The sequence below is a fragment of the Adiantum capillus-veneris genome, chromosome 29 (genome assembly GCF_014529385.1).
Source record: "Adiantum capillus-veneris isolate H3 chromosome 29, ASM1452938v2, whole genome shotgun sequence".
Lineage (NCBI taxonomy): Eukaryota > Viridiplantae > Streptophyta > Polypodiopsida > Polypodiales > Pteridaceae > Adiantum > Adiantum capillus-veneris.
Window position 1 is genome coordinate 53,612,390 of NC_140959.1, and position 72,089 is coordinate 53,684,478.

Consider the following 72,089-nt stretch of genomic DNA (forward strand, 5'->3'; position numbering starts at 1 on the left):
CAATATGCTAGCCCATGTTGGGCAATCACTTTATCCAATCATGGCTGATAAAGGAGTACTCATGAGTGGGAGACATCATGTTAGATAGAGATTTTTATGCAAGGACAACTTGTCAAGTTGTCACATTAACACTAGTTTGGTACCAAAACAATCGTTTGAACCTTAAGGTTGTGTATCTCTCTTACCAAACCCCTATCAAAGCAAGGGGCCTAAAATTGATACCATGTACACATATCATTTTCCACAAAGCATGTGAAGGGCAAAAGCACCCGTCGTGTAAAAATTCTAGTATACCTATGAATTTTAGACCTTGCACCCCCTTCTTTTAAACAACCATGTACACATATCATTTTCCACAAAGCATGTGAAGGGCGAGAGCACCTATCGTGTAAAAATTCTAGTATACCTATGAATTTTAGACCTTGCACCCCCTCCTCAAACAAATCATTTTCAATGCTGAAGTAGCTAAGTTGGCATCTACTCAGCTTTCTCCATGGCATCAAGCTTGAACCTTTGTGGTATTTGTACTTAAAGCATGTGTTAGCTACACTGCCTTTAGTCACTACTCTAAGCAATGCAAAAGGAATTTTGGCAATGTGCTCATCTCAACTCTTCAAGCTTCACACAAAACAAGAATACATTCATTGGTAAGAGAGAGACTTTGGAGCTTCTACAGGTGAGGCCAACCACCCTCCCAAATCTCCAAGTATCCCTCTCCTCTGGACATGTCGCTCCTTCGAAGCTTTTCGTGTGGAGCACTTTCGCAAAAGATGATTTATTTCGGCTGGAATTGATTAAGCAGCTGACAATAATGACTCATTACTACAAAGGGGAGAATAAAAGCAAAGGTGTTCCTTTGTGTTACATTCGCAGGGTTGTGATTTTACCCTTTACCATTAATCTCCTACTTGTAGCACCTTGTCTGCTACTTCTTCAAATGTGTTGATTTCTTTTCTCCACAGCCTTTCATCAACCAAGAGAAAAAAACCAAACAAACAAACACCATACTTGTAAGCCTGTCCTTTTGGAACTTGGTTAAAAAAAAGGACAAGAATTGTTGTACAAATACCATGCATCTATTCCCATAGCTTTGGCCCCTTCCTTGTCTGCAATTGGGTCGTCTCCTAAAAGAACCGTCTCATTGGCTTGAACATCCAGCTCTCCTGCAACAAACAGTCAACGTTTCACATGTGTTTTTTACTTGGGGGTCCACCTCAAAAAACGTTGTACCACATCTGTCAAAAGGAGGGGTATTTTAATTTATTAAATTTATTTTAGTTTTCTTACACAAGGGGTTTTTTAATTCCTGTAAGTTTAATAGGAAAAACGGATCATTTTATTGCCTCACAATATCTAGGTTTTGGGGTTTTTTTAATACCATTTGAACGCACATGATTTAGATGGTTTCTCATAAGTGCACCTCTCAAGGTTTTTTAGGCTCCATCTACCTATCTTGTCAATTCAATAGGAACTGTCTACTTGAACAATCGCCTGCACTTCTAACCGTACTTGCGCTTTGAGCGCCTTGGATTTCATAAATGTCACTCGAGTCCATCTTGCCCTTGAGCAATTGGATCTTTATGAAGAAGTTTCAATTGTGTTCATCCTGCCTAAAGTAGATTGAGTGCGCATCGTCCTCCTGGGACAGGTCATCTCAAAGGATTCCTCCATTGGTATATATGGGATATGCCTGCGTGTGGCTCTTGCTTGATGGTACATGGCACTTACGTGTTGGCCATGTCCAGCAGCTGATCATTTCTTCGAAGCAAAAAATAGTCACAACACAAACGATCAGAGTAGTGCAATCAGGCTTATTTTTTGATGGCCAGACTGGTCGTTTTTTTATAAAAATTAGACACCTAGCCATCCAAAGTATTTGAAAGCGGCGCAATCAACTTGGAAGTCCCTCTGATTTGTTTTCTGAGAAAGCTACCCTGTCTGTGTAACCGTGATGATTACTTAATCTACTAATCAAAACACAACATGGGTAGTGGAAAGTGTCCACAAACACCGACTTTTTCTTGTTTTCTATGAATTGAGTGTCAAATTTTAGACTTTGACATGGTCTAACTCATCTAACACTAAAAAACAACTAAATCTATACCTAAAGGTCCTCGGCCAGTATGACTACTCCCAAGTCCCCTCTACATAGCTGAAGATAACACTCCTCAACTGTGCAATTTCTAAAAGATGATGTTTTCCTCCAGGTAAACCTAGAGGAAGTGATGGACAATGATATCCAAGCCCCGAGGTTTTTCCTAGTTTAGGTCACTTCCTCCCCCGCAACAACACCAAATGTATGGGTGGGCTGCCAAGCCTCACTCTATCTTATTGTAGATATGATGCCGCCCTGATTATCATAATTTAAATAAGGGAAAATTACCAAAATACCCCTTTAATTTGTGAAAATTCCCAAAATACCCCTAAAATTTCAAAATTTCCCAAAATAGCCCCGATATTTTGTCATAAATTTCCAAAATGCCCTTTTTTGCGAGGTAATTTGTGACAAATTACATGCTAAGCACTCAAAAACGGATCTTCATTGTCAGAAAAGAATAAAGGAATGATAAGCTTGAATAATCCAACCAAAATAGATACAAGGGTATTTTGGGAATTTTTGAAATTTGGGGGTATATTGGGAATTTTTACAAATTAGAGGGGTATTTTGGTAATTTTCCCTTTAAATAATTAACGGTTCGTATACTTTATTTCTGAGTTTTCTATGTTAAGACTTCCCTTGCAGTCTGACCTGCTGCACAAATACCGTTGCTCGTCATTCAGTGTAGGACTGAATAATCATGACTCTGACTTTACCAATCAACAAAATATAAAGCAAACATATCTGTTGAACAAAATGAAAGAGCTGGTGTTTCTTACTGAGAGCGGCTTTGAAAATTTCTGGAGCAGGCTTTTCGTACCCAACTTCACACGAAACGATTATCGAATGAAACCTGATGTGTTTTTACAGGCAATTGAAGCATTACACAGCAAGGACAAAGAAAGTACTGCCTCTGCATGAATCACATATTGAACAGATCAAACTCACACTTCCGCAACATTAAGCTCCTGTAGCAGCGGACGCAAGCGAGTATCAAAGTTGGAAAGAACTCCAAGTTTCACTGCCATTCAAAAAGATGACTTTAGCACACTATCAAATTTGTGCACATAGGAAACTTCCCAAGCTTCTTTTCACAAAATGATGCTACCTCCAGAACTTCGCAATCGATGTAAAGACGTTACAGCACCAACAGGTAGCTTCCAAGCTGCTGCTTTGGCATAGTGCTATCAAGGCCAAACTTAATATTCTTACTCTCCACTTGAATGTAACAAAGGAGGTTAAAGAAGTACCTGGTAAAGCTCTTCAAAAAACTGTTCATCATTGCAACCTGTAGCCTGAGCTACTGCATACCTCCAAAATAGCTTACCATCACCCTGTGAAACATTCCTTAGTGCTGTCCATTCAAGGTGCAGTTTTCATATGCCATGCAAACTATATGGTGGCAAAAACTTCACATTTTATGCTTTTTGGCACCAAATTCGACAAGATTTACGCCACAACATCATTAATGCACCCAATTGTTCACACACAAACTGAAAGTTTATATTGTTCAAAATATGCTTTGCTTTGAATGACTGATTAGCCTGTCGAAGAAGGATATCCACAGCCCATAGCCTCCTCTCCTACTTCAGCAATTATACATGTATACATGGTGAGGCTTTTTCCAAGCAGAGCACAAATAAGTGTGCCGAAGGTGACAAAAGAAAGCCACCTACCAATGCCAGTGGAGTCAAAAAAACACATGCCCTAATTGAAACGTCACAAGCAAGCACTCCGGCAACAACCGAATCCATAAGATGCTGGAGTCCCCAAGCTTTGTGTCTCAAATCTTTCACCCTAGGTCTTTTCTTTTCTAGTATTGATGCTTTTAAATGTCAACAAATCTGAAACTACACATAGGAGAGACGTCAAAAATCAATGAGCAGAAAAGGTCTAAACATCATCCAAATAGCAGCATATGAAAAAGAGTGCACCCAAAATAAGAAACAGCAGCAAGCATCACTTTTCTACAAACTGTAAGCAAGACACACATATATGCTAATATTAGTGACTGTCGCAGAAAATTTGTGCATTGAGGATAAAGAGAACCACAATAGACTTGCGTTATGAAACATCTTTCTTAGTTGATAGATAGTAACTAAGCTTGACTAAGATCGGGAGACCCTGGTGGTTCTTCACAACAGATACCGATAAAGTATTGCAAACTAAGCCCACAACGCACCTCATATCTTAAATGTGCTGCCCACGTTTCCGCAAAAGCTCTCTTAAAACCTGCTTTAATGTCCTTGGTTGTGAGACTCACACCTAACACACAGTTTCCTTGTGATGTCCAGTGAACATGTTTGATGACTGATTTTCAATTCATCATAGCAAGCCCAAGCATTGGCAAGGCTGATTGAAAAGATACCGTATTTCACACCATATGCAGCATAGGTCTCTTCAATAGGCTTTGCAGGTAAAATCAAAGTACCACCCGCATCAACAAGCAATGCCTTGTATTTTTTGCTGGGCACTGTTGGCACTGAAAGGAGTTCAAAATAAAAGCAAATTCAATCCAGGTAAAACATGCTTCTAAAGAACAGACAAATTATGCTTTTTCTGGATAAAAAGATTGAATTCAACTTTGTGGTTCCTTTAAAAGTACAACATAAGGCACAGCCTGTGGAAGCTAATCACCAATGAAAAGACACTAGCCCTGATGGCATACTTGAGACACAAGCTAAGAATACCAAAGAGAGCTGAGAACACCTTAAAAATTGATTGCACTACACCAAACTAAAACCATTAAATGTGTGATTGGTAGGTGTGAAGAGCACTGTTCGGTAGCTCAATCAAGGGGAAATAGGTAGGGATTTTTCCTCGAGGTAAAACAAGAAAATCCAGCTTTACATATGACATTACATTTTGACATCCCCCTTGAGGGTGGATTCCATTCTTGACTTCAAAAAAAGATCCCGCTGCCCCTTTCAACAAGCTACCACCCGATGCTATGAGTGAAGAGAGAGATCAATGCAAGAGGCATGTGCTTCGGTTCAAGCACCACCTGTGGGAGAAAGTCTGCCCAATTCATGCCAGTTGGAAAAAGACAAGTTGAATGAAACCATGGGCTACAAGCTCTTTGAGGAAATGATAACTTATGCAAACATGTTTCATTTACATTGAAAAACTAGGGCTCCCCAAAAGATCACTTGTTGATTTATTGTCACAAAGAGGCAAATAGGTGTTGGATCAATGGAGTTTGGTAGCCAAAACTCATGAAGGAGTTGAGAGAGCTTGTCACAAGTATGATGATGTGGCATAGGCCTAATGGCCTCTCAAGGGCTTAGTAAAGAGGCCGGACCAAAACCCAAAGGCCACACGCTTTAAAACTGGACGCCCAAAATCTGAAGCAAGTCAGCAAAAAATCCGCCGCATTTTACGGGCTGCCACATGGCAATCTGTACAAGTAATTAGATGGCAATTTTGCGAAGCTTTTTGGCAGGAGTTTTTGGCACCAGCTTTGGACATGTGACAGCAAGGGGGCACCGTGTTTTTTGGCCCCCATGTAACCCTTATAAGGATTGCCACGGCTCCTCTTCTAGAAGGTAGCTTGGAAGCAACTGCAAAGAAGGGGACCCTCGTACATTGTACTTTCCTGTGTTGCTATTGATCTCTCGCTTAGGTGTCCAAGCCTGCTAGAGTGGTATCAGTAATCACACGATTCTTCTCCTATTAAGGATCCCATCCGTTTCTTGCAACACACATGGGTTCGTGAATCCGACAGAGAGGACAATGGTCCACCGACTACTCGTCTACGAGACAATGAAGACCACTCCAATCTTGGTGAGGGAACGAAGAGAACCAACGGGAGCAAGTCTCCTTCCGAGGAATCGGGAGAGGACAACGGTAGGTTGCCTGTCACGAGGACGTGGCAACTGCTAACCTTAGTTGTTGGTTTCTTTCCGAAGATTTTTATTTAATTCTTGGGACCCTCTTTTTGAAGCTGCAAATGGCCGGACATTGTATGGCCAGTGTGAAACGGCCGAGTCGAGAGTTTCACCTGCAGTCGGGAAGGGAGGTCGCCACGAGTTGGTCAGCCGACCGGCACTGGAATCCGAGCAGTAAAAGGGTGTCTAGGCTCAATTCAAAGTCATTTAGGCCCCCTCGCTACAGTTAATAAGTCAGTGGGTACTAGGAATTAACTCAAAAGAGGTAAACTGGACACTTGGCGGCTCCAGGTGCACTTGCCAAGCTCATCCCAGCTGGGGGCGCCCATTTTGAGAGAGGGGGACTGAATTTTGGCTCACAAGTGCTACGGTGTGTGTGTGAGTAGTGGGTGCAGGTGATCACAACTTTAATGGAAAGCTTGCCTTCTCCCTTGCTCTATGTAGCGCGCGACCATTTGCTCTCGCGCATCTCTCTCTCCCCTTTGCACATATGGTAATGCCCCACTAGTTGGGCTTCTCAGATGACCATGTACAGTTCTGAAGGTTTATGCGTGTTTGCCAAGGCAAGAGTCTTCTGAATAGGAACCGGATGAGCTAATTTTCCCCACAGGTACGCACAGTTCCATCGCCAAGGATTGCAAAATTGGAGAGTTTTCTCGCGCGAAAACTCGTCCAATTCGAAGGGGAACTGTCCCATTGCGTGTGGAAGCATTTGAGACATGTGTAGACGTGTTCGCTCTGCTCGAAACGGTCCAAAACAGAGAATTACAGCCTGCTGTGTTTTTCCGCAGGTTTAGGGTTTCACACCTTAACTGTAGGGAATTGCCAGGGGAGCCTCAGAAAGGCCTTGGGATGCGTGTACAATAGGCACCTAACAGTGGCAAAACAGAAAATTACAGCAGGCTGAAATTGACCTACAGCTCACCGTAAAGCTTCCAGAATGCGGGGAAAAGCGTCCTAGGCGTGCACTTTTGACCTAGAGGAATTTTGCGCCATTATGTTGGCGAAATTGGGTCAAAAACCTGCAATTACAGTCATGGACAATTTCGAATAGCTTGGTGGGAGTTAACTTGAAGTGTCAATTCTCGTTACAGGTTTTTATTTGCTAAGTTTCTCTGTGTTTTAAAGTCTAAAGTAAAGTTTCGGGTGAAAGCCAAAGTCTACCGCCCTACGGGTTGGTTTCATTACCGGTGGAGAATCCCGACAAAAAGGAGTCCAAGCTTCAACTCCGAGTTTGCTACTTGAAGTATTTGAAGAATCATCCACTTGATGAGGTTCACTCTCGATGGCAGAAGGCCGTCCATTCAACTATCAAGTCGGCCATGAAGACTACAACAAAGCCGAGTGCAGAAAAGCCGAAATTGTACTCGCAAGAAGAGTTTGACAAGCTGTTGAGTAGAAAGTCAATACGATGATCAAAGCCAACAAACACTCCCGAAAGAAAAGCAAATCAGAGAATTTTGCCAGATACCTGGGCTGGAAATCCACTTTGGAGGCAGATAGTGGATCCAAGAAGCGTGTTCCCTTCAAGGACGACAGCAATTCTTCTTCGTCTTTAGAGAGTTCCGACAATTCCTCTAGTTCCAACGAGGATGAGAAGAAGTGGAAGAAGCGGAGAAAGACCAAGAAAAGCAAGAAAAGAAAATCCAAGAAGTCGTCTAAAAAGCACCGAAAGAAATCTGGCAGTTCAGAGAAGGACACCTCATCCTCAATAGTTATGACAGTGATTCCCATACTTTTGGTACCATCCACCTCAAGAGTTCAAGATGGGGTCAAGCAATACGGTTTGACACTTGTTCTAGCTTCAAGGATTCTCATTGAGCTCTTGCTTACGTACAACACTTTGACATCGCTTTCTCTGAGGGCAACTTCTCTGAAGCCTCCAAGGCACGAAAGGCCACGTCTTTTCTTAAGGGCAATACTCAGACATGGTGGTCGACCCTGCTTCTTTACAGTAAAGCTCCAAAATCGTGGGTAAAGTTCAAGGAAGTGTTCACTTCGGCATGGTGACCGAGCAATATGAACAGGATGTGATTACAGCTTGGAACCATCTAAGGATGTGGAAAGATGTAACAAACTTGGACACCCCAAGTCAAGATTCTGTCGCGACACAGCAGAGATTCACTTCAAAACACTTCACAAATTAAACAGCCGACACGGCTCGACGTAGTTCTGTGCCAAGAGAGATTGGCCCCGAAGACTGGCGCCCCTTTCAGTATTTCTTTTATATTAATCTTTGAGCAATGTACAACTGCCCGCGGGTGCTCGCTCTCAGACTATGCGTCCAGATGCTATGAGAAGTTACCCCTTGGGTCCATTATAAAGGCTACAAAGGGATGCCAAAACCAGAGCCCCCAAAAGCATTAAACTCAAAATCCATGAGCTCCAAAAGCATCTTGGCTAAAATCTGCCAGCAAATGCAGCCAACGTTAACTGCAGAAATCCGTATAGCCAGGCCAAGTCAGCAGCTAGCGTAAAATGCGGAAAATCCGTACGCTGCCACGTCAGCCAGTTTGAGCGTTTTTCGGGTTTCCGTACTGTCTGCCAACGCATATTCCGGGCGTCCATACAGTCGAGCCACGTCAGCATGTCCGTACTGTCAGCCACGTCATCACTTTGTGAGTGTGTCCAGACACTGCCACGTCATCAATTTGTAACATACCCCTCTCTTGAAAGAATTGTAATCGCCCTCGATTACGCCTGCAAAACAGACAGAGGCTATAAACTGTCTTAGTAGACACTGACTGTTAGTACCGACGCACTAGACACGACATATCTAGCACTTGTACAAAAATGACAATCACATCACTTGACATCATAGGACATCACATGACAAATCACAGAAAAATTCATTCCAAATCTCAGACCATGACTGCCAGCAATGTATTTAGTAATCGCATCTAGATCCATTTCAGACCTCACTGATGCCCAATTAACTAATCCTTATTGCGACCATGTCTATAGAGATTTATGAGACCGAAATGCTGCAGTCATTTGGTCTTTCAGTTCCTGCACTCAAACAAGTCAAATGAGAGAGTACAAATCAATCATATTCAATTTTGGGGAATTCCGTTTCATAAAGTCATACAACAGAATACTTGTCAGCCCATTAGTATCCCTGAAACCCAAAGGGGACATCAGTGACCTTATTCAAATCGAGGTAATCTGTTGACAAAGGAGTAGAGTGACTCCCCTCTTGTGCAAACCCGCTGCACCAGATTCACCCTTGCTGAGTTTGGGGTTCTATCGGACTAGACTATGCTAAATTGAATGCTTCAAGGTAAAGTTCCAAAATCTGAGGAGTATCTGCTAGGTCCTCCTCCATCCACTTCGCATCCAATGCCGAATAGTTCTTGAATTTAACCAAGAACCGCCGAATCCCTTCACCTTTCATCTTTCTTTCCTTGTGTGCCAAAATCTGTTTAGGTACGAGTATCTCCTCGCTTTCTTCCACTTTGGGTTGCTCATCAGACTCCCCATCAACTGGCACATCACCTTTAAAAGGATTCAAGAGACTACATGGAATGCATTGTGAATCTTCCAAGTATCGGGCATCTTGAGTCTAAAGGAGACAACATTTATCTTTTCTTTAATCTAGAAAGGGCCATAATACTTCATGCTAAGCTTTGGAAAAAGCCACTCTTTTCCCTTTCGTTTCCTTAGGCATGCCTTCTCAAAATGTAAGAGCACCCAATCGTCTTCCTTTAATTTCAAATCTTGTCGATATCGATCTGCTGCCTTCTTATGTCGTTCTTGAGATTTCTCTAAAGCCTCCCGGACCTTGGCAAAAGCAGTGTCCAAGTCCCTCGTGTACTGCTCGGCTTCAAAAATCTTGTCTTTAGTGTTGAGAAAAGGTGGAACCTTCGGAGCACCTTCAATTATCTCAAATGGTGCCTTCCATGTCGAAGAGTGAACCAAAGGCAAATTTTTTTCCCATTGAGTCTTTTGATCAGAGATGTAAGACTTCAATAGATCCAAAACAACTAAATTTGCGATCTCACATTGCCCATCCGTCTACGGATGGAATGATGACGAGAACTACAACCATGTGCCAAAGTTCTCCCAAATAGCCCTCCAAAACAAACTCGTGAATCGGGGATCTCTGTCGGAGACTATTGTCTCAGGCATGCCATGTAATCGAAATACCTGTGCAATGAACAGTCTCGCTAAATGGTCCAACTTGACTGTTTTCTTCACTAGAATGAAATGAGCTTGCTTGCTAAATCTGTCAATGACAGTCCAAATGCCATCGTGCCGACTCGGAGTCTTGGAGAGATCAAAGATGAAATCCATTGCAATACTTTCCCAAGGGCGGGTGGAAATGGGTAAAGGCTGTAGTAATCCCTGTGCCTTATGCCTCAAACTTGACCTTCTGGCATACTAAACAACTGCGAACAAAGTCGTCCACATCTTTCTTGAGTCTCGGCCAAAAGAAATATCGCTCCACACCTTTCAAGGTGGTGTGGACACCGCGGTGACCTGTAAAAGGTGGACAATGGCACTCAATCAAAACCTTTTCCCTCAACGGCTGTGTAACACACAACATCGTATTCTTCATCAAGTAGCCATCCCGTATGGAATACCCTGGTACTATCTCCCCATTCTGTATCCGAGTGAAAACATCGAAAAAATCGGGATCAATGGCGTACTGATCAACCATATCCTCGAAGCTTCTATGATGGATCATGGAAATGGCCAAGACGAGGGGCTTTCAAGACAAAGCATATGCCACTAAGTTTTTCTGTCCCTGAACATGGACAATCTGGAAGTGGAACTGTGATAAGATGTTAGCCCACGGCATCTGCTTTTCCGAAAGCTGCTTTTGTGACAAGAAGTGGCGTAAACTCTGATGATCAGTAAAGACCGTAAAATCGGCTCCGAGTAGGTAATGTCGCCACTGAGTAAGAGCATGGATCACTGCCAATAGCTCTTTCTCATAAATCTGTGCTGTCAATTCTGGCCTTGAAAACAATCTACTTTCATAAGCAATCACATGGCCTTCTTGCATTAAGACTGCTCCCGTACTACGACCACAAGCATCACAATAAACTTTGAATGGCTTTTGCAAGTCCGGCAAAGCCAACACTGGTCCAGTAGTCAATTTTTCCTTAAGTATCTGAAAGGCAGTCAACTCTGTTGGTCCCCACGAGAAAGGGACTCCTTTCTGAGTCAATATGTGCAAAGGGGAAGCTACCTCTGCAAACTTCCGAATGAACTGCCGGTAGTAAGAACACAAGCCCAAGAAGCTTCTAACTTCATGAACATTCTTCAAGTCTGGCCAATCACTGATAGTCTCAATCTTGGCCGGGTCCATCTGTACTCCTACTGCTGAGGCGATGTGTCCCAATTTGGAAATGGCCGAAGCCGATACAATAGGGACGCGGACTCGCCCTTCAATTTTACATCTAGTAAAATTTTTCTGCCCTTCTCATTTGTCAAAGTCGCTTTCTTGGCCCGATAGTCGACCACAGCGTTGTTCTTATGGTACCGAGGGACTCCTAGGAGGACGCCACACCCTTCCAAAGGCATGATGTAAAAGTCCTCGTGCCTTAAATACCCCTAACAATACAAACGAAGTTTGCTAATCATAGGCGTAATGGCTACATCCCGTCCGGGTGCCGCTAGAACTGCCTCTGCCGGTGGCCCCATCCTGTCAGGCGTAATCTCAAGCCGTGCCGCCAATTCAGGTGAAATAAAGTTGGCGTTGGCTCCTCCATCAAAAAAGATAAGGGTTTCTTGATCTTTCACTTTGCCCCAAGCTTGGTAAAGTTCTGTACTTTCATCTATCTGGCTTGGGTCGGTCCCCATGCAATCCGGTACCAATCCTGCTTTCATCTTGCCTTTTCTGCCATGTTCCTCTGTTGCTCTTGAACTCTCTGGCCTGTCTTCAGTCTGTCCTTGTTGTGCCTTTTTGGGGCACTTTGCGGATATGTGCCCTTGTTCCCTGCAACCAAAACACTTCCCCTCTTTGAGATAGTTAGCCCTTTCTCTAAGAGTCAGTCGGGGTCGTGTATCTTTCTTTTCCTGGGGACTCTTTTTCTTTCTATTGTCATTGTTGGAGGTTTGTCTGGTCCTTTGAGTCAAGATTTCATCAGTGGGGTAGGTCAAATTTCTCGAATGTATCGAGAACCCCCGTTTCGCATGACCCATTAATTCTTGAATAGAGTCCGACATTTGTTCAAGGCAGTAATCTCGGATCTTTGTAGGGAGTCCGTAGCAAAACCGCTCAATCTGTTTCTTAAAGGTGGCCTTAAACGAAGAGGTCGGTAGAAAAGAGTCCCGAAACCTCTCGCAATATGCGCCCAAAGAATCTCCCTTGGTCATCCTAAGATGGTTCCAAGCGGTTCTTATATCTCGTTTGTACTCCCGGGTCAACCAAGAAATAAAGAGTCATTTGAATTTCAACCACTTGACCAGGGCTTCTTTCCTCAAAAGAAGAGTGGACCACCGCGCCACTCTGCCTCCTCCCCCCCTGTCCCGCTGCCCTTGCCCGCCACGCTGCCCTCCCACACCTTGTCCCGCTACCCCTACCCGCCGCGCTGCCCTCTCCCACCCTGTCCCGCTGCCCCTGCCCGCCCCTCCCTCACTGCCCCCTCCCACCCTATCCTGCTGCCCCTACCTGCCATCATGCTCCCTCCCCCCCGCTCCTCCTTGTGCCATCCCCCCCCCCCCCCCCCCCCCCCGCCTCGAGTCTCTGTCTCTGTCAGAGCTGGTTCACAGCGGGACAGAATCACTTCGCTCGTTTCAACGCCTTCGACTCCCCATCGTATGCCCTTGCAGCAGAAGACACAGATGGAGGATTCTGCTCCGCCACATAGGGACTCCACTACAGCCCCCTCGCCTGACCCCGCAGAACCCATCGTCCGACTTGCTCTCTCACCGACAGAGCAAGCAAGCTTAGAGGCAGAGGTGGCGCGCCTTGAGGACACCTCTGTTATTTGCAAGATTCTCGGCACCAGACCCAATAGAGGGGAAGTGCGCGATCTCCTTCAGGCCCGCCTTCTCGTAGAGGTGGGCAAGATTCTCGATGTTTAGCTTCTCGGACGTGGCTACTACCAGATAGAGTTTGAGACTCCCGAGATGGCATCCAAGGTCATTGCGATAAGCCCCTAGCCATCCGAGCAGTTCGAGCACACTTTCGACAGTGGCACCACGGTTTCAACCCAACTACCGACGTTCCTGTCGAGGAAGTAGACCTGCCCATCTCAGTCTGCTTCCCCGGCTTGAGGAGGGAGTACCTTCAGCTCCTTTCCAGGATAAGCTTAGCGATTGGGACTATCATGGAGACACCTCGCACGGCAGCCTCTATAGTTGCCAAGGCGGCCTGCATCCCCATAGTACGTGTTCTGGTTCGGGACACCCACACTCTCCCAAAGGTCATCCTACTACCTCGGGTGAGTGGAGGTTGGTTCCGTCAGAGCGTGGAGTATTCGGGCCTCCCGAATCAGTGTTTTATTTTACTCCTTGGATGCACCCTCCCTATCTCTCACACGGACAGAGATCAGTAGACTCATATGTCAGGGTTTGATTCAGCTTGACACCAGGAGCACACGGATACAGCCGACACAAGAGTTGGGTGCGAAGATGGCCTTCTATAGAGAGCATCTTCTCCAACTAACAGAAGATGGATATGTGATCAAACCGACCTATATGGACACTCATTTATCCCGATGTGGTATTGGTTAGATGCGCACATCATCGCATCAGCTAGAGATTGAGATTGGAAGATTTAGGAGAGTACCAGTAGAGGCCAAGATATTCCAGTTGTTTCATATAGAGCCAGAGACAGAGTTACATCACATTTGTCATTGTCCGGTATACTATGAGATACGAGGCCACTTTCATTGTCTATTCAGAGAGGAATACTGTCAGGGCTTTAAACCGTTGGCTAGAGTCATGAGATATCAGGATCAGCGATGCCTTGGTTTGTTTTTGCTAGAGCTGCGCAGACACAGGGAGAGTCTCTTGAGGAGATCAGGCAATGGGAGACATTCACAGAGAGAGATCATTGATTTCTTTAGAGCAGAGACTCGATAGCTAGATGAGCATGCTTCACAGCAGACTTCAGAGCCCACCTACACCAAAGGTATATTAGCTGACAAAGCCATTGAGCTCGGGAGAGCTAGACGCCCACGTCTACAAGCGACCACGACATCGACGGAGGCTCCATCAGAGGATCGGGACTATTCTAGCACGACATGGGAGACGCCCAATAGGACTATTTACAGAGGTGGACATTGATGAAGCTCTTCAATGACCGATGCAATACTTCCTCAAACCACGCCCGACGTCGGGCATCCTCGGGCATTGATGATGATGATTTTAGTTGTCACGTGCACATCTAACCCTATGTGCACGTGGACAAGCTACTTCATGACAAGGGTTCAGATAGCCTAGCTTAGGAAGTGTTCTGGCACTTTTGTGAGTCTATTCGCAGACCGTGCATGCCCAGGCACTTAGAGTAGATGCATATCCTCTGGTTGCACATAGCATGATCATCAGCATTACCATCAATATCCATCAGGAGCATTTTCCATTTTCCCTATTTTAGCCATTTTTCACTTATTATTTTTTAATTGACTTTTGTTGGGAACTGGGTAGGACAAATGAGCCAAGCAAATATAAAAGAAAACCTAGCGTTAGTGCAATCTGGCAGAAGAGGAAGAAGCGCACAGACAAGTTACCTTGCAACAGGCATCTCTCTCTCTCTCTCTCTCTCTCTCTCTCTCTCTCTCTCTCAAGCAAGAACCCTATAAAGCCTTGTGTTTTTCAACAGTTAAGCCAGCGTTTTTGAAGGCCTTAGATCAGCGTTTTTGAAGCCCTCAAACCAGCGTTTTTGCAACCCTCAGATCAGCGTTTTTCAGGCCAGCGAATTCAGCGTTTAGACAGCAGTAGGTTCAGCATGAATCAGAGTTTTTATACATCATGAAATCAGCGTTTTCAGCAGCAGATCCCGCACTTCCAGCAGTTAGCATTTCAGCCTCGTTGTCGACAACCTTGATACACATTGCATCATAGCCTCTCGACTTGCATCAGCATCTTGTACCAAATTTGTGCAATCAATAGCATAGACCTCTCTCGCCATCGAGAGAGGGGCCCTTGGAGGAGGGTTTGACAACTTGTCTAGTGTCGTATTCTTCTCTCTCTATCTCTGAGTCTCAGCACTTTCATTCACATTGTTTATCGATCACTTGCACTCTCTCATTAAAGGCACGGAAGGCTCTCCCTTCCGTAAGTAAAAGAACCTTGAGCACATTTCGGAGCACTCATCTTAAGCAAAGTTCAACATTCACTTCCGCTGCACCTTACATTGGTATCAGAGCTTTGGCAGTGTTCTGTATCACTCAAGGAAAGAACCACAAGAGTTTTTTTGCTTGTTGCAGTCGCACGTAACCCAAGTCTACTTGGGCGTGTCGATTCCTAATCGTGTTTTTGAAGAGTGACAAGAAACCCAAGAAAGAAGGGCTTGTCCAGCCTCCCCTTGCTCTCCCCTTGCTCTCTTCTCACTCATTGCGAGCGGACCGTGCACTTAGCGGCCGGCCAATCAACGTGAGGTGGGAAAAAGCAACCTTGGTGTGAGCGCAAGGCCGCCAAGGGGTGCGCCCGCAAGGAAGAGTATAGCTCGGGTGAAGAGAAGATCCTTCTCTAACACACATTGCAAGCTAAAGAAGAACCTCAAGAACCCAAGAACCTAAGACCCACAAGAACCCAAGCTCCTCGTGAACTTACGAACCCAAGATCTCAGTGTATGGTCATCACCCAAAGCGGAATGGATACTTTGCATGAAGGTGATGAGCATGAAGAAGGCGAAGAAGAATTTTCCCCACCAGGAGGTTTTTCCGACCCTCCCCCTTCCCCATCTACACCACGAATTGTACCAAATCCTATGGAGGCTTTGGTCAAGTCAATGATGGACATGATGGCACAACAACAAGAAGCGAATCGCGTTGTAATGGCACAACAACAAGAAGCGAATCGCGTTGCGACGGCACAACAAGAAGCGACTCGCGTTGCGATGGAGCGTGAACGCCAAAACAGACAGGAAACCTTGGACCGCGAAGCACGCTTGGCGGCCGGAGAACGAAAAGAAAGAAAAGCACAAAGAAAGGAGGCGGCCGAAGAAAGACGAGCGGCCTTGGAGGCCACGCGTGAGGCACAGAGAGAACTATGCATGCAAGAGTTGGTCCGACAAGTTCTCACCTCGAAGTCCGAGCCGGCCAAAGAAGTTGGTAGTTCATCAAGTGGCACAAGCCGAGATTCGGACTCCAACAACCCCGTCACAGAGAAGTTGACTTTCAATAAGTATGATGGATGCTACTGTTATTCATTCTTGGTTGCATCAATTTAATGCTTATTTTGCGACAACTAAGAAGACAGGCAATAGCAAGGTTTTGACGGTAACCATGTACCTTGCCGGTGATGCCATTAATTGGTACCACGCATGGCAAAAGGCACAGTTGGCCGCACATCTAGAGGAAGCCGACGAAGACGTGCCCCTTTCCTTCAATTGGGCTGACTTCCAAGACAAGCTCAAGGCGCGGTTTATGCCACCACAATACCTAGCGCGGTTGAAAGAGGATTGGCGCAATCTCAAGCAGAATGGTATGCCAGTCATTACGCAAATCGGATGATGAGCGCAAAGAGGCTTTCCTATTTGGGTTGGACGAATACATCAAGTTTGATGTAGAAGTCTTCGACCCCGCGGATCTCAACAAGGCGGTAGCAATTGCTCTCTCCCAAGAGATGAAGCACAACAAGGGCAAGCCTAAGGAAAACAAGACTTCTCAAAGTACCTGTCCGAACCCTCAAAACGGTAAGAATGGTAACCCTTCTAGCCCATCTTCCTCTAATCCTTCGGAAAAGAACTCTCAAATGAATCTAAGGGTAAAGCTAAAGCACCTGCAAAACCTAAGCTAACCTCGGATGAAAAAGCCGCACAAGGAATTATAGGAGGATACCTAACGGCTGAAGAACAAGTGATTTACGCTAAGGAAGGTAGATGTTATCAATGTCACGTCAAGGGTCACATTAAGAAGGCTTGTCCTAAGACAGCCCCACCTAACGTACCTAAGGCACCCACAGCAACCACAAGCACTTTAATGAACCAAGTTGAATCTTCTTATGTCTTTGACACACATTGATGAGTCTCTCATGACATGTTATGGTCATGTAAAGGGTCAGCGTTTTATCATATTGTTTGATCCAGGCAGTATGCATGATGTGATTAGTGCCTCTCTTGTTGAGAGAGCACGCCTAGAGGTTAGTCAGAAATCTCCTCTCAAGGTCTTTGACTTCGCTCCTGGTATGGACTCTCATCACGAAAGAGGCCTTGATGTGTTGTTTACAGCTCAACAGGCTGCTTTTCATAGGAAATTTCTCGTGTCTCCTCTTTCCGGATGTGATATGCTTTTGGGCATTAGATGGTTTCGGGAGCATAACCCTCTCATTGATTGGGAAGCCAACACTCTCACATTAAATGCCAAAAGTGACTCTCCCATAATCATTCGTGTTGAGGAGGGTCTGCATTCTTTGCCTCTCATTTCTCATGTGTAGGTAAAGCGTGAATTACGACGAGGAGCACAAGTGGCATTAATCAATGTTGCTTCAGTTTCCCAAAGCATTCAGGCTCTAGACAAGTATTCAGCTTTGTTTACCAAGTTTAAGCATCTCTTTTTGCAGGATGATCTTTCACCCCGTCTCCCACCCGAGCGGCCGGAGGACCAACGCATCGAGCTTATGGAGGGGGCACAGCCTGTCAGTAAGGCTCCCTACCGTTTGAACAAGACACGGGAGGAAGAGTTAGAGCGGCCATCTTAGAGGCAGTACCAGCTGAGTGACTCACACCTCTCGAGTCAACAGCGCCAAGATGGATGGGAGCCTTCACGCGACTGGAGGTTCTCATCTCAGTTCGGGCTTGCTCAGAGACTGTTCCCTCCCTGTTTTTCGAGATACACAGTGAGGGACGCTTAAACTGAGTTGCAGTAGAGGCCCCGCAGGTGGCAGAGTGCTGTTTTCAGAGGATCCAAGTGGTGGGCATCTGTGGGAGGACTTGTATCATCAATCCTGACCCAGCAGCTCTTGAGACTGGACACTGGAGGCTGTGGGCTTGGGTGTCCACTGGCACAAGTACAGTGGGATCCTGGAGAGTGGCTTTGGAGGGACCCTTTCTCCACTGTAGACCACCCAGGTGTCCCTTTCTTTAAGTACACTGTTCGACTGGGACGTCACATACTGGCAGCACAGAGAGAGGCTCGCCCTGCTGCAGCACCTCATTGGCAGGAGGAGGGTCTCATAGCTGAGTTATTGGCAGCTTTTTGGGAGAGGTTGTGGGACTCCAGACAGCCGAGGCGAGTCACTTTGTTCCAGTGGCTGGTCTCACACAGAGCTACAGCAGTTGGGAGCTGGCTTGTACATAGTGGTCTCTCAGCCTTATGTGCAGCTTGTGACCATCTTGTGGAGAGTCAACGTCACTATCTTTGGGACTGTCCTTTGGCACAACAGGTGTGGCTTCCTGTTCTTCGGCCGATGCCAGCTCTTTCCACGGCTCGGAAGTACACTTGGGAGGCAACTACTTGGTCCACTCTCACGGGCCCGGCACTTCAGTTTGAGCTATCTTCCACCAGCAGGATGATAGTGATGCAGGGGGGGCGACCTACACTCCAGCCTGCTACAGAGCTTACTCCACAGGAGTGGTGCAATGAGAGAGAGGAGTGATGGGAGCTCATCAGTGGCCTGACACTCTGGTTCATCTGGCGGGCCCGTTGCTTCCGCATCTTTGAGATTCGCCCTATACCACCAGCAGAGACTGTGCGGGATCTTTGGCTTGAGCTGATCCATACTCTCAAAGGACAGCTCGAGAGACTCCAGGGCAGCTCCAATCGCATGCGGGAGCGCAAAGAGGCTTTCCTTCGACTCTGGCGTCCTGGGCCTTTTTTCACCATGGTCCAGGGATGAAGATGTTTAATATAACATTTCATTTCATTCTCTCTCTCTCTCTCTCTCTCTCTCTCTCTCTCTCTCTCTCTCTCTCTAATGGGACCAACCTTAAAATGGCAGCATGGAATTATGACATATCAATGAAGCTAGATGTAGGCGCATTTGAGGATAGCTTTAAGGGAAGAGACATTATCTTTTACTCGGAAACGCATCAGACTCCTGGCGGCACATTACCTAGAGTAACGGGATACCATTGGGAGACTACTTGTAGGCAAGAAGTGAGATCAACGCATAGAGGACGGGGGTCAGGAGGGGTGGCAGTCCTATTCAAGGAGGAGCTGCAACCCTCATTCGTATTGTTCGGAGGAATGAGTAGGCCAGATATATGTGGGTCAGAGTGAGAGCAGAGACAAAGGAGGCCACTCTACATTGCAATATGCTATTTTGCCCCCAGCACATCTCATCATGCATCGCCCAAGAGGGAGTAACCCTACATGATATTGGATGAGGACATATGGGAGTTCTCTAGGGGTGGAGATATTATTCTTTTGAGAGACTTCAATGCAAGGACATGCCAGTCTCAAACAGCTTTCTACGATACCTCAGAGGAAATGTTGAGAGAATTGGATGTCAGTGATATGGGATTGGCCAAGTGTTCGCAAGATGAAGAGCACACTGGATATGGTAGATATCTGACAGATTTGGGGACTGCACATGGACTGGCCATCCTCAATGGCCTCCACAGATTTCCAACGTCGAGTGGGTTCACTTGCTTTCCTCATAGACATTGGGCCAGCACAGTGGATTATGTTTTGGCTCAGCCCAGTTTTATATCCTCTATTCACGACTTTCCAGCGTCGAGTGGGTTCACTTGCTTTCCTCATAAACATTGGGCCAGCACAATGGATTATGTTTTGGCTCAACCCAGTTTCATACCCTCTATTCAGGACTTACAGTCGGGCCCAGGCCTATTGGGGTAGCAATAGATCATGCTCTCCTTACGTTTACCGTCTCATTCCAGTTCAGCACAGCTCAACTTCAGAGGGAGGTACTTCTAGGGGTCATTACTCACAGGCAATCACGGATTGCTTCTCGGCGTTTGGTATGACGAAAGAAGAGGGTGTTTCTAGCTCGGCTAGAGCAAATTTATATCAGTTGTTTTTGAGCCAGGATTCAGACAAGGCATGGTGACTCTTCCATGAGCACTCCCCCCCACCAATCATCACTTCTACGGAGGTATAGGGTCAGAATGCATCATATCTCTACACCGTCTCGCGGCAGCCACCTCTTCCACATCCGCCAAAGCCATGCCCACACACATGTTCTTTCTTTACCACCGAGATGGTAAAGAAAGCCATTGACAGGATGAAGACTAGGAGAGCATATGATCACGATGTCCTAGTAGCAGAGCATTTTATGCATGCCAAGGATTTTCTTGCAGAGCTTCTAGCAGTGATGTTCAACCGTGCCATGTGCGAGGGCTTACCTGATACTTGGAGTTTGTCCACGATTGTACCAATCTTCAAGTCAGGGGACCCTATGGAGCTTGGGAACTACCGCACTATCACGATTGGACACACATTGGCACGGTTGTACGCATCAGCAATTGAGTAGATGGGCAGAGAAAGAGGGTGTATGGGCAGCAGGACGGGCGGGTTTCAGGAGAGGTTTCTCTACTCTTGATCATATTCTGACACTCACAGCCATTATTGAGGAGGGCAGATCACGTGGGAGAGGCTCTATTGTTGCTTTGTGGACTTCCTCAAAGCCTTCGATACAATGCCGAGAGCTGGATTGATGCGTAGACTGCAGGAGATCGGGGTTCCAAAAGAGTTGATTTGGGGGATCATGGCTCTATACAAGTCAGTGGAGGGGCATGTACGCACTCCAGAGGGGATTTCTAATTTGGTTCACTCCACTATTGGGGTGAAACAAGGATGCCCGCTATCTCCTACTTTATTTGGCATGTATGTGGATGAGGTTGCTAACTACATTGAGAGGGATGGTGATAGAGGAGCACAGTTGGCAGGGACATGGATCCCACTATTGTTATATGCTGATGATATTGTGCTGATTTTTGACTCCCGGGAGGGGATGCAGCGTCATTTAGATGCTCTGTACACATTTGCCCACAATAGTGGATTGTCTATTAGCCTGGGGGAAACCAAGGTTATAGTGTTTAACACCACACCACAGTGGGTCAGGAGGTCAACAACTACTTTTACATATGGCCAGGAGACGGAGTATACAGATGCATACACCTATCTTGGGGTATTCTTCAGTGGACCGGCATTTTCATTGAGGAGAGCAACAGAGACTAGATTGACGAGAGCTTATGCAGCCTTGGGAGGTTTGGAGAAGATGTGTTCGCAGGTTCAGTTTCAGGAACCTCGAACAAAGTTGTGGCTTTTTGACACTCTAGTGGCTTCAGCCATGCTCTATGGGGTTCAGATTTGGGGGCCCTAAGCGGACCACCAGGGCAGATCTGGTACCACTGATGGATGGAGATTTTTGGAGAGGCCTCTAGTGTCTATGATCTCTCGGATGATTCGGGCTAAGGCCTCACTGCCACATGAGATTATTCGGGCTGAGCTAGCTGCCCCTCCTCTCGTAGTTGAGGCCCTTAGTAAATCAGTTTCCTTCATGCATAATTTATGGGACCTTCCTAGAGACAGATATGCTTGGGTAGCACTTGAGTCATCCCGACAGCTAGCGCTACAAGGGGATACATCATGTTGGTATGGGAAAATGACATCATGGTTTCAGTCACATGGCTTCAGCATGGATAGACTGCCTCCATTCCAGTACTCCTTGGATGCACCCTCCCTTTCTCTCACACAGACAAAGACCACTATACTTATACGTCAGGATTTGATTCAACTAGATACCAGAAGCACATGGATACAACTAGCACAAGCGTTGGGCACGAAGATGGCTTTCTATAGAGAGCATCTCTTGCAACTAACAGAGGATGGATATGTGATCAGACCGGCCTAAATGGACACTCATTTATCCTGTGGGATACGATGTGCTATTGGTCAGATGCGCACATCATCGCATCAGCTAGAGATTGAGACTGGCAGATTTAGGAGAGTACCAGTAGAAGCCAGGATATGCCAGTTATGCCATATAGAGCCAGAGACAGAGTTACATCACATTTGTCATTGTCCGGTATACTATGAGATACGAGGTTGCTTCCACTATCTATTCAGAGAGGGCTTTGGACCGTTGGCTAGAGTTATGAGATATCAGGATCAAAGATGCCTCGGGTTGTTTTTGCTAGAGCTGCGCAGACAGAGGGAAAGTCTCTTGAGGAGACCAAGTAGTGGGAGACATTCACAGAGGGAGATCTCTGACTTCTTTAGAGCAGGGACTCAGCAGCCGTATGAGCATGCTTCACAGCAAACTTCAGAGCCCACTTCTACCAGAGGTATATTAGTGGACAGAGCCACTGAGCTCAGGAGAGCTAGACGCCCACGTCTACGGGGGCGACCACGACATCGTCGGAGGCTCCACCAGAGAATTAGGACTATTCTAGCACGACATGGGAGACGCCCAGTACGACTATTTACAAAGGCGGACATTGACGAAGCTCTTCAACGAGGACCGATGCATTACTTTATCAGACAACGCCCGATGCCAGGCATCCTTGGGCATGGATGATGATGATGATGATTTTCAGTTTGACAATTTTAGTCTCACTTTACTTCATTTTAATTTTGTACCTAGACATTGGATTAGATCCACAAGGATTGTATCAGTTTGGTCTCATAGGTCATTTTGGCCTTTTGAAGGCGTTCAATATAACATTTCATTTCATTTCATTTCTCTCTCTCTCTCTCTCTCTCTCTCTCTCTCTCTCTCTCTCACACACACACACACACACACTTTTTTTTTTTTTGTAAATTTTTTATTGATTAATTTACCTGTGGGAAACCTCAAGACGAGGAAATCCCACCAAACAGATCATATACAAAGGGAAGAACACTGAAGTGCTGTGAGATGGAAAATCGCTAAAAGCAAACATAGAAGAGCTGCAAGATTTCCAGGGATATGTCCCCAATGTCAAAGGCAAAATGTAACAATTGCCTGAGCGAAAGCTTGAACAATGGAAAAGGATCTGCGTCGTGCTGGTGAAACATGCGGAGATTGCGACGGTGCCACAAGGATCATAGCGACCAAAATCTGACCCATGCGAAGAAAATAGCAAATTGCTGGAGGGAATTCGGAAGAATGCCAAAAAGCCAGAATCGTTTGTGGAAGACGGTTGAGGGAAATCGAAGGTGCATACAAGCAGAAACGCGGCGAAGGAAAGCCCTGGTGCAACGACACTGCCAAAGCAGATGTCTAACAGTCTCATCAGCAGCGGAGCAACCGACGCAACGAGAGGAGCTAATACGACGCGCCGCAAGGAGTGTTCCAACTGGAAGAACTCCCAGCAAACAACGCCAAAGAAACAAACGCTCCTTAAGAGGCAAGCAAGACTTCCAGATTGCAGTAAGAGCCCGCCTCCACCATTGATCGGATTTGTGTAAATCCGAGAGCGCATTACAATGATCAGCCAGCCAAGAGTCCTCCATGAGAGAAACATAGATATGGCGAGCACAAAACGCATCCCAAGAAGAGTCCCATAAATTCCAATCCTGCATACGACATCCACCGGCCAACGACGGAATAGGGAGAAAAACATCCAGCATATGCCGAAAGCAAGCTCCAAATCTGACGATAATGTAGGCCCAACCCAAAGCGTGTTGCCGATTGAGAAAAGGTAAGAAAATTCCTAGATGAATCCACCACATCATCCACCATGCGTATGCCACTACTAGAGAGGAAGTAGGCTTGACGAGGCGACTGATCAACCAGGGTAAAAGAAAACGCCCTGCTCCAATAAATGCTTTCCAAACGCAACGAATTCCCATCTGCTTGCTGCCATGCCAAGAGAGATGATCCGTAACAACTTTCCAAGCGAGATGATCCGTAACAACTTTCCAAGCGGAGAGCAAGCCAAAGGTGATCAAGCAACCAGGAATATTACCGACCATCTTGCCTTTCTTGTGAGAACTGGTGCGCCACAAGTGAGATACAATAGTAGACATAAGCAATGAGAGGCGGGAGCGAGGCCAGTGCAGCAACGGCAAGTAAAACTGAACATATGCCATCATGATACTTTGCACTATACGAAGTCGAACATGCAGCGGCCATGTAGACAGCTTTCAATAGTGCAATTTGACATTCAATCGTTGCATGACCCAATCAATTTGTTGTGTATTAGTAAACTGCCAACCGATAGGATATCTAGCCACCACATGTAGATCAAGAATCTCGCCAGGCCAGAAAAGATGATGCCAGTCACAAACAGCAAGAGGCAAGAGTTTAGATTTCCGAAAGTTAACCTTAAGGCCTGCTGCCAAGCCAAATGTATCCAATGCCTGCATAATTTCATGCACATCATCCTGGTTGTTACAAGGCATGAATAACCAATCATCAACATAAGCCTGTCCTGCGAAGTCTTTCCCATTGGGTAACTTCAGCCCATGAAGACGACCGAGCGAAGTCAAGTGATCCAAATACAATAGGAGAGGGTGAGTGGCAATGGCATACAAGGCGCTAAGCGGGCAACCTTGTTTGACAGAGCATCCAAGAGGCCAAGGTTCTGTCAGCTCACCATCAAGGAGGGCTGAACATGTACTGCGAGCATACAAGATCTCTCTCTCTCTCTCTCTCTCTCTCTCTCTCTCTCTCACACACACACACACACACACATGCGCGCGTGCACACACTTGAGTATGTCAAGTAGCTTGAAGGAGTGGCAAAGAACACTGAGATTGTGGATCTTTATTATGGTTTAGAACTTCCATTCAGAAAGCCCAAAAACGTTGAGTAGTTGAGTCTTATGCAATGCTTGCTGCATGGAGAGGAGCCATTGCATAGCCAGTATTCCATCATAACACGTGAACTAGCCCATCAAGTTCGAATACTACCACAAGAGATTGGAAACTATTTCTGTTGGAAAAGGCAAACAAACTCCAAATAGTTTGTTGCTACCAAAGACTTTTGCGACAAGGACAACCAATGAGTGACAGTAGAAAAACAGTAAAAAAGGCAAGCATATGAGGCAGGATAACCTGGAATAGACTGATCAGGATGCACTTCCTTAGAGAATGCTTTAACTAGCACAGGAGAGCTGAAGGTTTGAGGTAAAGCATCCATTCGAAATCTGCAATGCACAAAAGTCCAGTTTATTGGATTAAACACGACTACGTGAGGTTCACTTTTAAACAAGTGATAAATTTACGAGGCCTACCATGTGGAGAGCTATACTTAGTGCACATAATTGCAAAAACTAATCACTAAAATGGTTACTATAAACATGAGAATTTTTTGTTGGATTGACAAAACTTTTATGAATATGGCATATACATAAGACACTTGAAAATGACAAAAATAGCTATATAAAGAGGAGATGGGTGTGCTAGAATTTTAATATGTCAATGGAAACATAAGATCCATAAAAGAGCATTAGTTGCTTGTAGTTCACCTTTCACGGTCACATCACACATCTCTGAGGACAAGACTTAGAGATAACATCTCAATCCTACACACTAGGGCAATATAGTAGGGGGTTCATTCAAAAGAGATTGTCATGCCTGTTTGCATTGCTACAGGTTTGGCTACAAGGCTTTCTTCTGAGCAGAACTTACAGAACTGAACAAGATGAGGTAAGTAAATTCATTGAATCACAATTTGAAATAGTAAACAAAATAAATTGACTCTCTCTCTCTTCCAATGCAAAACAGTGTGGAAAAGCCTCCCGCTCTCTCCCCATGCTCGTGCACATAACAGACGAAGAATAATCCTTGCCTTATCATTGAACCAGGTGTTGGCAAGACAGAAATGGCTGAGAGGCTTGCACAGCGTTGTCGGGGTTCGCTGCTTTTCAGTAGAGACTGGGTAGGCACCAGGCCTCTGGCTGTAGATGGAGATTGGCATAATTTATGGCTAATAGCAATAGGGAAAGAGAAATTGACACGGCAATTAGGCTTGCAAAGAGCAGTAGCTTCCAATCGATGATTTCTGAAGTCCCAATTACAAATCAACAGCACATGTCTCTGTCAGTGTGCACCTTGATTTGAAATGCTCAAATCAGAAATCTTAAGCCAGCCCGGTTGGCAAGCTCAAGCCCGTTCAAAAGTAACCTCTTCGCCAAGCACAAATCCAAGGTAATCTACCCAATGGTGCCTCCTCGGCTTCGCAAAAACACCAAGAAATCGATAAAGAAGTTCCTTTGAGCCAAAGCCGACACCTCTTGATGTTGTTCCTTCAAGCTGCTGAGTGGGAACGAAAAAAGGAAAAAAAACAAAGAGAGAATCCTCTTGCCCTCCTTTTCCTCTACCCCGAGCTAGCTTCCACTTTGACGATTTAGAGTGCAAGAGAGAAAGAGAGCTTTTTCCATGCACAAAGCCCCCCCCCCCCTCCTTTCTTTTGGGGCCAATGCATGTGGAAGCGGCACTCCGCCGCCTCGTGTCAACTCCCCTCTTCTCTCTCTCTATCTATTTCAACTTTTGTTGTCTAGTTTCTCACGTGTGTTGCTATTGATTTCTTGCTTGGAGTGTCCAAGCCTATTATAGCATCACCAAAACATGCCGAATAGTAATGAGAGTTGAGCAAGACATGCCATCTAGTAATAATAGTTGTTGATGATGCCCATCGGGATAAAAGAAGGTGGAGGATGAGGAGGTGGTGATGGTGGTGGACAACTCCCCCCTTGCTATGTATATACTCGTGAGGACTCTTGGGCAAAGGATGTGGCTCAGAGAACTGCACGGGCAGTTTGGGCATGGGTGAGAAAATTGATGCATACTCGCTTTATCTCGACAACGTTCTGATGCGGATTACTCTCCATCCAAACCAGCCTCGAAGATTGCTCGCCTGACTACTGTAGCAGCATCAATCTTCTCTCAGTGACCCTATAAGGAATGTCTCATGGAATATCCAAGGCCTTGGAGGTCCACAATTTGTGAGCCAATGAGATCACTTGAGACAAGAGCTCTAGAGATGCCTTGTGGGTGGACCTATTGATATGCTTATGCTACAGGAGTATCATTTGTGTGAGCCGCATTCCACGTTGTGGACACGTTCTACAAGGTAGATATGAAACATTTAGGTCAGCTGCTTTTGGGCCTGGAGGCATTCAGGGAGATGTATGTATGACTATTGTGGACTCATGTCAGCAGGCCATTGTGGCAGAGGCATCATTGTGCCAGGCAGGGCCCAATGGGTCACCATGAACATTCAAGGTAGCCTTGTGGGATTTTTGAGCATTTATGCGCCCAACCATGCGAGTGCACGGGCTGAATTTTGGTCACATATTGTGGAGTCCTTGCCTCACGCAGAGCAGTGGTGCATTGGGGGGAACTTCAACATGCTAGAGGACCCCTCGAATAGGATTGGAGTCTACAGCCACGCTACTATTCACGGGGCTGAGTTGGCTGCTTGGGAGTGCCTATGTATGACTGAGGATTTTGGATGTATGGCAGCATGCAGGCTTTCTACGGCACTCAGATAGCCTCTCTTTCTCTAGGTCTGACCGCAGAGTCTGGGGCGTGAATCTCTCCAGGATAGATCGTTTCTATGCGAGTGACCGCCTTTCTGACATAGGCGGCTAAGTATGCATATTGACAGGGACTATTTTTTCCGATCATGCGCTAGTGATTCTTACTGTATTAGATAGACAGAGGAGTGGCAATGTTATGCCACGCATCCAAGAGAGTGTTTTGTTGGATATTGAGTTCACGGAGCAGGTTGTGGCGCTATGGATTGAGAGTTTGGACACTCAGGGGGACCTTGCTTCTAGAGCAGCCACCACTGGCCTTGGGGAGCTTAGCCAATTCTTCCTCAAGGAGTTTGCAGCTCGTTTGGCTGCGACCGGGGAGGAGGAAAGGCGCCTCAGACGGGGCATTCCCTCCCTGTAGCGGATGCAGGAGCACCACCCAATTAGCCCTTGGATGGAGGAGCAGATGCAACACGCTCAACAGGAGCTGATCACCATCGAGGAGCGAAGCCACGAGTTTTCCTTTCATCCTCAAGCATCACAATGGACTCAAGTGGGCGACAGAGTTACTTGTGAGTTCTTTGAGATTGTGGGTCCTCGTCATCCGCACACCAGTGTTAGTCACTTGAGGAGGCCCGATGGGTCAGTTGCTACAGAGCCCAAGGATATGCGCGCAGTTGCTGACTTCTACCGTGAGCTACTTTCAATTGAGCCACGGTCAGAGTGTCGAGATCCATGTAGAGAGCAAATGTGGGCACAAATGCCTTGCTTAGTGACCAAGGAGATGTGCTAGAGGTTGAGCGCCCGCTCCAGCCTGAGGAGCTACAAGAGGCCCTCAGGTCCCTTCCCAAGGGTAGCTACCTAGGGAAGAATGGTTTGACTCCAAGTTTCTTCTTGCAGTACTGGGAAGTGCTTGGTCTTGACCTTTGTAGTGCTTACCAGTACATTCTGCACACTGGGGAGATGCCTAAGAGCATGAGCGAGGGATTGATTTACCTTATCTCCAAGGAGGGAGGCTCCTTGGATTAGATTCGGCAGTGGTGACTCCTCACCAGCTCAACTCAGCCTACAAAATCCTAGCAAAGGCTCTGAGTAGCTGCTACTTGAGAGCATTATACATGAGACACAGACGGGTTTTGTCAAGGAGAGTAACATCCTTGACAACATTTTCACCCTTTGGGAGGCGTCTGCCCTCACGCGTCTCCGAGGAGAGGATCTTGTGATACTCCTTCTCGACTTTGAAAGGCCTACAACAGAGTTGACTAAGGCTTTTGAAACAGGCCCGTACACTCACTAAAGGGCGGTAGACTTTGGCTTTCGCGTGATCTTTACATTGATTAACTTTACAACACAAAAGAACTTCCCGAACAAACCTCTGCCTAGAATTCAACACTTCAAAACAAATCACGATTTGGCAGCTAGAGTGCTCCCAAGTAGACAACGACACCGCATTGGCCCCAAAGGTTGGTGCCCCTTTCACTATTTCTTTATTGCAATCAAAGTTTGGAGAAAACCTGTAAACTCCTACATGCTGTCCCACTTTCATTGGGCTAAAAATGTCACGTGACACATCCAACCCTATGTGTCCGTAGACAAGCTACAGCATGATCAGGGTTCAGTCAGTCAAGTCAGTCTAGAATAGGAAGTGATCTGGCACCTTTGTGAGTCTGTTCGCAGACCATGCATGTCCAGACACTTAGATTAGATGCATATCCTTTGGTTGCACACAACATAACCATCAGATTCCAGTCAGATCCCATCAGTAGCATTTTTACAGTGCATAGACCTATTTTCCCTATTTTTGACATTTTTCACTTATTATTTTTAAGTGACTTTTGTTAGAAACTGGGTAGGGCAGTTTTGCTAAGATAATATATAAGCAATCCAAAGTTAGTACTTTTTGGCAGAAGAGGCAGCAGGAGCACACGCTCAACAGGCACCTTCTCAGCAGGACCCCCAACAGCAGGCCTCGCGTTTTTGCTCCACAACATTGACCTATCGTTTTGCTCCCAGATCAGCCAGCGTTTTTGCATTGCAGCAGCCTGGCGATAGTACGACCTCATATCAGCCCTAGCGTTAGCAGTTTCCCCCGTAGATAGCAGATCAGCCCTAGCGTTAGCAGTTTCCCCCGTAGATAGCAGATCAGCCCTAGCGTTAGCAGAATCCACAGCGGCAGCAGATTTTCAGCCCTAGCGTTTTTGCATCAGCCTGACCCCTCAGCATTTTTGCAGATCTTCGCGACAGAATCAGCCCTAGACTCAGCGTTTTCAGTTTTCAACAGTCAGTACTCGCAGAAGAACCCCCAAACCTCGCAGATCTCACCTTCCCGCAGCAGATCCTCGCCACACAATCAGATCCAGCGCAGCTTGCAGTTTCAGCCCGGAAAACGCAGATTTCAGCATCTGCGTTTTCAACGCGTCGTCGTCGTTGCAATCGATATCGTCACCGATATAGAGTCATAATTCAGCACATAGAAGATTTGCAAATTTCAGCCATTAGCAGTTTCAGATTTCAGCCCATCTCGTCGTCTCATCGTCGTCGGCAAGTCCAAGCATTGTAGAGATTTGTGCAATCAATAGTAGACCGCTCTCGCCATAGAGAGTGGAGCCTTCGGAGGAGGGTTTCACAACATTCCGGTGTCTTGTTCTCTTCTCTCTCTATCTCTCAATCTCAGCACCTTCATTAACAGTGTTTATCCACTTTGTTTGTGATCACTTGCACTCTCTCTCTAAAGGAACGGAAGGCTCTCCCTTCCGTAAGTAAAAGGAACCTTGAGCACAGTTTGGAGCACTCATCTTGAGCAAAGTTCAAACATTCATTCCGTTGCACCTAACATTGATATCAGAGCTTTTGCAGTGTTCTGTATCCCTCAAGGAAAGAACCACAAGAACCACATTTTTTTTTGCTTGTTGCGGTCGCACGTAACCCAAGTTCACTTGGGCGTGTCGATTCCTAATCGTGTTTTTGAAGAGTGACAGGAATCCCAAGAAAGAAGGGCTTGTCGAGCCTCCCCTTGTGCCTCTTTTCACTCATTGAGAGCGGACCATGCACTTAGCGGCCGGCCAATCAACGTGAGGTGGGAAAAAGCAACCTTGGTGTGCGCGCAAGGCCGCCAAGGGGTGCCCCCGCGGAAAAGAGCAGAACTAGGGTGAAGAGAAGATCCTTCTCGAGCACAGATTGCAAGCAAAAGAAGAACCGCAAGAACCTCAAGACCCGTAAGAACCTCAAGAAACCAAGAACCCAAGACCACAAGAATCCACAAGAACCCACGACTTCAGCGGATGGTCATCACTCGAAGCGGAATGGATACTTCACTTGGAGGTGATGAGCATGAGAGAGGTGAAGAAGAATTTTCCCCACCAGGAGGTTTTTCTGACCCTCCCCCTTCCCCATCTACGACAAGGATTGCACTAACTCCTATGGAGGAGTTGCCGCATTTGTTTATGGACAGGAAGTTAGAACACGACGAAAGAAGGGCAGCCATAGATCGTGACTACGAAGAAAGAAAAGCAAAAATTGAGCATAAATACGAAGACAGAATGGCAGCCATAGCGCGTGAGGGCGAAGAAAGAGAAGCCAAATTTGATCGCGAGAACAAAGAAAGAAAAGCAGAAATGGATCGCGAGAGCAAAGCAAGAAAAGCAATGAACGACCGACACATGAAGGAGATGTTGCGACTCTTTTCTCAAGTACAGGCACAGATGCAAGAGATTCGGGAAAAGGAGACTCTCTCCGTCTCTTCTTTTCCCAAGCATGACACACAAGATTTGCATGATGATAAGCATGAAGATTTGAATAATAATGATGAGCATGATGATTTGGATGACAATGACAAGCATGATGATTTGCATGATCAAGATGTATTTTCTCACAAGCATGATGATTTACATGATCAAGATGTGTTTTCTCACAAGCATGATGATTTGAATGAAGATGATGTGATTGTTCACAAGGATGATGTATTAGTTGATCCTTTCTCTAGTGAAGCTAACCTCATTTCAAATTCAATCAATCACGAAGAACCGATCTTGGCTCTCAAGTCGAGGTCCAAAGAACCCCCTCAGAAAGAACCCCCTCAAGAAGAACCGATCTTGGCTCTCGAGCATAGGTCCAAAGAACCCTTACAGGAAGTACTATGTGTTCGCATGATTCGTCAGCACGCATTGTTCAAGTGTTTCATTCATGATCGTTTCCTGTATTTTCGTCAGCGTCTTTATGTGATCCCTTTTCCTAGGCATGACATATTGTACGTTGAGCACGTTTCACTCATGAATGAGCACGAATGTATGTGGATTGTTCATGAAAATCTGAAAAGTATGCATTCAAGGAAGTCACATTCCATGTCTCTTCTTTGGCATGACACATTTGTAATAGAAAGAGCACATGAAAGTATGAGCACCAAGCATGGGCATTTCCGTTGTGAATTGCCACAATTGATTGATTTAGATCAGTACGACAAGATTCCATCTCATTGTTTGCATGTGTGTGGTGAACGGTTTGGCACTCTATCTCTTTGTTCATCTACATTGCATGCACAGTCTTTGAGGAAGACAATATTTTTTCCATTCACTTTACATGGAATGGGTATGTTCATGTTTTTGTGTTGGAAGTGGTTTTAGGAATTTTCATCCTCGGAGATTCTTGAAGAAGGTAGACGCATGACTCTAGACGAAGTGGAAGCATTGAAGATGACTTTGTGTCGCTTTCGGCGCGGCCCAAAGAAGAAGACTTTGCAGACCTTTATGAAGTTCAAGAACCGCACGACCCACACATAAGAGTGGGCCGGCGAAGAGTCCCTTCCAGGATTCCGGATGCTATTGGTGATCGCCCCCAACACCATACAGTTCGGGACTAGTGCTTCACTTTGAAAAGGAGGGGATGTCACGTGACACATCCAACCCTATGTGTCCGTGGACAAGCTACAGCATGATCAGGGTTCAGTCAGTCAAGTCAGTCTAGAATAGGAAGTGATCTGGCACCTTTGTGAGTCTGTTCGCAGACCGTGCATGTCCAGACACTTAGATTAGATGCATATCCTTTGGTTGCACACAACATGACCATCAGATTCCAGTCAGATCCCATCAGTAGCATTTTTACAGTGCATAGACCTATTTTCCCTATTTTTGACATTTTTCACTTATTATTTTTAAGTGACTTTTGTTAGAAACTGGGTAGGGCAATTTTGCTAAGATAATATATAAGCAAACCAAAGTTAGCACTTTCTGGCAGAAGAGGCAACAGGAGCACACGCTCAATAGGCACCTTCTCAGCAAGACACCCAACAGCAAGCCTAGCGTTTTTGCTCCACAGCATTGACCTAGCGTTTTGCTCCCAGATCAGCCAGCGTTTTTGCATTGCAGCAGCTTGGCGACAGTACGACCTCAGATCAGCCCTAGCGTTAGCAGAATCACAACGACAGCAAATTTTCAGCCCTAGCGTTTTTGCATCAGCCTGACCCCTCAGCGTTTTTGCAGATCTTCGCGACGGAATCAGCCCTAGACTCAGCGTTTTCAGTTTTCAACAGTCAGTACTCGCGGGAGAACCCCCAAACCTCGCAGATCTCACCTTCCCGCAGCAGATCCTCGCCACACAATCAGATCCAGCGCAGCTTGCAGTTTCAGCCCGGAAAACGCAGATTTCAGCATCTGCGTTTTCAGCGCGTCGTTGTCGCATCGTCGCCATCGATATCGTCACCGACATAGAGTTAAAATTTAGCAGATAGAAGATTTGCAGATTTCAGCCCTTAGCAGTTTCAGATTTCAGCCCGTCTCGTCGTCGTCCTCATCGTCGTCGACATCGTCGGCAAGTCCAAGCATTGTAGAGATTTGTGCAATCACTAGTAGACCGCTCTCACCATAGAGAGTGGGGCCTTCGGAGGAGGGTTTGACAACATTCCGGTGTCGTATTCTCTTCTCTCTCTATCTCTCAATCTCAGCACCTTCATTCACAATGTTTATCCACTTTGTTTGTGATCACTTGCACTCTCTCTCTAAAGGAACGGAAGGCTCTCCCTTCTGTAAGTAAAAGGAACCTTGAGCACAGTTCAGAGCACTCATCTTGAGCAAAGTTCAAACATTCATTCCGCTGCACCTAACAAAAAATGGCCTACTCTAGCCCAATTTCGGCGCTGTAGAAGGCTTCACAGACAAAACCCCCATGCACTTTGACAAACCTGGCGAGAAAATACAGCACAATGAAAACTCTGTTTTCTGCCTCTAAAATGCACCGGAACACCTGCTTCACGGTTCCCTAGCTTCCCGAAAGCTCGTGGGACATTTTGGCATCAAAAAGGGTCGAAACCCTAAACCTGCAGAAAATTACAGCAAGCTGTAATTCTCTGTTTTGGGCTCTCTTTCTCGTGCCGGTCACATCCGTAGCAAGCCCTCGTGTCCCCACACTTGTAGGGCTACTTGCCCTATGATTTGGACGAGATTTCTCGCACTATCTCTGAATCAACATGTACCTACAGGATTAACAATCACTGAAAGCAACGCTTTACAAAACTTCCAATTGTACTCCTCTAAGCTTTTGCAAGTAGCTGCATTGAGTTCGTGCCAATCTGTCATGACATGGGCTTCAAATTTATTTGATAGCCATGCAAATGCAAACATTTGCTTGAAATATACCCATGTGGTGGGTGCCTGTCCTTGAATCAACAAAGTTTTCCACCATAAACGCGCATTTCCTTTCAAGAAAATGACAGATTTCCTGACCTTGGAGACCTTTGCAAAATTCCCCCCTGCATAAGTAATATCAAACTGAGTAAGAGCCTTCGTCTTGTCCTCAAATTTGCTGAAAGTATCAAATTTCACAGCTACACCACCTTTGTATGGTTTTTGGCTTTTCCAACACTCCCAAATTATCATAGGGAAGTGTCTGCAACATGAGTACAATGGATTATATGTGTCCCTTGGCCATTAGGATCTTGACTTCCTACTGATTCGAGAGACCAGCCATACCAAAAGCGGCTTGTGGCACCCCAAACTAGCCCTAGTTACACTAAAACCCTGGTTGTAAGCCTATATTACCATACATGGGGTTTCGCATCATGCCTTGCATACCCCCAAAGATTGTTCCTGGCATGTACTATTGGTTTCCACACGCATAACCAACCATGCTTTGAAACACAGATCCATGTGAGTGCGCGTGTGCGGCAGAGAGAGAGAGAGAGAGAGAGAGAGAGAGAGAGGAGGGGGCGATCAGCCCCCCATGACTACCATGAGCAAGAAGACCCTCATTACAAGCAGTATGATGGAAGTGGGTACCCCCTTGGTGTCACAAAGTGATGACGTGGCGGACAGCAGAAACCCTAATTTCTGCCAGAAACCCTAAAATTCCTGCAAACCCTAATTTTTGCCAAAAACCCTAAATTCCGGAAATCGCGGAGGCGGATTATTTTTTTATTTTTTTTTTAAAAAAAATTTTTTTTTTTTTGGAAAATGATGAGCGACGCGAATTTTGCTTTTGCTTTTTTTTTCTATAAAAAAAAGAGAAAAGACTCTCTAAGAGAGAGAGAGAACTGATGCTTTTGATTTTAAAAGCTTTTGGGGCTCTGCTTTTGGGCATCCCTTGTAACCTTTAAATTAGTGGTGAGGGCCTCACTTCTCAGAGCATCTGGACACAGAGTCTGAGAGTGAAACCCTAACCGCTCTCTTGTACTTTGATGATTGATTAATACAAAAAGAAATACCGAAAGGGGCGCCAGTCTTTGGGGCCAATATCTCTAGGCACGGAACTCCGCCGGGCCAGTGCAAATCTATTGTGATCTGTGAATTGTTTTGAAGTGGTTATTTGGTGCTGTCGCGGTTGATTCTTGACTTGGAGTGTCCAAGTTTGTTACAGTGGTATCGGAGCACGGCCGATTTCTCTTCTACGGGAAATCCGATCCCCGAATTTTTTTCCGCGGCACCTATGGCTTCAGGCAATGATCAGTCGACTCCCTCTGCATCTGGAGATGCGGGCTGGGATCACAGCGAAGATTCAGACAGAGAGTATGGCCCGCCTCGGCCTACTCAGGCGGAGCAAACAGAGATGGAGCGTCGTCAATTGATTGGCGATGCAACAAAGATGATGCTCAATTTTGCCAAGGACCCGAAGATGGTAAAATATATGAACCAGACCTCTTTGAAAGAGGTACAGATGGAGTGGCAGAGAACCACAACACCACTCCCGAAACCCGCTCTCAAGAAACCTTCTGCCTCCAAGAAATATACGGAGAAGGAACTGGAGAACGTGGTTGATGCACGGATTGCTCAGCTTTTCGACGTGCAAAAGAAAGGCAAAAAGCACGGCAAAAAGCAGAACAAAGGTACTGACTTCCCGGGATATTTGGGTCGTCAGTCGACATTCGACAAAGCAAAGAAACGGAAGAAGCGTGTTCGATTTGAAGGAGTACCCAGTTCTTCTTCTTCTTCTTCTGACAGTTCTTCTAGCTCCTCGGATTAGAGCGAAGAAGACAGAAAAAAAGCAAAAAGCGAAGCAAAACACAAAGCTTCGGAACGGGCAAGAAAAAGGCAAAGAAGGCTACATCTCGCCCAGAGACTGACAGTTCTACTGAGGACTCGTCTACAGACAGCTCAGATTCCGATGACGGAAAGTTTTATGCGAACAAGAAGAATTTTTACAAAGCCAACCAGTATGACTTTCTCGAAGATAACAGCAAGAAAGTCCGAGAGTTTAAGGAAGGTGGCCACTCGATCAAGTTTGATACTTTTCAGGATACTCAGATGCTTCGAAGGCTTTGTCTTTTATACAGCAGTTTGACATCGCTTTCGCGGGAGGACGCTATTCAGAGCAATCCAAGATTCGGAGAGCTGACTCTTACTTTAAGGGGAAAGCTCGCACTTGGTGGTCCACGCTTCTATTAAGCAAGACTGTGCCAGTTACATGGCTGAAATTCAAGAGGCTTTTTATTTCTTCTTGGTTGACTCAAGAGTTTGAGCAAGATATACGAGCTGCTTGGAACCATCTCCGGATGACCAAGAGCGATACAGTGAATTCTTATTGTGAAAGATTCTGGAGCTCTTTTCTACCCACCTCTTCATTCAAGAAGATCTCGTTCAGAGAACAGATTGAGCGGTTTACCTTGGGTCTACCTACAGAGATCCGAGATCACTGCTTGGAACAGAAGTCAGCTTCTATTCAGGAGTTGATGAGTCATGCGAAGCGGGGCTTTGCCATTCACTCTGGCAGTCTGACCTACCCCACAGATGAGGCCATGACACAACGAGCCGAACAGACTTCTGGGAATGAAAGTAGAATGAAAAAGAGCAACCCAGAGAAAAAAAAAAAAAGGATGCACGACCCAAGCTTACTCCTGAGGAGAGAGCTCGCTTCATCAGAGAGGGGAAGTGCTTTGGATGCGGGGAACATGGACATATTTCCGCGAAGTGCCCTGATAAGGCACAGAAAGAACAGAATGATAAAGACGACGACAAGTCTGAGAGTTCGAGAGCAGCTGAGGAATGTGGCAGAAAAGGCAGATAGAAAAGCAGAACTGGTACCACATGGCGTGGGACCTACACCGAATCTAATGAATGAAAGTACAAACTTTGCCGCTTTCGGAGCAAAGTGAAGGATCAGGAAGCTCTTTTGAAGGAGCCAAGGCCAACTTCTTTTCACTTGGAATTGGCGGCTCGATTTGGAACTACGCCCGACAGACTGACGCCACAGGTGGAGGTAGTTCGACTGGCACCCGGATGGGATGTTGCCATTACACCGAGCATTGGCAAACTTCGTTTGCAATGACAGGGGTGTTCAAGGCACGTGAGTGACGTTCTACTCGGGATCCCTTGGTACCACAAGAACTACGCCATGGTTGACTACCGGGCCGAGAAAGCGACTTTGATAAATGAAGGGCTTAGAGATTGTACTTGATGAACTTCAGTTTTCTTACTCATTCTTTTGGGAGAACTGAACGATGGATAAAGGTTGAATATGTTTTGACCTAAAGAAAAGAACGCCAAGATTTTTTTATTTTTTTTCTCCACGCTCATGCCGATTGCTTTTGAGAGGGCCTGAAGATCATACCATTGATCTGATATCTGGAAACACGCCACCGAATCGGCCACCTTATCGTGTGAGCCGAGTACAGAATGAAAAGATTATGAACTCAGTGAAAGACCTCTTGGAAAAGGGTCTTGTCCAGCCTAGTACTTCACCGTATTGCTCTCCAGTGTTGTTGGTTTTGAAGAAAGACAGATCTTGGAGAATGTGCATCGATTATAGCACTCTCAACGAAATCACCATCAAGAACAGATTTCCGATTCCTAGGATCGATGATATACTCGACAGGTTACAGGGATCCTCGTGCTTTAGCAGGATTGACTTGAAGAGTGGATATCATCAGATCAGGATAGCACCAGGAGATGTCTACAAGACAGCTTTTCGAATGACTTTTGGGTTATTTGAGTTTTTGGTGATGCCTTTTGGCTTAACCAATGCTCCTGCGACATTTAACCGGATGATGGATAGGATTTTTCGAGAGTACAGGCTATTTGTTGGCACTTTCTTTGACGACATCATTGTTTTCTCCAAGAATGACGCAGAACACAGAGATCATCTGCTTCAAGTCTTTCAGGCATTACGAGATCACACATTAGTGATTAATGCTACGAAAAGTGAACTTTTCCTACCAGAGATACATTTTTTGGGACACATTGTGTCAACAGCAGGAGTGCAAATGAACCCGGCCAAGATAGAGACTATCCGTGATTGGCCCGATTTGAGGAATGTCCATGAAGTTAGAAGCTTCTTGGGACTGTGTTCGTACTACAGGCGGTTCATACGAAAGTTTGCAGAGGTTGCTTCCCCTTTGCATACCTTGACACAGAAAGGAGTACCTTTTTCGTGGGGACCCACAGAGGTGACTGCCTTTCAGACATTGAAAGAGAAATTGACTACGAGACCTATTTTGACTTTGCCGGACTTGCAGAAGTCATTTGAAGTATATTGTGATGCTTGTGGTCGTAGTCTGGGTGCGGTCTTGATGCAAGAAGGCCATGTCATAGCTTACGAGAGCCGTTTGTTCTCTAGGCCGGAGATGACAGCACAGATTTATGAGAAAGAGCTTTTGGCGGTTATCCATGCTCTTACTCAGTGGCGGCATTACCTACTCGGAGCGGATTTTACTGTCTTTACAGACCATCAGAGTTAGCGCTACTTCTTGTCACAGAAGCAGCTTTCGGAAAAACAGATGCGGTGGGCGAACATCTTGTCACAGTTCCACTTCCAGATTGTCCATGTGCAGGGACAGAAGAATGTGGTGGCAGATGCTTTGTCTCGGAAACCGTTGGTTCTGGCTATTTCCACGATACATCATAGGAGCTTCGAGGATATGGTCGATCAGTATGCCACAGATACAGGTTTTGCAGATATTTTCACACGGATACGGGATGGGGAGACAGTAGCTGGATACACCCTTCGGGAAGGCTACTTGATGAAAAAGACTATGTTGTGCGTTACACAGCCGTTGAGGGAAAAGGTTATGACTGATTGCCACTGTCCACCTTTTACGGGTCACCGCGGCATTGCTACCACCATGAAAGGGGTAGAGAGAGATTTCTTTTGGTGGAGACTGAAGAAGGATGTGGAAGAGTTTGTGCGCAGTTGCTTGGTATGCCAGAAGGTCAAGTTTGACAGGCATAAAGCACAGGGATTGTTACAACCTTTACCCATACCCACCCGCCCCTGGGAAAGTAGTGAAATGGAATTCCTGATTATGATACTGATTTGTTCTTGACTTCTTGTGAGTGCAGGAACTGATAGCCGAAATGACTGCAGCATTTTGGTCTACTTGATCTCGAATAGACATGGTTGCAATAGGGGCTAGTCAATCGGACATCGATGAGGTCCCGATTGGACCTAGATGTGATTGCTAGCTACATTGCCGATAAATCATGGTCTAAGATCCGAATGAATGTTGAATGTCATGTGATGTCCTGTGATGTCTGGTGATGTCCTGTGATGTCGTGTGATGTGACTGTCAATTTTGTACATGTGCTAGATGTGTGTTCCTAGTACGTAGGTACTAACAATCAGTGTCTGCTAAGACGGTTTATGGCTTTTGTCGGTTTTGCAGGCGTAATCGCGGTCGATTACAATGCTTTCAAGAGGGGGGTATGTCACAAAGTGATGACGTGGCGGACAGCAGAAACCCTAATTTCTGCCAGAAACCCTAAAATTCCTGCAAACCCTAATTTTTGCCAAAAACCCTAAATTCCGGAAATCGCGGAGGCGGATTTTTATTTTTTATTTTTTAAAGAAATTTATTTTTTTTTTAAAGATTTTATTTATTTTTTTTTGGAAAATGATGAGCGACTCGAATTTTGCTTTTGCTTTTTTTTCTATAAAAAAAAGAGAAAAGACTCTCTAAGAGAGAGAGAGAACTGATGCTTTTGATTTTAAAAGCTTTTGGGGCTCTGCTTTTGGGCATCCCTTGTAACCTTTAAATTAGTGGTGAGGGCCTCACTTCTCAGAGCATCTGGACGCAGAGTCTGAGAGTGAAACCCTAACCGCTCTCTTGTACTTTGATGATTGATTAATACAAAAAGAAATACCGAAAGGGGCGCCAGTCTTTGGGGCCAATATCTCTAGGCACGGAACTCCACCGGGCCAGTGCAAATCTATTGTGATCTGTGAATTGTTTTGAAGTGGTTATTTGGTGCTGTCGCGGTTGATTCTTGACTTGGAGTGTCCAAGTTTGTTACACTTGGCCCTATAAATAGGTGCTCGAGGGGAGGTAGGGCAAGGCCTGATAAAAATCCCCAACGACCCAACAAGAAAAATTATATATGGAAATATATGAGGGCGCCCGGACAAGGTGGGCGGCCGGCCCCAAACTCGAGCAATCGGACCAAGTACAACCTAGACTATGGGTGGCCAGCCCGAAGACATACTAGTTTTACAAGTATGCCCTAGACTTGTGAAGCAGCAGAGTGGTGTAAGTCTTAACAACCCCTCTCAGCGCCTGATGCTGAACAAACCGCGTGAAGCCGAAGATGTGAGGCAAATGATGAAGATGTCTGGTGCAATGTCCACTGAAGGATACTCCATGAGTGTAGCAGTAGTCTGGGGTGTCACAACCTCCGAGAGATCTCCATGGTAAAGTGTCGTCACGAGCAGTGTAGCAAATTGTTGTACTCTGCCAATACAGGGTGAAGATACTGCGTGAAGGTCCCGAACTGAGTGTGAAAACAACTCCTTGTCGTAAAAGGAGTGTCAATAGACCTACAAGTGTCCTGCCCAATAAGATCTGTGGTGTCTGTAGTCAAACCGTGTAGAGAAAATGGAGAAGCCCAAGAACCGTCATGAGAATGATCAAAAGCCTTTCAATGCATGAACCTGCAACCCAGTGTGGCCAGGCGGCTAAGCTGTGAAAAACTCCAAGAAGACCAGATGTAGAAATTTGCGTCGTAAACGTCCTCCGAATCAAGGAAAGCCAGACTAAATATTCTACACTGTAGCAGCTACCGTAAGCTGCAGCAGTCACCAATAGACCGCACGGACCACCACCGAATGGTGTCCTATCAGTAGGTAGGGTAATCCAAGATGAGGGGAAAGCCAGACTCAACGGTCTGCGCTTTGAAGGGCCTCTGAGAAGAGGTGTGGTCAGACCAAGCTGTCGCACCGTGATCATCCTGTAGAAGTAGGGAAGCAAGACTGAAAAGTCTACGCTATGAAGATCCTCTAAGAAGAGGAAAGGCCAAAACAATCTGTCTACACTGTCTTGCCTGTATCTCCTGCCTCCAGTCCTCCAGTGTCAACCAAAAAAGAATCCGCGCCAACAACGCCACCAAAGCGCGACTCTGTGTGGCTCTCAATGTGAATGAGCACGGAGTGGCCTACTGCCCAGGTCGGGGGATAAGTCTGTTGTAAGGTTACCGAGGGTGAGTGTAAGCAACTCTGAAGGTAGCAATCCAAATGATCACGAGTGTAGAAGAGCAACTGCACTACCATCCTGATCTCCCGCATCTCGCGGGTAAACTCTCCAAGAGAGTCCAAAGCACTGAAGTCCCACTCTAGTCTGTAGATCCAAGCAATGAACTTGTCCAAGAAGAGATCCAAGATCCTCTCCCTAAGTCCATGTAGATGCTCCTATGTAAGCAAGTGATTTGACGTGTCGAGGTCAAGTGGTAAGTGTTTGTCCATGAAAGATGGCGATGTCTTCTCTGGGAATGTTGGAATCCCATATGCCATGAGCATGGCCATATCTCGTATGAACTCCTCTGATGAGTGCATAGGTGTGTCCATAGCAAACCACAAGTCACCACCCCCTCTAGAGTGTGCAACCGCCAAATGATGGCTGGAATGAATGGATCTCCCAAGGATCGTATGCCCGTAGATGATCAAGCCGATGTCGAAGATACCGTGTACTGCAGCAATCACTGAGAGACCGCATAGACCACCACCGGATAGTGTCCTGGCAGAAGGTAACTTCATCCTCTAAAAACACAAGCCAAGAGGCTGATGTCCACCCAAAAACGCAACTGCCAGGTGTCACCAGCGCGTGACTACTATCTATCCTTTTTGTTGATTTCTTTCTTATTATCTATTTACTTTCACTTTTTGGAAACACCCCTCGGGAAATCTAACTACCCTACATTGCATAGCTAGTGTGGAACTGTCCAAAGGGAGTCCGGGCCTGAGGGCAAGAGAGCACTAAGGTTGGACAAGGACTATGGTTAGCCAAGTGGGGTCATTGACTAGCCAAAGTGGAATCCTTTGCTACAGAGGCTACATTTCAGTTCTGGATGTGGCCGCAATGTACATAGAGGGTCGGATGACCTAGAAAGATACAATGGTAGCATCTCCTAAAATTTAGGAAACTGCTATTTTGGGACCTGAAAAATGTGTTGACGTCATTACCTCCAGAATGACAAAGGGAACATTTTCTTGCTCTGCTGCAAAGTCAACTGACGCACTAGTTGAGATATTTTTAGCCGGGAATGCCCAAAGTCGGAAAATGTGCCATGTGGCACTCTGTGAGCATTCTGCTACTCCTGGCCAGAGAGGGGGCGCCTAAAATGAGAGAGGAGGCTGATTTTCAGAATTTGTCACAGGTTAAGAGCTATGGAGTGCTTGCTTTCCCTCCTATGTACAGTGCGGTGCCAGGAGTGATGCCCTGCACGCTACGCACTGCCCTCTCTCTCCCCTTTGGCAGTATGTTATGCCCCTCTAGTGGGCTCTTCATTTGACCAATGTACAGTTGTGTGGGTTCATGCGCGATTGCCGAGGCAAGAGCCTCTTGCACAGGTACTGGATTAGCTAGCGGCTAATCCCCCCGCAGGTACAGGTGAATTCGGAGAGGTTTCACGTCAGAAATCCCGTCCGATTCAAAGGGCAAGTAGCCCTACAAATGCGGGAGCTCGAGGACTTGCTACGGATGCCACCGGCACGCGAAACGGAGCCCGAAACAGTGAATTACAGCCTGCTGTGTATTTTTGCAGGTTTAGGGTTTTGGCCCTAAACGGACCCTAATACCTCCAGGAGGTTCGGCGACGCAAGGGGACCGCTGTACAGGCGATCTGGCGCATTTTCAGGGCTGAAAACAGAGAATTCAGCGTGCTGCAGATTCTCGCCAGGTTTTGCAAAGTGCCCGTATGCGTCGGGAAAGTCAGTCAATGTGTGGGAATACTGACTGTGAAGTGTCCTAGTACAGTTATGCTGCCGAAATCGGGCTGGAACAGTGGAAATTCACCCGAGTTTGTGCGGGGCAGCTTGTAGGGATTCACAACGTTTATTCCCTCTTTTGAAAAATAAAGAAATACCGAAAGGGGCACCTAAGTTAGGGGCCAATCTGGTGTCGGTCTTCTCATACAGGTGCATTCTAGCATCTGTATCCCATTCCCCTCTCTTGTGTCACTATAGCGCAGGTATAATAGACGACTAATAATGGGTGAAAGCTAAATCAAGGTTTAAAGTAAAGTCTACCGCCCTTTTTGGATTGAACAGGCCGGTTTCATGGTTCCATCGACGGGATTAAATCACTTTTTCCCATAGAAGTGAGCCTTGGTCAGTTTTGGGCTTGACGACACAGGGGATCATAGACCAGACACAGGGAATTGCAATTATGGCTGACAGACCAGATGATGTGACTGAAGAGGTTTCCTCTTCACAGGGTCAACAGACACATGAAGTGGGTGAGTCCTCAAGACCACCACAGACAAGATGACGATATATTTAGGACCCAGTTGGCTACTGCTGTGGCTATGTTCACACAAGTAATGCAGAATCCGAGGTTTTTAGCCTTTTTGCAACCTCCTGTTCCGTCTCAGCAAGTTGGGTCACTGGATCATATTCAAAAGCCTGTTAAGGCTCGAGCACAGGTGATTCATACCGCACAGTCAATGGAAACACCTGTACACTTGACAGAGAACATGCAGTCTCCACAACTTGTGCCTAAGGTGCAAGAACAAGTGGCTGAGATGCCAGTCTTTCAGGCTGTACCAGTTCAGCCCGCCACCTTTCAGCAGCCTATAGCTGGTTCTAATGGGCAGGGAAGCAACCTACAGGCTATGCAACAAGTGCTCCCACCACCTTCAGTACACCCTGGCTACTTTGGAGGTGGATCGGTATTCCAGAGCATGGCTGGTCATGCACCTAGAAATCAGTTTTACACGTCAGGAACAGTGTTTGGGGGTGCTCAAACGATGATGCCTAACCCCATGTATAGTGTCACGGGCATGCTACCAGGGTTTCAGAGCACTCAGGGCCAATTTGGGATGCCACAGGCAAATTTTGGTATGGCTGGAATTACAAATCAGCAGCCAAATATGGCGTTTCCAGGTCAAGTTAATAGCGGCCAAGGAACACAGATGAACCCTAACAGTGTTCCCATGTTTCAGTCACTTCCATATGACAATTTAACGCCGCTAGAGAGGCCAACTCCGTACAAAGAAGGTGGCAAAGGTGTGTCCTTCACGACCTTTACAGGGTTTGATGACAGGAAGAAGGCTCTCTCATTCCTCCAGCAATTTGACAAGGCCTATGCAGGGGCAAACTTTACAGAGGCTTCAAAGGTCCGCAAGGCAGCCACTTTCTTGACAGGGAATGCGGGACAATGGTGGACAACTTTATTGCTTCAAGGACAAGCTCCGTCCACATGGATTTACTTTAAGCAGATTTTTGCAGCAGCATGGTTATCTGATGACTTTGAAGCAGATGTCATGACAGAATGGCACCAGCTTAATGCTGCCACTTGCAGAAATCTGGATGATTACAATCGGAAGTTTTGGAAAGCTCTACTTCCAGTAACTTCCTATAGGTTTGTGCCATTGACAGAACAGATTGAAAAATACTGTTGTGGCATACCTAAAGGACTGATAAAGTACTGTACGAAGACAAAAGTCACTACTTTGACGCAGCTCATCGAGGTAGCAAACACTGGCAATGGTTTGCTCAAGGGAGAAGATTGTGAATTTAACACTGGCGTCAAGGCAGGATCAAGCAAGAAAAATTCAGCCAAGAAGCACGTTCCCAATGAGGCTCCTAAAGGGACTCAGGAGTCGGCCAACGCAGGGAAAGATAAAGCTACGGCTAAATCAGAAAAGGGACCAGCAAAGAAATGGAAAAGACGTTTTCCTCGCAAGTCAGAAGAGCAAAAGAAGGTCCTGAGGACAGAGAACAAATGCTTTATATGTGAGCAGCCTGGCCACATTGCTTACAACTGTCCTACAAAGAAAAGGCCAGCTGATTCTGAAGACAAGGAGGACAGGAAAGGAAAGAAGCCCATGGCTGGTCTAGTGCCAGATATGGTGGGCGACAAGCCAAATTCAGATGCAAGTGAGCTTTGCAGAGCATGGGGAAAGGTCAGGGATCAAACAGTGCTTATCTTCTTTGATCCAAGTGCCAAAGTAAACTTCATTTCCCCAGAATTGGCTTCAAAATTGGGAATCAGACCTGAAGAGATGGGGTATACAGCAGAGGCAGGTTTGGCATGTCCTGGCCATACAGAGGCTGTGACACCCATCATTGGAAAATTGCGCCTACATATCCAGTCCTATGTAGATGCTGAAGAATTTTACATCATGCCACTGGACGGATGTGATTTGTTAGGTATTCCTTGGTTGTTTCGTGTACAGGGAATCATGGATGCCTACAACAAAAAGATCACTGTACAGAGCAGGGGAAAGACTCACATTCTGGATGTAAAGCTTAAAGGGGAGTCTATTCCCACTGTATCAGCTTCTGCTATTACTTCTGTAATGAAAAAGCATCTTTCTGCGTACTTGGTTTTTGCACGTGAAGTGTAAGATTGTGATGAATCAAATTTATCTGTGCTAGATAAAGAAAGGTCAATGTTTTTACAACAGTACAGTGACTGTTTTTCCGATTCATTACCGTCTCAATTACCGCCAAAGAGACCCGAGGACCATGCGATAGATTTGGTGCCAGGCAGTAGCCCACCAAATAAGCCTCCGTACAGGGTTAGTGCGGCTCAGCAGAAAGAGATACTGGGCCAAGTACAAGAGCTGTTAGAAAAGGGGCTGATTCAGCCCAGTTCATCTCCATTCTGTTCTCCAGTGTTGTTGGTGTAGAAAAAGGATAGCTCATGGCGTATGTGCATCGACTACCATGCACTGAACAAGAATACCATCAAGAATAGGTTCCCTATACCTAGAATTGATGATATTATGGACAAATTAGAAGGAGCAGCTATGTTTAGCAGGATAGATCTAAAGAGTGGGTACCATCAGATCCGCATTAGATCAGAGGATGTGCACAAGACTGCTTTTAGAACAACGTTTGGCCTTTACGAATTTTTAGTGATGCCCTTTGGTCTCACAAATGCTCCTGCTACGTTCAATAGGATGATAGACAGAATTTTCCGTCCACACCAGCAGTTTGTTGGTACATTCTTTGATGACATGATAGTCTACTCAAAGAATGAAGAGGAGCATAGGCATCACTTGGCCATTGTGTTCAAAGAGCTACGCAGTCATAGGTTGCTCATCAATGCAAAGAAAAGTGAGTTTTTTCTGGAAGAGATTCACTTTCTGGGACACATTGTCTCAAAGGATGGTGTCAGAATGGATCTTGCAAAAGTTGAAGGGATCAAGTCATGGCCAAATTTGAAGACGGTGCATGATGTCCAAAGTTTCTTGGGACTATGCTCCTATTACAGAAGGTTTATCCAAAATTTCGCTGAGATTGCTTCACCTTTACATGCTCTTCAAAAGAAGGCAGTCACCTTTAGATGGACACAGAAAGAGATTTCAACTTTTAATCTCTTAAAGGAAAAGATGACTTCGGATCCAGTCATTGTGTTGCCAGATCTTAGGAAGTCATTTGTGGTCCAGTGTGACGCCTGTGGTAGTAGCATTGGTGCAGTGCTAATGCAAGATGGCAGGGTAGTAGCCTATGAGAGCAGAATTTTGCAAGGGCCAGAGATGACCATGCAGGTCTATGAGAAAGAGTTACTGGCTGTGATTCATGCGCTCTTAAGTTGGAAACACTACCTGCTAGGTGCAGACTTTGTTGTCCAAACGGACCATCAGACCTTGCGGTACTTCTTGACACAGACAAAGTTATCTGAGAAGCATATGCGATGGGCAAATATCTTGTCCATGTTCCATTTTCAGATTGTGCATGTGGAAGGCAAGAAGAACGTTGTGGCTGATGCCTTGTCAAGGAAGCCACAAATTTCAGCTGTGTCAATTCCTTATCATCATGAACTTGATGATATGAGAGAACAGTATGCAAATGATGAAGATTTTGCAAGGGTCTTCGAGCAACTAATGGATGGACAACGTCATGAACACTATCTTCTCAAAGATGGGTTCATGATGATGCATGGCAGATTGTGTCACAAAGCCATTGCGATGCAAAGTGATGGAAGAGAGTCATGTCCCACCGTATGCAGGGCATCGTGGTATCGATGCTACAGTTAAAGCGGTTGAGACATTCTTCTATTGGCCTACATTGAGAAGGGATGTGGATACCTTTGTGCGAGAATGCCTAATATGCCAAAAGGTCAAGTTTGACAGGCAAAAGGCACCAGGGTTATTGCAACCACTACCTATTCCAGATAAACCATGGGAAAGTATTGCTATGGATTTTATCTTTGATCTTCCTAGAACGCAGACAGGAAACGATGGTATTTGGACCATTATTTGCAGATTCAACAAACAGGCTCATTTTATTCCTGTCAGGAGGAAGATAAAGCCAGATCAGATGGCACGCTTGTTTATGAGAAATATTTTCAAGTATCATGGCATGCCACAGTCAATTGTTAGCGACCGTGATCCATGCATGACAAGTTTGTTCTGGAGAGGCTTGTTTGAGAATATGGGCACAACGCTCAAATTCTCTTCGTCATTTCATCCTCAAACAGATGGGCAGTCAGAAGAGGCAAATTCTACTGTCCTAGATCTGCTGAAGTGTTATGTGTCAGAGCATAAAGGAAAGTGGGAGCAGTATTTGCCATTGGTGGAGTATGCATACAATAATACAGTGCATTCATCAACTGGCAAGGCACCTTTTGAGATAGTTGAAGGTGGCAAGAAAGTTCCTCCCATACTGCATACAAAGGACAAGATATTTGAAGCAGATAAGTATGTTCAGGACATGGATGAAATGTACAAGAAGGTCAAAGTGGCCTTGAAAAAGACTCAGGCAAAGCAAAAGAAAGCAGCTGATCGTCACCGTCGTGAAGTGGTATATTCACTTGGTGATTGGGTGCTTTTACGCTTTGAAAAGGCAAGGTTAAAGAAGATGAAGGGCAAGGAAAGACTATTTCCAAAGCTCAGCATGCGTTACTATGGGCCTTTTCAAGTATGCGACATAATCAGTGATGTTGCATATAGGCTGAAATTGCCTGACAGTTGGAAGATTCACAATGCGTTTCATGTGAGTCTTCTCAGACCCTATGTGGGTGATGTGCCAGAAGATATGCCAACTGAAGATCAGCCGGAAGTCGAGGAACTTGACGAGATCTTGGTCCTTGAACAGATTTTGGCACACAAAGAAAGGAAAGTGAAAGGCAAGGTTGCTAGGCGTTACTTGGTAAAGTTCAGAAACTATCCACCAATGGATGCTAAGTGGATGGAAGAAGGTGAACTTGCAGAGTCACCAACTGTGTTATCACTTTACCTTGAAGCCTTCGGTTTGCAACCTACCTTGACCCCATGAGATTCAGAGCTACATGGATTGTCAGTGTGACAATGGCTTCTGAAACAAATGATGTACATGGTATTTAAAGTGAGCTCAAATGAAATACCTGTTACATGAATGTTAGAGTTGTACAGATTGTCAGTTTGGCAATTGCTCTTATGGAATGTTCAAAAGTTTGGTTAGTGCTATAGAAGTGAGTATTTCTTGTCAATTTGTCAAGGATACAGTAGTTGCTTCTATTAAAGAGTACATGTGTAACTGCATTCTTAAACTGTCGGTTTGGGTATGCTCGAAAGTGTTACGGGATCCAACGTGTACTATAAGACAGTGGCAAAATGTGCAGCTACCATTTTGTCGTTGGAAAGTTAGTGACTCACAGCAATGGCAGAGTGCGAAGCTACCATTATGTCATTGGGACAGGGTTCACACGCAGGCAATACATGCGTCGACGAGGTGTTGAATACACCAGGGTTGACAATGAGCATGTATGTGTCGTATATGTGTCGACGGGTGTTGCATACATCAGTGTTGACAGTAAGCATGTACGACATAGATGCAAACGAGGACGTTTGAGATTTCAAGAGGGGGGTATGTCACCAGCGTGTGACTACTATCTATCCTTTTTGTTGATTTCTTTCTTATTATCTATTTACTTTCACTTTTTGGAAACACCCCTCGGGAAATCTAACTGACCTGCATTGCATAGCTAGTGTGGAACTGTCCAGAGGGAGTCCAGGCCTGAGGGCAAGAGAGCACTAAGGTTGGACAAGGACTATGGTTAGCCAAGTGGGGTCATTGACTAGCCAAAGTGGAATCCTTTGCTACAGAGGCTACATTTCAGTTCTGGATGTGGCCGCAGTGTAAAGAGGGTCGGATGACCTAGAAAGATACAATGGCAGCATCTCCTAAAATTTAGGGAACTGCTATTTTGGGACCTGAAAATGTGTTGACGTCATTACCTCCAGAATGACAAAGGGAACATTTTCTTGCTCTGCTGCAAAGTCAACTGACGCACCAGTTGAGATATTTTTAGCCGGGAATGCCCAAAGTCGGAAAATGTGCCATGTGGCACTCTGTGAGCATTCTGCTACTCCTGGCCAGAGAGGGGGCGCCTAAAATGAGAGAGGAGGCTGATTTTCAGAATTTGTCACAGGTTAAGAGCTATGGAGTGCTTGCTTTCCCTCCTATGTACAGTGCGGTGCCAGGAGTGATGCCCTGCACGCTACGCACTGCCCTCTCTCTCCCCTTTGGCAGTATGTTATGCCCCTCTAGTGGGCTCTTCATTTGACCAATGTACAGTTGTGTGGGTTCATGCGCGATTGCCGAGGCAAGAGCCTCTTGCACAGGTACTGGATTAGCTAGCGGCTAATCCCCCCGCAGGTACAGGTGAATTCGGAGAGGTTTCACACCAGAAATCTCGTCTGATTCAAAGGGCAAGTAGCCCTACAGGTGCGGGAGCTCGAGGACTTGCTACGGATGCGACCGGCACGCGAAACGGAGCCCGAAACAGTGAATTACAGCCTGCTGTGTATTTTTTGCAGGTTTAGGGTTTTGGCCCTAAACGGACCCTAATACCCCCAGGAGGTTCGGCGACGCAAGGGGACCGCTGTACAGGCGATCTGACGCATTTTCAGGGCTGAAAACAGAGAATTCAGCGTGCTGCAGATTCTCGCCAGGTTTTGCAAAGTGCCTGTATGCGTCGGGAAAGTCAATCAATGCGTGAGAATACTGACTGTGAAGTGTCCTAGTACAGTTATGTTGCCAAAATCGGGCTGGAACAGTGAAAATTCAGCCGAGTTTGTGCGGGGCAGCTTGTGGGATTCACAACGTTTATTCCCTCTTTTGAACAATAAAGAAATACCGAAAGGGGCGCTAAGTTAGGGGCCAATCTGGTGTCAGTCTTCTCATACAGGTGCATTCTAGCATCTGTATCCCATTCCCCTCTCTTGTGTCACTATAGCGCAGGTATAATAGACGACTAATAATGGGTGAAAGCTAAATCAAGGTTTAAAGTAAAGTCTACCGCCCTTTTTGGATTGAACAGGCCAGTTTCAGCCAGATGTTAAAAACGCTGCTGTCCAGCGATTTTCAGCGTGCTCGTACGCTCCCAGCAAGGTCCGAAGCGGTGCAGAGGGTGAGGGTTTATCTCTGTGTGCACAGCCGTCGGAGGGCTGAAAACAGAGAAAACACAGCAGGTGTATGGCTGAAATCTGTAGATCTGAAAAGGATGCTCGACGGCAACGCACAGGATGCGAAGCCGTGTGGTCGTGTGGCAAGATCCAGGTGGGCAAAGCTGAGCGTTGCCCCCTCAGCTGCAAAAACGCAGCAAGGTGTAAAAACGCAAGCTGTCCAAGAACACAAGTGGATCTGAGGATTTTCCGACTACAGAAATGTCAAGAAAGGTAGAGCTAGCAGCCTGATTCAAAACTTTAGGCCTGATCTGCAAAAAACGCAGGTATGGCTGAACATCCGTCGCGATGGATGTTGTCCAGGTGATAGAGCCACCCTGTTAGTGCAAAGATAGCTGGCTGATCTGTTGGTTATTGCAAAAAGCAATGGCTGTTGCTAATCTTGGGAGAAGTTCCTAATGCAATGTAGCGTCTTGGGACAAGCAGAGCCTGAAGCCGCTGATACCATGTGAGAGTGCGCGTGTGCGGAAACGTGAGAGAGAGAGAGAGAGAGAGAGAGAGAGAGAGAGAGAGAGAGAGAGAGAGAGAGAATAGACACAAACGAATGGTAAAGAGGGGGCAATCAGTCCCCCCATGACTACCATGAGCAAGAAGACCCTCAGTACAATCAATATGACGGAAGTGGGTACCCCCCTGGCCCTATAAATAGGTGCCCAAGGGAAGGTAGGGCAAGGCCTGATAAAAGTCCCCAACGACCAGCAAGAAAAATGCTATATGGAAATATATGAGGCGCCCGGACAAGGTGAGCACCCGGCCCCAAACTCGGGCGGCCGGACCATGTACAACCTAGACTATGGGTGGCCAACCCAGAGACATACTAGCCGTGCAAGTATGCCCTAGACCTGTGAAGCAGCAGAGTAGTGTAAGTCTAACAATCCACCCCCGAAATACCCAGAATGTACCATGGGTGGTGAAAAAACCTCATGCATAGCCTAAAAATTAACTCCCTGTCTATTTAATCCAACATTTGGACTTTGAAAGGTGGCTGGCTGAACTGGCATAGCCTGTGGAATTGGCGTCCTAGCCACCTGTTCGTGGACAAAAAGAAATTGTCTTGGAGCCCCAACTGACTCTGCAACATGCGAGTGCTCCCTTCCCTGCTCGAAGGCATATGGACCTTGGCTTGAGCCTCAACAGGCTCTACTGCATGAGAAAGTTTCCTTGTTTGTTGTGACGCTGGTGGAGCTTGCAGAAATTCCATACTACGATTCTCCACCAATCGAGAAAACACATTCACAGCAACAACCATGTCCTAAACGCATCCTCGTCTTGTTGCCGAGCCATAAACCCTTGAACTTGTGGAACATTCACATCAACAAAAGGTACACACAATGGTGGCCGTGAACTCTCGCCAACCTCGAACACTAGAGGAACAGCCTGTCTATCGTGTGAAGAGGAACCTTCTTCTCCGGTGTCATCCGTCGTGTCAGCCATAGTGTAATTCCAAGTTCTCGTGCTTTGTGTCTTTGCCCAAAACAGACCAAGGCTGTCACAAATTGCTAACATGTCAAGCCACTGAAGAACGGAAGAACGGAGCCAGCTTGCAGATCCTGGCCGAGGGGCCTAAACCCTAGCAACAGCAGAAGAAGTTGAAGTTCTCACCAACTTACAGATCCTCGCCGAGTGGGTCTATTTTTAAAGAAGTTCCCGCCAACTTATGGGACCCCGTCCGATGGGGCCCAAGTGACCTAAAGAGAATAAATAAAACAGGACTCCCACACACACGGAAGGACTTGCGTATTCAGCTGATGATGTGGCAGCAACCCGTACGGATTTCCACGTTTCACGTTGACTATGGTGACGTGGCAACCTGTACGGATTTCTGTGATTATGCTGGCTGATTTTCAGTGCCAGCTTTTGGGCCAGTTGCTTTTGAGTTTCAAGCTTTTCATGTAAACTGCTTTTCAAGGCCAAGGGCCTATAAATAAGTGCACACGGTTGAGTCTTCTGGCACGCTTTAGTGTGAAGGTGCAGAGCGCGAGTACCGGCATTGTACTAAGTTCAAGTAATATAAAGAGATACCAAAAGGGGCGCCAAGGTTTAGGGCCAATACTCTCTGGGGTGGAACTTCGCCACTCCCCGTGTCGTCTTTCTTTCAGTTTGACAAAGGCTCACTTCTTAAGGAAAAAGTGATGTTGTCCAGGCGACAACCATGAAAACGGCCCATAGACTCACTAAAGGGCGGTAGACTTTGGCTCTCACCCAATCTTTACATTGATTAACTTTACAGCACAAAGGAACTTCATGAACAAACCTGTGACTAGAATTCAATACTTCAAAACAAATCACGACTTGGCAGCTAGAGTGCTCCCTAGTAGACAGTGACACTGCGTTGGCCCCAAAGGTTGGGCCCCTTTCGGTATTTCTTTATTGCAATTGAACTTTGGGGAAAACCAGTAACCTCCTACGTGCTTTCCCACTTTAATTGGGCTAAAAATGGCCTACTCTAGCCCACTTTCGGTAGCATAACGACTGTAGAAGGCTTCACAGACAAAATCCCCAGGCACTAGGTGACTTCCCACGTGCATTAGAGCACTTTGGAAAGCCTCGAGAGAAAATACAGCACGCTGAAATCTGTGTTTTCTGCCCCTAAAATGCACTGGAACACTATTTCATAGTTCCCTAGCTTCCCGGAAGCTCGTGGGACTTTTTGGCATAAAAAAGTTGAAACCCTAAACCTATAGAAAATTACAACAAGCTATAATTCTCTGTTTTGGGCTCTGTTTCACGTGCCGGTTGCATCCGTAGCAAGCCCTCAAGTCCCCGCACTTGTAGGGCTACTTGCCTTGTGATTCGAACGAGGTTTATCGCGAGAAAACTCTCTGAATTGACTTGTACTTGCTGGGGATTAGTAATCAGCTAATCCGGTACCTTTGCAAGAGGCTCTTGCCTCAGGAATCGCGCATAAACCCACAAAACTGTAGATACGTATGAATAGCCCTTGCCCGGGCATCACGATTGTATATTCAAAAGGGGAGAGAAGTGCACGAGAGCGGAATCATCGTGCTACATAAGACAAAGGAGAAGGCAAGCTTTCCATTAAAGCTGTAAACCTGCACCCACTACTCACACATATACTCTAGGCTCACAATGAAGTCAAATTCGCCTCTCTTAATCGATTTTGGGGGGAGGAGGAAGGAGGCGGGGGGGAGGAGGGGAGGGGAACTCGGGGGGGGGGGGGGGGGGATGTCGAAGGTGAGGCTGAGGTGGAGGGTGAAGCTACGACCTCGCCTTGCTAAAGAGGGTCGAAACGGTTCCCTATGGGAACCCACAGCTACTGGCCTGAAGCTTGGCGACCACCTTGAGGGCCAGGCTGACGTGGTGACCCCTGTCGACGCCGACCACGAACTTGCTGCCAACCCTCCTCTGCCTGAGTCCCAGGCTCGGAGGGTGAATCTGCCTGAGTACCCTATGACTCTGTCTGCTACTGTTGACCAGCCCTTGGAGGCTGACGTGGTGACGCCGACCACGAACTTGCTGCCAGCCCTCCTCTGCCTGAGTCCCAGGCTCGGAGGGTGAATCTGCCTGAGTACCCTATGACTCTGTCTGCTACTGTTGACCAGCCCTTGGAGGATGTGGCTGAGCCTGAGGTGAAGGTCGGGGCCTCCTCTGTGGACAGGCCTTTGCAAGATGGCCCATTTGACGACAAATGAAACACTGATTCGAGAGACACGAATACTCCACGCTCTGGCAAAACCACCGCCACTCACCCGAGGTAGTAGGATGACCTTCGGGAGGGTGTGGGTGTCCCGAACCAGAACACGTACTATGGGAATGCCAACTGCCTTGGCAGCTACAGAGGCTGTTGTGCGAGGTGTCTCCACGACAGTCCCAATCTCTAAGCCTATCCTGAAAAGGAGCGGAAGGTACTCCCTCCTGAGGTCGGGGAAGCAGACTGAGATGGGAAGGTCTGCCTCCTCGACAAGAATGTCGGTAGCTGGATCAAAACCATGGCGCCACTGTCGAAAGTGAGCCCGAACTGCTCGGATGGCCAAGGGGCTCATCACAATGACCTTGGAAAACATCTCGGGAGTCTCAAACTTGGTGGTAGCCACGCCCAAGAAGCTGAACGTCGAGGATCTTGCCCACCTCTGCTAAAAGGCGGGCCTGGAGGAGATCACGCACCTCTCCTCTGCTAGGTCAGGTGTCGATGATCTTGCAGATGACGGAGGTCGCTTGGAGGCGCACCACCTCTGCGGCTAGGCTCGCTTGCTCTGTCGGCGAGAGAGCAAGTCGGATGGTGGGCTCTGCAGGGTCGGGCGAGGGGGCTTCTGGAGAGTCTCTCTAGGACGGAGCATGAGCCTCCATTTGTGTCTACTGTTGTGAATTTTGCAGATGAAGAGAACCAAACGACTTCCAAGAGAACTCCGACGGTGAAGGACAAGCCCTCAAGGCCGAGGCTCCAGCAGACACCGAAGGCACCGGGGAGGGCTGCACGAGGAAGAAACGGGGGGAGGTTGGAGGCAACGAGCGGGGCTAGCGCAAGGTGGCAGGGCAGCGAGTGGGGGGGGTGAGGAAGCAAACGCGGGGGTGGGGTTGGAGCGCGAGGGGGGGGACTGCAGCGAAGGGCAACGGGAAGGAGGTTGGGGTGATGGGGAGGCAACGCGAGCTACGCAGGGTGGAGGCAGGACAGCAGCAATGAGCTCTCTGGGAGAGACAAAAAATGTATATAACTTTTACTAGCTCGTAATCCTTACATACTGCCCTTGATGTTGGGGACATATCCCGGATATCCTACAGGTCTCCTCTGTTTGCTTTTAGAGCCTTCACATTGCGAACACTTTTGTGTTCTTCCCTTTTTATCTTTCAAAATTTCGCTTAGGCAATCCTTCCATTTTGCCCTTGTTGTTGGGGACATATCCCCGGATATCCTACAAGTCTCCTATGTTTGCTTTTAGAGCCTTCACATTGCAAACACCTCTGTGTTCTTCCTTTGTATCTGATCTTTCTGATGCTTTTTCCTCACTTTGAGGTTTTCCACTTGTAAATTAATTAAAAAAGATTTACAAAAAGAGTGTGTGTGTGTGTGTGTGTGTGTTGGGGGGGGGTTGTGGTGAGGTGATGGGCACCTCTACTTGATTCCTATGTTTGTTGTTGCCTCTTGTACATATGATTCCCAATGCATAGTCACATTAAATGCATCTCATACAATGTGTGCGGGTTCTGTAACCTTGATAAATGGAAACTGACCTAGCACTATGTACATACATGTAGGGCAGACATAGTTGTTTTGCAAGAACATAATCAGCATGAGTTTGTTGGTTAGTGTTCTTATTTTGCCGGTTATTGGATTGCGTTCGCTATTTTGCAAGATTTCTCGGGTTTATTGATTCTAGTTCGTCATGAGCTTCAGCCTGTTTTATTACATAACGATCCGTATGGCCGGTGGATGGTTGTGCAAATGGTGAAGTGTATGAATTTGGAAGCATTTATGCATATACAACCTCTGGGCAAAGAGCTGCTTTATGGCGAGATATCTCTTCTCACCCTTGGACCTCTAATGCATTTCTCTGCGGTGATTTTAATAATGCCCCTGACACGAATGATAGTACCAAAGGCAATTTGCACATGTTACTTGTGGAAAGGCAAGATTGGGATATCTCTTTGTCTCTGCTCGGATGACTGATCTATTGCGCTATTTGCATCCAACTGCTTCTCGATTTACCTTTCAGCATGTTGCTCATTCTACTTATCGAGCAAGGTTGGATCGTTGGTACTTGCTTAATGGGCAACAGTATGAAGATTTTGCATGTGATATGAGGATAGATTACACCCTACAATTATCGGACCATTACCCTATTTTGTTGTCTTTGTACTTTGGGTGGTCTCTTTGTGATAGGCTTCATCCTCGGAAATGTTTGTTGCATGTTAACAATGCCTATCTTACTCATGAGGTTTTTTGAGACATGATTGCTGACATTATTTTCCCACTGCTTGCTCACATGCATCTTTGTCATCAGCTTTTGAATACGAATCAAAGGAATTTATGAAAGATTACATATATTGTCTTTCCGATTGAAAGATTACATAACCGGACATGTGTTCTTGTACTTACAAAACCATGATTGATTAGACATATTTCTATCCCTAAGTGGGGAAGTATGAATGGCCATTGACATGCTTGAAAGCATGAAGGATTATATCCTCTTACCTTGTCCACTTGCAAACATCTATTTGGGAGGTTCTATTTGGTAAGATGGATGGGCATATTCTTGGATGTCCTCTTGCTTCCACTTTGCTCTCTGCTTGGAAAGAGGTTACGATTCATCTATCGTGGAATGCTCGGCGGGAAGGAAATTCGCTTCGTTTGGAGAGTCTTCATTGGAGTCGAGCTTTCTCCCTTACTTTGGTTGACCGCTCGCCTTGCCAAGCATACTTCCTCTCTTGTCGTGGCATTCGGGTGGTTGAGGATGTGGTGGATGCAGTTGTCAATTTTGGAGAGAACTGCAACAAATATGGCGGTTGATTTTTTACCCACTTCACCTTTGCCTCATAGTGATCGCATGTCTAATTGGAATCTTCGGGAAACGCCCTTTCAAGATATTTTGCCAGTCGAGTTTATGCTCTTCTTCTACCGCAACCTTGGCTTGCTGATTACGATTCACTGTAATGCTCTTTGGCACATGCATATATCTGATGTCTAGTGGAGGAAGCTTTTGTCTACCTTGTGGAAAAGCCATTTGTCTTTGAAGGAGCGGTTGCTTCTTTGGCATTGTTTGCTTGGTGTGCTCCTGGTGGGCACTTTTCTTAGGACAGCCCTTCTTCTTATGTCCGTTGTTCGGCTGCAAAAGAGAATGTTTGTCACTTGTTGTGGGATTGTTGCATTACTAGAGTTTTCCTTCGCCGCGTATCGGCATGCATGCGGTTTCGTTTCCCAACGATGGTTTTCCATAAACCGTTTTTAGCATTTGGCATTTTCTTTTCGGCATTGCAACGCTTCGCAGTCTTCTTCATGTGGGTCAGATTTTGGGTCTATGGCAACAGCGTAATGGCTATATGTTCCATTGCATTAATGGAGATCCCTTCCCGTTCTTCAAGCTTTCTCTTAGGTCAGATTTTGAGTCTATGGCAACACCGTAATGGCTATATGTTCCGTTGCATTAATGGAGATCCCTTCCCGTTTTTCAAGCTTTCTCTTAGGCAATCTTTACGGTTCGCCTCGTGAAATTACCGTAAAGATACATACATCAGCTTTCCTATGAATTCTTTTAGCCATATTGTACAGCCGAACACTTCTGTGAAGTGTTCTTTCCCTTGTATTTGATCCTTTTGGTGCGCTTTGAGATTTCCCAGTAGTAAATTAATCAAACAGATTTACAAAAAAAAATGATGTGTCTCTGTGTGTGTGTGAGTGTGTGTGTGTGTGTGTGTGTGTGTGTGTGTGTGTGTGTGTGTGTGTGAGAGAGAGAGAGAGAGAGAGAGAGACCCACCTACGTAGCCCGCAGACGCTCATTAGGCCTTCCTTCGAGCTTGCGAAATATTTTAAGTTGCTCGCATTGTCACTGTCCAGGAATTTGATCGACCGTGAAGACTAGTCCAAGAGATATGTAGCGAAGGCCCCAGACTCTACAATGGCCCTTCAACAATTGGAGATGGTTTGGCCTTAAAGGGCTTGTAGGATGTGTAGCCATGACTGGGTTGAAGAAATCTTGGTATGTCGATTTGTTTGATTACCATCAATTTTTCATATGGCATTGAACTCTTGTCATGTTGCCTTGGTCTGACACAAAGAATGAAGGTATTCTTACTTAGAGACACATTACCACCTCAACTTCACGAATATATTGAAGATTTGGTTGATCTTTGTTTCTTTTCAAGTTTGTATTTAGTACCTTCAGGTCATTAAGTACTATTTTCTTTAATTCCAAAGGTGAAATAGATGTAAGCTATATGTACATTATCAATATTTATAACAATATGGCTAAAGGGATTCCGATTGAGGTGTTGCCATGTGTCAACACCTTGGCCTTCATGAGAATTTATGGTTTCCTCATACAACCCAGAAATGCTTGAAGAAGACAACATTCCACCATCATGTTTCCATGATTGTTGCTTGCAGGCTTGCCGCTTGCTTCTTTCTTTACAAAAAGAAAATATTGAATAGGTTGCAAGTTTTTGGAACTTGTAGGCTTTGCAACTGAGCAAATTTGTAGGGCCTGGAGTAGTTATATTTCTAGCATGCCAACCGTCTCTCTCTCTCTCTCTCTCTCTCTCTCTCTCTCTCTCTCTCTCTCTCTCTCTCTCTCTCTCTCACACACACACACACACACACACACACGAATTACAGCTCAATTTTCAGGCCTATATCTTTACGCTTAGTCAAAGCTAGCTTAAGATTTAAGCATTTCACTAAACGTTCAGATAAAAGGGCCCATGAAGACTCCATTGAGGCCCTAATGCATGGCTTTTGTGACCAAATCCATGAGAGATTCTCCTATTGTGTGCCTAATCTTGGTCCATTTGACGGTGGGCTTTTGTGCCCAAAGACACCCGCACATTACAACTCCGCTACAATTTGCATATGAGAATCTCCAATGGTCAATGAAAATATCCGCACCATTGAGAATGTTGTGTAGTAGCTTGGGAGTTCAAAGGGAAGCAGAACCTCTTGCAAGATCTATGCCTCATCATGGAGATCTACCACGGCAAGGCAAAGAAGAATATGATGGAAAGAAGGTGAAAATGAGGAACATGTTTCTTGCCCTCCTCAAAGTCATGCATGGCACAAGGCATGTTGACTAAGTGTTAGAAAATACATTGAAGTTGAAGCGACCACAAGCCAATCTCCAAGTTAAAGTTTGTTTGCATTATAGCTTTGTAACAAAGTGTTTCTTGCCCTCCTCAAAGTCGTGCGTGGCATAGTCCATGTTGACTAAGTGTTCGAAAATACATTGAAGTTGAAGCGACCACAAGCCAATCTCCAAGTCAAAGTTTGTTTGCAATATACTCCCAACTATGAGCCATCAAGAACTACAACCTCCTTGCAATCCTCGCATCAATGCTTGACTGCTAGGTCTATGTATATTTACAAGAGTGTTGTTCATTCTTGCACCCTATTTGTGCTTTTGGCATCCCATAGGATGGCATTGTATTTTGTGATATTTTTCTGAACCTTTGACTAATTTTTTGTGGGGACGCCCTCTCTTTATGTTTCAAAGCGTTGGTATTGAGTGGCCATACTGCGGCCTTGAGAGGATGGATGAATGCTAAGATAGTGCAAAGATGTGGCTAATTTTGTGTACAATACGGATTGTCACACTCTTTCGTTGTGGTGGTTCATTTTGAGCCTTGGTTGTGTTTCTCATATTTGCCATTTGTATTTCGGTGTCTATCTCTCTAGAGGTGTGTGTGTGTGTGTGTGTGTGTGTGTGTGTGTGTGTGTGTGTGTGTGTGAGAGAGAGAGAGAGAGAGAGAGAGAGAGAGAGAGAGAGAGAGAGAGAGAGAGAGAGAGAGAGAGAGAGAGAGAGAAATTTGGATTGCTATGGCTAGGATAAACACCTCAAGGTAGGCATCTCCATATTGGTTATCATGGAGGATGAAGATGCAACAACCATAATGGCTAGAGGGACAACTTAACTCTTCATAAAGAGGTGATGGACACAAAAGCCACAAGAGAAGAGGTGAGGCTAACCTTGCAAGAGTTGAGATTGAGAGAGAGAGAGAGAGAGAGAGAGAGAGAGAGAGAGAGAGAGAGAGAGAGAGAGAGAGAAATCTAGTTCTTGGCTTGGTATAGTGTTGGTTGTGCATGAATTGTCTACAAAATGTGTCACAGTTGTTGAAGAAGATGCCATCCAAGTTCATGAAAGACGATAGTTGTCGGCATTCAAGAAATAGGTAGACAGAGAGAATAGTGCTTGGTGATGTTGCAAGAGAAAAGGAGGCCAAGGGCATGTCCGCATCGAGGAGGCGAGGCAACAATGAAGTTCTCAAGCCTAATCAAGAACAACATGAGAAGCAGGGTGAGGAGAGGTGAGGTGCGATACTGTGGAATGGTAAGGGCGGATGTGGGGTTGCTTTTGAGGGGAAGTAGCAGGTGTGTGAACAGTAGAAGGTGAAGGGATTCCTTTTTGTATGAGAGGGTGTATTGGCAAGGCACAAGAAATGATATAGCAACCAATCCTGTAAGAACTAGGGGAAACTAGACTGAAGATCCTCCTCCCAACCTCCCATTATATAGGCGGGCACCTAGCCCCTTGCCCTAGACGGATCCCCTGTCCACATTGTCTAGCCCGACCCTTGGCCGTAGTCCATGACCATCCTAGTTCTTAGGTTACAGGACCCTTGTCTTGACATTACTCCCCCCTTAAGAAGAGTTTTCGTCCTCGAAAACAAAAGTGGGAAACTTCTTCTTAAGAACACTAATGTTTTCCCAAGTGGCACCTTCTTCAGGTCAGTCTTTCCACTTGATTAAGGCTTGTTGTTGTACGTGATGTCGTGTACGCAACTCATGATAATCCATAACACGTTCAGGTTCATGCGGTAAGGTAGGAGTTTCAATGTAATCAACCAAAACTTGTTGGTCAATGACGTTGTCGTCCCCATGTAACCGCTTTTGTAAACGGCTTACATGAAACACCGGATGAATGAGAGAATGTGATGGTAGTAATAGGTTGTAGGCATGATCACCGACTCGCTTGAGTATTTTGAAAGGCCCACAATATCGGGGAGATAATTTAGGTGTCGGTCCAGTTTTCAAACTTTCTGAATGTTCTGGCATACGTAAAAATACTTCCTCCCCTTCTTCGAAGGTAACTTGCCGACGTTTCTCATCAGCGTATTTCTTATACCGATCCTGTGCTTGCCAGACATTCTGACGAGCAAGTTTCAGCATATCCATGTGGTCTTGGAGAAAATCCTTAACCTGTTGGAGTTTTTCGGTTGCCAACCCCACCGTAACTGGTGACCTGGGTTGAAACCCGTACATGAGTATGAAAGGACTAAAACCTGTTGTGACATGCTTAGAAATGTTGTAGGAAAACTCGAGAATAGGTAAGTATTCTTCCCAGTCTGACTGTTTTTGCTGGCGTATGCTCTTAGCATATCCTCTAGCACCTGGTTAACCCGTTTCGTTTGACCATCCGTTTCTGGATGATCAGCTATACTGAGGTTGAGTTGTGTACCCAATCGTTTAAATACAGCTCTCCAAAAGTGGCTGTTAAACTTGGGATCACGGTCACTAACAATGTTACTTTGCAACCCATACAATTTGTATAGATTGTCCACAAATAACTTTGCTAGTTCCGGTGTCTTAACTGTTGATTTGGTTGGAATAAACTTACATAGTTTAGTCAACCTGTCTACGACCACCCATACTGAGTCATGACCTCGTATAGTGGTTGGTAAACCTACAATGAAATCCATAGAGATCCTTTTCCATTTTCCATTGGGAATTTCCAAAGGATGTAAGAGTCCTCCTACTTTCAGGCGCTCTGCCTTGTTCACTTGACATTTTTGGCAATGCAAGACATAAGCTTGAACAAAACCATGTAGACCTGGCCAGTAAAATTGTCATCGTACGAGAGAATAAGTTTTTCTAATCCCCGGGTGCCCTGCACTTGGACTATCATGACATTCATAAAGAATTTGGCACCGAATTTCTGTGTCTGTCGGTACACAAACTCTCCCCTTGTGGAGTAGGTACCCATTGTCGATGGTAAAATGCTTCCATCGCTGTAGTTCATCACTTGATAAAGGAGAACTAGGTGTGGAGGTTAGCTGTACACTACCTGCATTGGAGTGAGAAGGATCCCTCTTTTGAACATGGCTCCACACTTTGGAATATGTTTCATCTTGCTCATATTTGCCCTTGAGAGAATCTAAAAATTCACTACGAAGTTCCGTGAACAAGAGCGAATTGATCTCTGGAATTCGACTTAGAACGTCTGCCACTACATTGTATCGGCCTTTGCGATACCTTAATTTGGCATCATATTCCTGAAGGATCTCAGCCCACCTGGCTTTTCGACCCTTTAAATCTGTTTGTTGTGTAAACCATTTGATGCTTTCATGGTCAAACACAATCTTGAACTGAGCACCATACAGATAGTGCCACCATTTCTTTAAGGCAGACACTATTGCATAGAGTTCGCGTTCGTAAGTAGAATAATTCTGTTGAGCTGCATCCGGCTTCTTACTTTCAAATGCAATCGGCCGTCCGTCTTGTAACAAGACTGCTCCAATAGCACGATCACTGGCATCCGTTTCCAAAATGAATGGTTTCAAAGGATCTACAATAGCCAGTGTAGGAGCTGTAGCTAATGCGTCTTTGAGTGTTTCAAAACTGTGCAGTTGAGCGGAACCCCACTGAAAAGCTTTACCTTTGCCTTATAGTTGGTCCGTCATAGGGACAGCAATGTGAGCATAGTTTTTAATGAACCTTCGGTAAAAACCGGCAAAGCCTAAAAAGATCTGTAATTCTTCCAGATTTTTAGGAGGTGGCCATTTCTGGATGGTATCCACTTTGGATTGATCCATGTATAGGCCATTAGCTGAAATAACATGCCCTAAATAATGAATTTCCTCCTTGAGAAAATCACATTTAGATTCCTTAGCATATAACTTGTTTGTGCGTAACAACTCAAACACCTGCTTGAGATGTTGTAAGTGTTCTTCTTCAGAAGCACTATAAACTAGAATGTCATCGAGGAACACAATGACAAATTTACCCAAATATGGCTTCAAGACACTATCCATAAGTGTCATGAATGTTGCGGACGCATTGGTTAACCCAAAGGGCATCACCAAAAACTCGTAATGTCCAACCGTGTTCGGAATGCAGTCTTAGGTATATCGGCAAGCCGAATACGAACTTGGTGATATCCTGATCGCAAGTCGATTTTCGTAAAAATTCAAGCATGAGTTAGCTTACCAAATAACTCATCTACCCTTGGCAATGGGTATTTGTTCTTAACTGTAACCGCATTTAAGCCCCGGTAGTCTACGTACATGTGCATACTGTCGTCTTTTTTCTTCACTAAAAGGATAGGAGAAGCCCATGGTGAAGAAGTGGGTTGTATAAACCCTCTGCTAAGGTAGTCAGCAAGCTGATGTTCCACCTCATCAGCCTCTGAGTAACTCATACGGTAAGATGGTTTACTAACAGGTTTACAGCCTGCAATCACGTCAATGCCATGTTGTACTGAGCGTGTCGGCGGTAAACCAGATGGCAAATCATTAGGAAAGACATCTTGAAATTCCTTTAATAATTTTTGTAATTGATTAGCAACGTTCCTGTGTAGAATTAGCAATTGGTGGAATAGAGGAGAGAGAAGCATGCGACGTTGAGGAATGTTCAACAGACTCAATGTTAGAAAGAAAATGAGACAGTGAGTAACACAAGAAAACCTGTTCTATTTCATTATCAGAAACGAGCTACATCAGCTCAGCAGTACAAATCAGTGGTGATGAAGGTATATCCTTTTCTCCTAACAACAACACATGTGTGCCATGGGAATCAAACATCAAGTTGTTGTGCTCATAGCTACGCTTCAGTGATGGTCCTAAGCTATGCAACCACTCCCTACCAAGAACCACATCAGCCCTTTCCATGTTCATAAATTGAAAATCCAAACAAGTAGAGTACCCTTGTACTTCCAATGGAACAGCTCGGCATTGAGTATCCCATATTTCAGTATCATGTCCATTCATCATTGCTACCTTGTAGTGGTGGGTACTCAGAGTTTGAGGCAGTTTGAGCTTTTTCACCAATCCATAATTGATGAAATTGTGAGTAGCACTGTCATCTACCAAGATGCACACCTTGTGCCCTTGCAGATATCCATGCATACGTACTAACTCATGTGGTACAAAGGTTTGTTGCCACATGGAAGCTATGAGACAACATTCATACACCACCTCAGTGTGTGTTACTTCCACTGTGGAGAATTTTGAGGAAGACTCAAGAGGCAGTAGTTGCACTGTGTGCACTGCTTTCTCCTTTGCAACAGATTTCCCCTTGGGACAATCCTTTTTGCCATGGCCTCTTCCTAAGCATTGAAAACATAGCTTCTCTTTCTTGGCTTTGTCAAAATCCTCAAGAGAGAGAGGACCCCTTGGGTTTTTTAGATGCATCTGAATTAGCAACTAGAAATTTTCTTTTATTGTGCCCATACTGAGTGCGTGTACGACCATGTATACCAGCAGGCACATTACTATTATGTGTTTTCCTATCATCAGGGTCATCATGAATATGTGCTTTCACTATGGCTTCCTCAAGTGTTTTAGGGTCTTGGGTCTTGACATACTTCTTAAGTTCTGGATTCATACCTTGTATGAACCCTTGTACTTGTTGAAAGGTATCCAAGCCTTCCAACTTGAGGATGACGTCCCGATAGTGAGAGATATATTCAAGGAGTGATGGATATTGGCGCATGGAACATGTGTCCCAATCGGTCCAATTCCGATCGGCCTCGTTTGTAGGCAAAAATTCCTTGCTAAACATTGATTCAAAGGCTGCCCAACTGTGTGGTATGATATTCTTCTCCTTGAGAGACATCCACCATTTGTAGTCCTTGCCTTCCAGAGTTAAGCTCGTTTTGCAGAGCTCTGACTGCATCCGGAGTATGCCGTAAGGCGTGAATTCCATCCCATTTACTGAGAAAGATGTTCACTGCATCCTTATTGCGGTCTCGGTCTTCGCCCTTGAAAACTGGTGGTTTAAAGTTCTTTAACAAGTCATCTACCTCTTTGGCAGTGAGAGTATGCAGTGTTTCATTAATTGGGCCTTGCCCTTGTGTTCCAACGTGTTCATGCATGTGGGTGTCAGCAGGACTCTTAGACTGCTGTTGCATTAATTGAATGACTAATGTGGAAAGTTTAGTAACATTTTCATTTAAAGCCTTAAAATTTTCATCCATGACTGTCATGCGTGTCTGAAGTGCACGAAATTCTTGAATATCGAGCAATTCATAAGTATCTTCTCCTGCCGTAGCGTCGCGGGTACTCTCCTTGAGAGGATCCGGCCCGCGAGCCGTCATTGGTAGGATCATGAGTACTTTGCTCAAAATCGAATGTCATGTTGATATCCGAATCCATGGTGACACAGTGAAGTGAAAGAAGTACTCAGAAAAAAATACCTGATGTTGGTAGCACTTGCCAAGTATAGATAACTCCACTTGTGCGTCGTAGCGCCTGACTGGCGAAAAACAAAGAACTTGCACAAGCGGCGTAAAAAACGAATTTCGCAAAATCGCCCGTGGCTCACAGGACGCTTGAAATCGTGTAGTGTAGATGGTTGAAGCGTCACCGTTGTGAAGAAGCTTAATTATTGAAAGCTGTCGTAATCGGCGAACGATTATGTTGCATGAACGCCAATTGAAACTGTCACAATTGTAGAAACCTAGAATTTTTTGCAAGATTTGAGCGGACTCGTAAGCTGTCAAGCTCGAGGGAAGTCGATACGGCTTACTTCTTGCACCGAGTACGGAGGTCGAGGCTTGTGGGAATTGCCTTGTTTGTGGGAAGGGCCACCAAGAATGTCCAAGGCTCAAAATTGATTGTCAATTGGCCTTGCCATGTGAAAATAACACAATTTCTTGAAGGCAAATAATGCAGGCAACGCGAGCAGATAGCGCAAGGAGAGAGAAGCTTGTGTGCGGCTTGCAGTGGCAGTATTTGGCCACGAGCTCTTGGAATCCCCCCTTCTTCCCCGAGGCGCTCTTGTCAAGCCTAAGCGCGCGGTTTTTCGTGCACCACACCTCCCCTTCCAAAACGGGAAGAAGTCCCCAATTTAGGCAGCCCCTTACTAAATTTGGTAAAAGCCCTACAAAAGCCACGGTTCTCACCTCAAGGCCCTATTTTTAGGAGCAAAAAGTGACCACGCCTAGAGAGAGAGTGGAAGAGAGGCTTCCTAGCTAACCTAAGCTCTGGTACCAGTGTAAGAACTAGGGGAAACTAGACTGAAGATCCTTCTCCCAACCTCCCATTATATAGGCGGGCTCCTAGCCCCTTGCCCTAGACGGATCCCCTGTCCACATTGTCTAGCCCGACCCTTGGCCGTAGTCCATGACCATCCTAGTTCTTAGGTTACAGGACCCTTGTCCTGACAAATCCTAAGGTGGTAACTATGATGTGACAAAGGTGCACAAGGCAAGGCACAAGGCGGCATGAACCAAGCAGTTTAGGATGGTAGAAGGTGATAGTAGGTGGCGGTGAGACGGGTGATGACATGGAAGACTTTCCCTATCTAGCAAGGAGCTGCTTTTTGTTGACAATATCATACCTTGAAAGTGATGGATGTGTCCTCATTTTCACTTGAATCACATGAAGGCCCTTAATGCACAGTGAATGCTTTAAGGCAAAGCCGATCCTCGAACCACATAGTCTATCAGGAGCACAACACTTGTATTTTTCTTTTACCAATTTCTCTCTTCCTCCTCTTGAGTCTTTTAGTCTTTCTCTCAAGTCCCGATTGTGACCTTCACACTATGATCATCATAGTGTGACGTCCCCTAGTCCACTCCCATTTTTTAGTTCACGCATTGCCATGGCAATTCAGTCTTGAGGTAGAGATTGTCTAAGGTGTTATCATTAACATGAGTGTTAGGGTTAAACCTACTTCCATCCTAAACCTATGTCAACTACCTCTAATGATGTTACTCTCACACACCCTAGTGGGAAGCACCCCTACACTTCGCATGATTACCTATTTGCTACCTACATGCCACTACCTCTCACCTAAGAATTCCACCTCCTATGCCATGTACTAGGACATGTGGCTTGATGTCACACTCTCATGGTGCTTTATAAGCATACACACCATTGTACAAATGATAATGAATTTAATTTGATTAATCTTTCCTTTTCATCATAAATGCTTCCAATTTGTACCCACCATAATCGCAACTAGTATCAGAGCTTTATTTAGATTAGTATCTCCTAATCTAATTAGATCCAAAATATAATCTATGCTAGATTTAGTGCTTTCTCACTTAGAACTAAATTGACCAATTACTTTAGGAACACTAATTGATTACAAATCATTAGATCTTGGACATGTTCATTGCAAGCCACTACCTTCTCCTAGTGATTTCTATCAAGTAGTAGCATTTAGGTTAGGTTTTTACTCATGTTTCTAGTTTGATTAGTGCATTTTCATGTTGATTTTTTTTGTGTGTGCATCAACAATCTGTATGTGTGATTTGTGTTTTGAGATTGGGTTATTCAAGACCTTTTCAATGAATATGTACGCATAGCTTGAATGAGCACAAAATATTGAATTGAAGCTTTGAGACTACGTTGCTTGTACTTAATTTGAAGATAAAATTTTCTTATTTAATTGAAGCCTAATCCTTGATTAAGTGTTGCATGTGTATGTGTGTGTGTGTGTGTGTGTGTGTGTTACTTTGTGGGAGCCACCCCTACAAAGGAGTCAATCTAAATCAAGATGCAAGGTTGTGAGTCACGTCATCACCACTCGTTGCCAAACCTTCAATTTTGCCACACCAGTTTCTTGTGGCACAATTGTCTCCACAATATCAGCCCATTAATTGTCGCTTTGCATCTGCCTTGATGTCTCCTTGATGTTGTGAAGTGTGTGCTAAACTTAATTGCCATTATAGGGTTAGGCTATGGTGGGTGTAACCTTAGCTTATCCATGGTGTTAAGGTTAGGGTTAGGCTATGCCAAGGGCAAGATAATTAGGGTAGTGTCATAATAACTAATATCTAATTCTTCTAAATGATTTTCTCATGTTAAATTGATCATTTATTATGGGGAAGTACCACGGGAGAAAAAGCTAGAATATTGGTTAAGCTGGCAAACCGATCACAATAGGGATCCAAAGGAGGGAAAATAGGGATCCAAAGGCGGGGGCCATCTGCAAAAGAGCAATGTGCAAACAATGGACTTCAAATACCCTAAGGTTCAGCCCATTAAGACTTCCAAAATGCTAAGGTTCCAACATTCAAAGGTTAGGTCCAATGGTCAAAACATAGGGCAAATTGGATGCTTGTGGGAAGACTCAAAAGTCTTCCCACATCCCTATCTTGGAGGGGGCGAGCCTTTCTTGTAGGGGATGAGAGAGAAACACACACACACAAAGGGAATAGGGGACACATGTCAGCTCCCTAGCCCAGTTGCCCCCAAGATGCATTCAATTCCTATTGGATGGCCATAGAGGTGGACCAATGAGAATTAATCTAGAGTATATTTAGTTTAATTCATTTAAAAACACTTGATAAAAGAACCAATAGAAATTAAGCTCTCTAGAAGACTATTGGACAGTCTCTCAAGGGGTCCAATGAGCATTCAGCAGCCCAATGGCTTGCCTGATTCTTATTGTCCAGAAGACTAAGGGGTCCAATGAGAGTTTAATTGCATTAATTAAATACCTAAAGGTCTCACAAAAGGGGAAAGGGGGACACATGTCACAAGGCTATCACTTATGCTTCTTAATTGTCATTGGCTAAGCTTTGCAGGGTCCAATGGGGTGCCAACATGAGTAAAAATCATGAGGGGTCGACCAAGAGAGATAGGGGGCTGATTTTGGCAAGGCATTATCACACACACACTCACACAATCTCATGTGTGAAGCAAAGAAGACTCTCTCTCCTTCTCAAGCTTTAATGAAAAGCTCCTCATCTACTCCAAGCTTGTGAGAAGGGAAGCTTACACCAACAACTCTTGGCTTTGTGATGCAAATCCAATCAAGAGCCAAGCTTCAATGCATGCTCATCTCCTCTACCATTCTAATTACTAAGCTATGCTAAGCTTTTATGAGTGATTATGTGAGGAGATATACTTCTTTCTCGTAAGAATGCTCCTTCTTCCTCTCAATCTACTCTCATACCCTGCTAGCTCTCACCATCTTCGAAGGTGTGTGAGGTCTTGGGTCTGAGACCATGAGGGAATTGATGTTGTGTTTTATAAGTAGTCCTACAGGGCTTGCCTACGGCTTAACTGTTAGGAAATATGACGTAGCTAAGTAGATAATTGAGTAGATTACTTAATGGAGAGAGATAATTTACACACACAAGATATTATAGAGTAGAGAGAGAGTACACACGATATACGTGGTTCACCCAATGTGGGCTGCGTCCACGGGAAAGCAGCCACTCAATGGCTTTAGTACTTCAAAACAAGAAGTAGGTTACAAAGGGATTATACCCTTTTGGAGCTCTCGCCTTGCTTCACTCTCACCACCTCACACCCACCTTGTTGCATCAACTTCACACTATGAAATGTGTGTAGAAATGGTAGGGCTGCCCTCTCTCATGAGAGGCAGCCATGTGTGGCCGCCCTTGTGTAGATAAGTCCAAATCGGACCCTCCAATCTGCCCATGTGTGGCCGCCCTTGAGAAGACAAGTCGGCTTTTGAATTCGGCCACCGGCCATTGACTTTCGACCACCGGCCATTGACTACCGTCCCCACCGGCCAACCGGCCGGTCGTTTTTCGACCACTTTTCGACCGTCGTCCGGCCATAATATTCCAACGAAAAGGAATATTCTGGCGATGAAAATTTTGGTTTCCGCCGATTGATTTTATTTTCCGGCGAGTTATTTTTTCTTCACGCGCACGATGGCTTCTCTTCATAATGGGGGCCTTACAAATGTGCGTTTTTAACAAAAAAAATTACAAGGGGTAAATCAGGCTCCATACTTAAGATTAACCACTATTGAGCTATTAGAAGCTTGACAGGAGCCGATATTGTTTTGGTGTTGAAAGACCCTCTCTTCTATTCCTTGGAATTAATGATATTCAAGCCACGGGTACAGGAGCTTGAGTGCTTTTCTAAAGGGGTAAAGAGGAGTTGCAACTAGGGCTTGAAGTGCCAAAGTACACCTAAAAGTTGTTAGAATGACTGACAATAGTAAAGAGAGTGAAATTAATGTTAATAGCTTTGATTTTGCTAATGAGCAGGCTACTAATGATGCCCCTATGCTTGTTAACTACCTTGTTTCTAGGCTAAAACAAGCCATGGGCAATCCATCCCTCCAAAGTGAAGTGCAACAGCAGCTTCGTGCTCATGGGATTCTCCAAACTCCCCACCAAGAAGAGAGAGTACCTAGGAAGCCTCCTTGTGAGACTTCCAAAAGAGGCCTCTCTCCGATTCGGGATGAAGAAGAGGATCCGTATGAAGGGCTCAAAAATCTACTACTTGATGACGCATCTCCTTCCCAAAGGAGAACTCAAGAGCCCCCACCAAAAGAACAAGAAAGAAGCGAGTCTCCTACCAACTCGGTGGAGATGGCTCCACAAAGACGGCGGGAAAAACGCTCTCCAACACCCCCTAAACGGAGAAGACCATCGCACACTTCTTCACACCATAATTCAAAGAGGGATGACAGAAAACAAAAGAAGAAAAAGGCTAGAAAGAGGTCGCCCTCTTCTCCATCTTCTTCATCCTCTTCCTCTTATGAAGAAAGTGATGGTGCAGACAAGGAAGACCAAGGGAAGAAAAAGGCAAGAAAGAGGTCACTCTCTTCTCCATCCTCCTCAAATTCTTCCTCCTCTGAAGAAAGTGAGGGTGTCAGCCCTTGCACTAGGGAAGAAAGAGTAACCATTTACTTTACAAGATGGTTATCTTCTCTATGACAATAGACTATGCATTACTAACTCACTACTACATGAGAAAGTAATGTATGAATCTCATGCTCCTCCTTATGTGGGGCATAGAGGGATTCAGTCTACCCTAAAAGGGATTGAAACGTATTTCTATTGGCCTGCCATGAAAGCAAACATACAAGAGTATGTTTCTAAATGTGTGGTATGCCAAAAGACGAAGTTTGATAGAGGGAAGCAACCTGGATTGCTTCAACCTTTGCCAATCCCTAATTCACCATGGGAGATCATATCCATGGATTTTATCTTTGGATTGTTCAAGGCTATCCATGGGAATACGGGGATCTGGACGATAGTAGACAGGTTCAGCAAACAAGCTCATTTTATACCTGTCAAAAAGACTATCAAAGCCCATCAAATGGCAACCCTCTTCATATCACAAATTTTCAAATACCATGGCTTGCCACTATCCATAGTGTCGGATAGAGATCCTAGAATGACCAGTAATTTCTGGAAGGGTCTCTTTGAGGATTTAGGGACAAGGCTAAACTTCTCTCCAGCCTATCACCCACAAACGGATGGCCAAAGTGAAATAGCTAACCTAACAATTCTTGATCTACTAAAAGCCTATGTAACGGAAGTAGATCAAAGGTCCCAATGGGAGAAGTACTTACCCTTAGTGGAGTATGCCTACAATAATATTGTACATACCTCCACGGGAAAAGCACCTTTCGAGGTAATTGAGGGAAGATCTAAAAGTCCCCTGCTACTTAAGGTACACGAGAAGATCTTTGTTGCAGATGAGTATAGTCGAGA

At 45.5% G+C, this 72,089-nt stretch overlaps 1 protein-coding gene across 1 annotated transcript; it reads right to left on the minus strand.

The window, feature by feature from the left end:
- Positions 1–499: 499 nt before the first annotated feature.
- LOC147419207 (Haloacid dehalogenase-like hydrolase (HAD) superfamily protein) lies at positions 500–58,452 on the minus strand. The gene is made up of 10 exons (XM_086505472.1): positions 58,203–58,452; positions 25,047–25,138; positions 4,467–4,580; positions 4,281–4,363; positions 3,349–3,432; positions 3,207–3,282; positions 3,047–3,119; positions 2,878–2,951; positions 1,070–1,163; positions 500–963 (listed from the first exon to the last, which is right to left on the minus strand). Exons 1-10 carry the CDS (start codon positions 58,223–58,225, stop codon positions 897–899), a joined length of 780 nt encoding a protein of 259 aa, XP_086361598.1. The 5' UTR covers positions 58,226–58,452; the 3' UTR covers positions 500–896.
- Between the last annotated feature and the right edge of the window lie 13,637 nt (positions 58,453–72,089).

Bases quoted from the DNA above. Each gene is read 5' to 3' on its own strand.
- LOC147419207 (XM_086505472.1), bottom strand. From the start codon at position 58,225: ATGAGCGTCTGCGGGCTACGTAG. The intron at 1,164-2,877 runs GTAAGAAACACC...TGTTTGTTGCAG, and splicing joins AATTTTCAAAGCCGCTCTCA to GAGAGCTGGATGTTCAAGCC. The intron at 964-1,069 runs GTATTTGTACAA...GGTTGATGAAAG, and splicing joins GCTATGGGAATAGATGCATG to GCTGTGGAGAAAAGAAATCA.